The sequence below is a fragment of the Megascapheus bottae genome, unplaced genomic scaffold, assembly GCF_031878675.1.
Source record: "Megascapheus bottae isolate mThoBot1 unplaced genomic scaffold, mThoBot2.hap1 HAP1_SCAFFOLD_43, whole genome shotgun sequence".
NCBI lineage: Eukaryota > Metazoa > Chordata > Mammalia > Rodentia > Geomyidae > Megascapheus > Megascapheus bottae.
Genome location: NW_028327392.1, coordinates 2662587 through 2734675, shown reverse-complemented (window position 1 = coordinate 2734675; position 72089 = coordinate 2662587). Strand labels below are relative to the sequence as shown.

At 39.9% G+C, this 72089-nt stretch overlaps 2 protein-coding genes and 1 pseudogene across 2 annotated transcripts; all 3 read right to left on the bottom strand.

The window, feature by feature from the left end:
- Positions 1 to 19847: 19847 nt before the first annotated feature.
- Positions 19848 to 49691, bottom strand: LOC150040000 (tripartite motif-containing protein 43-like). The gene is made up of 4 exons (XM_090327479.1): positions 49068 to 49691; positions 48622 to 49025; positions 31203 to 31349; positions 19848 to 20043 (listed from the first exon to the last, which is right to left on the bottom strand). Exons 1-4 carry the CDS (start codon positions 49689 to 49691, stop codon positions 19848 to 19850), a joined length of 1371 nt encoding a protein of 456 aa, XP_090183605.1.
- A 1191-nt stretch (positions 49692 to 50882) lies between these two features.
- Positions 50883 to 51665, bottom strand: LOC150039999 (tripartite motif-containing protein 43-like). The gene has a single exon (XM_090327478.1). The coding sequence runs from the start codon at positions 51663 to 51665 to the stop codon at positions 50883 to 50885; it is 783 nt and encodes a 260-aa protein (XP_090183604.1).
- On the bottom strand, positions 51662 to 52130 carry LOC150039998 (tripartite motif-containing protein 43 pseudogene; annotated as a pseudogene).
- Positions 52131 to 72089: the final 19959 nt, after the last annotated feature.

The window sequence follows — 72089 nt, the reverse complement described above, 5'->3', positions numbered from 1 at the left end:
AGCTTTTCACCTCAAGACTACTGCCCTATCCCTTGAGCCATAGGGCCACTTCTGGGTTTCTGGTGGTTAATTGGAGATAAGAGTCACATGGACTTCAGTGCCCAGGCTGACTTTGAACTGCTATCCTTGGATTCCAGCCTCTTGAGTAGCTACATTTACAAGTGTGAGCCACCATACCCGGCTAAATTATTTTGTAAGGTAATTTTTTTTGTTAAGTCAATATATAGTTGGCATACGGTTACATAAGTAATGAACACATTTCTTAAGAAAATTGTTATCCCCTCCCTCATTTTTCTCTGTTTTCCTACCCTCAGCCCCCTCTCCACCCAGATTGTTCAGTTCATTTCCGTTTAGTGTCTTCCAAGTATCACTGTTCAATTGGTTCACCCTTTTTCCTTTGGTTTTTTTTTTTTACCATTTTATTATACCCTCTCCATTCCCCAAATCACATAAACCTATGTACAAGACACAGGGTACCCGAATTCAACACAGTGACTACAGAGAATAAAACTAAAGGGAAAAAGAAGAAAAGAGGTAAAAAGCAAAAAAATGAAAGAACCTCATGCAGTACCTTAGAAGCAACAACACTGAAAAAACAAAACATAAAACCTTGGGCTGAAAATGTAGCTTGCCTAGCATGTATGAAACCCTGGATTCCATTCCTCAGCACCACATAAACAAAAACTGGAAGTGCCACTGTGACTCAGCTGGTAGATTTCTAACGTTCAGCACAGAGTGTCTCCAAGTGACAAAAATCTGTCACATTTAAGTCAGGCTTCAAAAATTTGCTAGGAGCCAGTTACGTGATTTGGAAGAAAGTCCAATTTTCAAAAAATCACTAGCCAGGCGCTGGAGGGTCATAATTGTCATTCTACTAGCCAGGGAGAAGGTGATTCAAAGCCTTTGCAAGCAAAAAATGAAAACAAAAAAACTGTAAGATTCTTCTCTCCACTTATCCACCCAAAAACTAATGGAGTTGTGGCTAAAACTGGTACAGCATTAGCCTTGAGGAAAGAGAACTAAGAGACCTTGCCCAGGTCCAAAGTTCAAGCTCCCCACCAAGAAAGAAAAAAAAAGGAATCCAGATACCTTAGTTTCAAAAGTATATCTGGATATCTTAGTAGATTTTTCTGATCTTTCCTCTTTCATCTCATGGAACCACATAATCTTGATCCTGATCTGACTAAGAGCCTGCATTGTGCTTAATAAATTCATTCCACATATTCCAGTAGAATCTGGACAGCTAACAGACACTTACCAATGCTTTATTCTACGTTTAGGCCAGTATGTCTTCATACCATCTACACAGTCAGCTATATCATCTTTCCAGAAGTAGCATTGAGTGTAGAACACTCAGAACTAAAATAATTGCATAAAGATGTAATAAGACCCCATGATTCATTAAGAAAATTTCTGTACCACTTAGAGCAAGTACATTAGTGGTATTTACCTCTAGCCTCTTTTTTTAAAAAAATTTATTAACATTGAATTTTACATCATATTTCAAATGTCATGTTTAACCAACAAGTATTCAAGAAGGGAATCGCTATACAATCACTCGCACATAAATTTTAGAATAGAGTAAAAATTAAGCTGAGTCTTTGTATGTCACAGATACAGATTAATCTATAATAAAACACATGTCTATAGAGTGTATAGTCTATCCTAGATTTTTATGTCTATGTAGTTATGTTTATATCTCCAAAATTATGTCCAGAACTTTGGGTATCAACTATTCAATCATCGCTCTACTACTGTTTGAAACTAATATCCATATATTAAGGATACCATGTACCTTTTGTTCCTTGGTCTTGACTTATCTCACTCAACAGGATTCACTCTAATTTCATCCACTACCCCAAATATGCCTTTATTGTTTTTTTCTGTGCAGATCTTCTTTTTATGTATTTATTTTTATTGTAATTTATAGAAGGGTTACATTATATTCACCAGATAGAAGGTGCATTACTTCTCAAACTTTGATACCCCATGTAATGATATGGTCCCCATTTCCCTTCCCCTACCCCCACTCATGTTCATTTCCCCCCTTCCCTATCCAATTTCAAATAACCAATTAGGCACATATGAAATATGTCAGAAAACAAGGTGAAATATTGTAACAATATGATATAACCAAGGGATAGTAAAAGAGATAAGAGATCACATAGTTCATTAAGGACAACAATCACTCATTATATGAGTTTTGTTTCTTCATCTTGGAGGTTCTTACATTTAGCGTCATACTATTGGTCACGATGTCTCTAGATTTTGTTCTATTGTAAATCTCTGGTAGCAGAGCCCAAGGTTTCTACTGAATTTGACAAATGAGGGAGACTCTTGGGCCTATGTTCCTTTGAGTTTGGCTTATATATGACCTTATATATCTAGGTTTTTGAGTTATTGTAATCCTCTGCTAGGAGAGTCCTAGATGTGAACTAATTATTACAAATGAGGGAAACTTTGAGCTTATGTTTCTTTGGGTCTGGCTTGCTTCACTTAATATGAATTTTTCCAAGTCTTTCCATTTCCTTACAAATGGGGCGATGTCATTCCTTCTGATGGCAGCATAGCATTCCATTGTGCATAAGTACCACATCTTCTTGATTCAGTCATCTACTGAGTGGCATCTGGGTTGGTTTCATATCTTTGCTATGGTAAATAGTGCTGCAGTGAGCATCATTGTGCTAGTGGCTTTAGTATGCCCTTTTTTCTGGACAATTGGGTAGATGCCAAGTAGTGGATTTGCTGGATCATAGGGGAGCTCTATGTTCAGTCTTTTGAGGAACCACCACACTGCTTTCCCTAGTGGTTGAACGAGTTTACACTCACACCAACAGTGTAGGTGTGATCCCCCCTGGTCACTTCCCCACCAGTATCTCTTATTAGATTTTTTGATAATGGCCATTCTGACTGGAGTCAGGTGGAATCTCAAAGTTGTTTTGATTTTCATTTCCCTTATTGCTAGAGATATGGAGCATTTCTTCATGTGTCTAAAGCCCATTTTAATGTTTTCTTCAGAGAATACTCTTTTAAGTCTTTAGCCCACCTTTTAATAGGATGGTTGTTTCTTTGAAGATTTGTTTGGGAGAGATTCATTTTTTTCAGCTATAGATATATTTTAGATAACTACATATATTTTTGTAGGAAAAGAATGGAAGCCATCATGCTGGCTCACAACTTAATTTCAGCTACTTAGGAGGCTCAGGGCTTAGGATCACAGGTCAAAGCCAAACAGGGCCCTACAGTGTGTGAGATCAAACTCTGTGAACATACAAGGACTGTAAGAGGAATCTCACTGCCTGGGAATGTAGCCTAAAGGTAGAGTGCTCACCTAGAATGCATGAAGACCTAGATTCTATTCACCGGTACCGCATACTCAGAAAAAAGCTAGAAGTGGCGCTGTGTCTCAAGAGGCAGAGCACTCACCTTGGGCAAGTGAGTCCAATGAAAATGTCTAGGCCCTGAGTCCAAGCCCTAGGACTGGCAAAAAGAAAAAAAAAGAGCAATCTTACTTAAGTAACAAGGAATGTACACTATATTTATACAGACTGAAAAATTCATTAAGAAATTAGAAAATATGTATAAAGTGCATAATTTCTTTTGTGTGTTGGCACTGGGTCTTCAACTGAGTGCTTCAGCTCTATCCCTGACCTTTTCTGCTCAAGGCTAGCACTCTACCAATGCAGCCCCAAATCAACTATCTTCAATTGAGATATAAGCGATGAATATTTCAGGGTGCTTCATGAAAAACATTTTTATAAATTGAAACTTTCAACACAGTCTTATTTTAGTATGAATGTTGAGATGGGAAGAGACAGAAAAAGTCAAATGTTTCCTGATCCCCATAGAGAAGAGACTCAGCAGAACCACTGTGGTCTGCAGGCTTCTTTGTGAGTTTTGTTTGCTTGTTTGATTGTTGTCAATTGTGGGGCTTGAACTCTGGGCCTGGGCACTGTCCCTGAGCTCTTCAGCTCAAGGCTAGTGCTTTAATCTGTGAGCCACAGTGCCACTTCTGGTGTTTCTGGCAGTTAACTGGGTACTTTGGCTGGCTTTAAACTTTGATTCTCAGATCTGAGCCTCCTGAGTAGCTAAGATTATAGGTGTGAGGTACCATCACCAGGCTGCTGCTCTGTTACTATGCAGGTTCTGGATCAAGAACTTCAAGTTCTTACTTCAATTTTTTCTTTCTTCCCTGATACTCTGCCATTTCAACGAAGCCCCAGTCCCTGGTCTTTGTTGGTTAATGAGAGATATTATGATTTTCTAATATTCAGAGCAATGATTATAAAACCCAGCATTTTACTTACTTGAATAAATTAAGAGACAGGACCTAGTGAGATGGAAAACAAAAATTTTTTTCAAGTTGCTATCCTGTTCTAATGCATAAGTCTTGCTATTTTGCTTACACACAAATATGTATTTTACCAGTTTCTACTCTATTTTTGCTTAGCTTAAAACCACCACTGCCATTTCATAGATTTTGTTGTTGTTGTTTGCGGTGCTTGAACTCTGTGCATGGGCTGTTCCTCAGATCTTCAGTTCAATGCCAGTGTTCTACTACTTTTGATTTGGCCAGTCCTGGGCTTGAACTCAGGGACTGAGCACTGTCCTTATATTTTCTCAAGGCTAGGGCTCTACCACTTCAGCCTCAGCACCACTTCCAGCATTTTTCTATGTATGTGGTGTTGAGGAATTGAACCCAGGTCTTCGTGAATGCTAGACAAGCACTCTACCAATAGGTCAAACTCCCAGCACAAAATTATTCATCATTACTATTAGCTATCTTCTTTTTTTATTATTGATTCGTCATGGTGCTTGGACTTTGGGCCTGGACACTGTCCCTGAGCTCTTCAGCTCAAGGCTAGCGCTCTTCCTCTACAGCTCCATTTTTGGTTTCTGGTAGTTAATTGGTGATGTAAGTCTCACAAACATATGTGTCCAGGCTGGCTTTGGGTTTTGAATCAAGATCCTCCAATCTCAGCCTCCATAGTAGCTAGAATTACACGCTTCAGCCAGCAGTGCCTGACTGTTTGATGTCTCTGTCTCTGTCTCTCTGTCTCTGTCTGTCTCTGTCTGTCTGCCTGTCTGTCTCTGTCTCTCTCTCTGTCTCTCTCTGTCTGTCTCTGTCTCTCTCTCTGTCTCTCTCTGTCTCTCTCTGTCTCTCTCTGTCTCTCTATGTCTCTTCTCTCTCTCTCTCTCTCTCTCTCTCTCTCTCTCTCTCTCTCTGTCTCTCTCTCTGTCTCTCTCTCTCTGTCTTTTGGTTGTAAGACTTTAGTTGTGTACCTGAGCAGTGTCCCTGGGCTCTTCTGCTCAAGGCTACAACCTTAAACAACTTGAGCCACAGTGTCACTTCTGGTTTTCTGGTGCTTAAGTGGAAGTAACAGTTTCATGGACTTTAGTGTCTGGCCTGGCTTTGAACTGTGATCCTCAGAACCCAACCTTCTGAGATCATTTCCAGCTTTTTTTTTTTTGGTGTAAGTGGTACAGAATAATTGAACACAGGGCTTTGTGCATACTAGGCAAGGAAACTACCACTAGTGTGCACTCCAGCCTTAGACAAGGGCTTTCCTTTTCTTTTTCTTTTTTTCACTCATGGGGCTTGAACTCTGGGCCTCGATGTTTACTTAAGCTCTTCAGCCCAAGGCAAGAGCTCTACCACTTGAGGCACATTGTCATTTTGAATTTTCTGGATTATTTGGAAATAAGATTCTCACAGATTTTTATGCCTGGGCCGTCTTTGAACCTCGATCCTCCAGGGTAGCTAGGATTACCAGGGTGAGCCACCAGTCACGGGCATTAAATTATTATTTTTTGCATGTCCTATGGCTTCAACTCATGGCCAGAGCACTGTCCTAGGGCTTGCTCAAGGATAGCACTTTACTTCAGCCAGCCAACTCCCGGTCCAAATAGGCCACTCTTGAAGCTAGAATTACAGAGATCTGCCATGATCATGTCATGTCGTTATCTAAGTATATAATTTTTCTTCTATTTTTGATGGCTTTTCCTTAGTGTAAATATTTCCTACATATTTTATGGAAAACTTCCTTCCCACTGGGGCCATAAGTTAAGCCTAGTGGAAGAGTTCTTGCCGAGCATGAATGAAGACCCAAGTTCAATTCCTCAGCACAACATAGATAAAAAAAGATAAAAGTGGTGCTGTGGCACATGTAATAGAACTTGCGCCTTAAGAATAAACAAAAACAAGGATCGTGCTCAGGTCCTGAGTCTAAGCCCAGTATTGGCAAAAAAAAATTCTTCCCAAAGTAGACATTTAAACTTATTGTACTTTTCAAAAAATTTGTTGTCAAGATGATATACATAGAGATTGCTGTTACATATGTAATGAGTACATTTCTTGTAAAAACTGTTACCCCCTCCCCGTTTTCTCTTTGCCTTCCCCCCAAGTCATAAATTTCATTTACAACAAATATATATGTATTTTCATTCCTGAAAATAATAGTTTAAAATGGGTTCAAATAAATGATGTAGGCTGATATATTTATCAAAATGGATTACTTGAACTCTAAAATAAATATTCTAGGTAATTTTTCTCATAAAATTGTAGTAATGCTATAAAACTAATAAAAAAGGAATTTTAGTTATTAATTTCTTATGTTTTATCTTTAACATTATTACACTAAGCATACTGTTTATGGTATTAATACAGACAGCATGAAATATGATTATGTAAAAAAATTAAATGATTCAAAATAGTAAGGTTGGGGGCCAGTAGTTTGGCTTGGTGGCACACACTCTGGACTGGCAAAAAAGAAGTAGGGTTAGATAAAACAGATTTATTTCCAAATGTGTGGAAAATGGTATGATTTCTTCTTTGGCTAGTCCTGGGGCTTGAACTGAGGGACCAGGAACTGTCCTTGGCCACATTTGTTCAAGGGTGGCACTCTGACACCTGAGCCACAGTGCCCCATCTGCTTTTTCTGTGTATGCAGTGCCGAGGAATTGAATCAAGGTCTTCTTGTATACTAGGCGAGCACTCTACAACTAGGCCACATTCAAAGCTATTGTGGACTTTTAACTTTCTTAAAGATTTGTACAAAGCACAATGGATATATAAACAGACTTGAACTCACAGAACAGGGTCCCACATAATATTACAGTTACTCTGGTACTTCTCCCGATTGACAAAACACATTTCCAGGCATCTGCTCTGTCCTTAAGCTTTGGTAGCTGACTTGTCTTTCCATGGAGGCCTGGCCTGGATTCCTGGTGATTCCATGCATTTCATAGTTCCCTGTATATCCAGGCCATCTTGCACATATTTTTCACTTCAATCTACTAGGACGTTGTTAGGTTTCTGTATCCTAATCTATTTTTCTTCCTGATGAATATCTGTGCTGTCATCTGTAAAAATGCAAGTGGGAAAATCACAGAAGCATTGGTGACATAATAAAAAGTCTTACAGACATAGATAAGTGTTCATTCTTTGTAGGAGAAAGGATATTTTGATATGATGATGATGACTATTTATAAATACTTTATCGGGGTTTAGAGTTTGGCCCAGTGGTAGAGTGCTTGCCTAGCATCCATGAAGATCTAGGTTTGAGTCCTTAATATCACACAGATATAAAAATCCATATGGCAATGTGGCTCAAGTGGCAGAGGGATAGACTTGGGAAAAGCCAAGAGCAGTGCTCAGGCCCTGAGTTCAAGCCCCAGGAATGGCAGAAAAAAAAAGAAAAGAAAAGAAAAGCAATGTGCTTTTTACAAGTTATTCATTCACAGCATTTGCCTCTGAATTCTTCGCTTCTGCATCTTGTGACTTATCCCTTTCCCTCAATGTAGACAAGAAAAACAGATTTTATTACTTGCTATCCTGTTGTCCAATCTTTGGATATTAATTCAAAATACAATATTGCCTGAGATATTGTGTGTGTGCATGTGTGTGTGTATCTGCAATGTGTGCATGCACAGATGTGTACAGGGTTTAGGGCTTACTCACAGGGCCTGTGTGATAACCCTCAGCATGTTTTCCTCATTCCAACAAATTAATGTGTCACTTCAAGCTCCTGGAAAAAGAGCAACAAACCAGCCCTAATCCCCGTAGAAGGAATCAAATAATTAAAATCAAAGCATAATTAAATGAATTGGAGTCCAAAAAAAAAACTATAGAAAGAATGAACGAAACAAGCAAATGGTTCTTTGAAAAAATTAACAAAATTGACAGAAACTTTGCAAATCTTACCATAAAAAGAAGGGAGGATACCAAGAGAACAAAATCACAAACGAAAATGGTAATCATGACAGAAATTTCCAACATGCAGAGTAACATGAGGGAATATTTCTCAAAACTTTACACCAACAAAATTGAAAATCTAAAATCTAGAAGAAATGGATGAATTTCTAGCCAATATTAATAAAACCACACTGCACGAAGAAGAACTACCCCAACTAAACAGGCCTATTTCAAGCATTGAAATAGAAATGGCAATAAGACACCTTCCACCGAAGAAACACCCAGGGCCAGATGGAGGCACACTGAATTCTATAAGGTCTTCAAAGCAGAGCTCACACCAATACTAATCAAGCCCTTCAAGGGTAGTGAAAATGAAGGCTCTTTACCAAACTCATTCTATGAAGGCAGCATAACCCTCATCCCCAAACCAGACAGAGATTCATCAAAGAAAGAGAACTATAGACTTATTTCTTTGGTGAACATCAATGCAAAAATTCTCACCAAAACACTGGCCAACCATCTACAATAACTCATCAAAAAAATTAAACGCTATGATAAAACAGGATTCATCACACGGAGGCAAAGCTGGTTCAACGTACGAAAATCAATTAATATAATTCAACACATCAGCAGGAGCAAGGACAAAAATCACATGATTGTCTCAATAGATGCAGAAAAGGCATTTGACAAGATCCAACAGTCATTTATGTTAAAAGCTCTGGAAAAATTAGGAATCCATGGAACATTCATCAGTATAATAAAGGCTGCATATGAAAAACCCACACCTAGTATTATACTTAATGACAGAAAGCTAAAGCCATTGCCATCAAAATAAGGAATGAGACAAGGATGTCTACTCTCTCCATTCCTCTTTAAAATAGTATTAGAATTCCTAGCCAGTGCAGTAAGGCAAGAAGCAAGCATAAAGGGGATCCAAATAGGGAAGTAGGAAGTAAAACTTTCCCTCTTTGCAGATGACATGATTCTGTGTTTAAAGAATCCTATGGACTCCACTCCCAAGCTCCTTGAGCTGGCTGGAAACTTTGGAAGGGTAGCAGGGCATAAAATTAACCCTCAAAAATCAACTGCCTTCCTCTACGCCAACAGTGAGAGGAATGAGGCAACAATCGCGAAAGCAAGTACTTTTGCAATAGCCTCAAAGAAAATAAAGTACCTAGGAATTTTCTTAATTAATAATGTAATGGAAATTTTTTGATGAAAACTATAAAATCCTGAAAAAGGAAATTAAACAGAACTGAGGAAACAAAAAATAACTCCCATGCTCCTGGATTGGAAGTATCAACATCATGAAAATGGCAGTTTTGCCAAGGGTTATCCCCAAGTTCAACAAAATACCTATCAATATTGCGATGTCTTTCTTTAAGGAAACAGAAGAGGCAATCCAAAATTTCATATGGAATAATACAAGACCCAGTATAGCAAAGACACTTCTTAGCAGAAAGAACAGTGCAGGAATAATTTCAATAACAAACTTTAGAATCTATTACAGAGCTATAATTATCAAAACAGCTTGGTACAGTCATAAGAACAGGCCTGAAGGCCATTGGAATAGAACTGAGGATCCAGATATTAAACCACAGACCTATCGACACCTTATCTTTGACAAGGAAGCAAAAAAAAAATAGAAAGGTATAAAGACAGCCTCTTCAACAACTGGTGCTAGTAGAACTGGTTAAGTCCCTGCAGAAAACTAAAGTTGGATCCTTCATTGACACCCTGCAGAAGAATTAATTCTAAATGGAACAAAGACCTTGAAGTGAAAGCTGACACACTGAAAACTTTATAAGAAGGAATAGGAGATACAATAGACCTCTTTGGTAGAGGTCAAAACTTAGTTAATAAGGACCAAGAATCACAACAAATCATAGAAAGGCGGTAAGTGGGACTGCATTAAACTGCAGAGCTTTTGTTTTGCCAACGACATAGCTAGTAAATTAATTAGAAAGCCTACAGAATGGGAGAAAAACCATACAACCGACAAAGGCCTCATACCTAAAATATAACAACAGCTCCAAAAATTGAATTACTCCAAAGCTAATCTCCAAAGTAACAACCATCCCATGAAAAGATGGGCCAAGACATAAAAAGAGTCTTCTCTGAAGAAGAAATAAATATGGCCTGTAGACACATGAAAAATGCTCAACATCTCTGATCACAAAAGAAATGCAAATCGAAACAACTCTAGGATTCCACCTCATCCCCGTTAGAATGGCCAGGATCAAGAAAACTAATAACAACAGATGCTTAAGGGGATGTGGCTAGGAGGGATCACTACTGCACTGTTGATGGGAGTGGAAACTCGTTCAGCCACTAAGGAAAGCAGTGTGGCGTTTTCTCAAAAGGCTAAAAATAGAGCTCTCCTATGACCCAGCAATTGCACTACTAGGCATGTACCCAATTTTCCAGTGCTAAATCCACTAGCACAATGATGTTCATTGCAGCATTATTTACCATAGCAAATGTAAGGACCTAACCCAGATGTCCCTCAGTTGATGAGTGGATCAACAAGTTGTGGTATTTGTACACAATTGAATTCTATGCTGCTCTCAGAAAGAATCACATTGCCCCATTTGTTAGGAAATTGAAAGACTTAGAAAATATCATATTAAGTGAAGTAAGCCAGACTCAAATTAACATGGGCTCAGTGGTCTCACTCATTTGTCATAATCAGTAGAAACCTTGGGTTCTCCTAGCAGAGATTTGTGATAGAGCAAAACGTAGATACATAAGGCCATATAGTATGACACTAAATGAAAGGACCTCTAGGATATAGAAACAAAAGCCATATAATGAGTGATTGGTGTCCTTAATGTACTATGTTATCTCTCATCTCTTTGGCTGACCCTTGGTTATCACACATTGTTACAGTATCTCACTTTGTAATCTGATATATTGGATATATTTGTATTTGGTTATTTGAAATTGGTTATGGAATGGGGGGGAAACAAGTTGAGGCATGGGTGTGGAGTGGGAGGGACATGGGGACCAAGACATGAGAAAGGGTATCAATGTATGTGAATTAATGCACCTTCTATCTGGCAAATATCATGTAACCCTTCTATTAATTACAATAAAATATATCAAAAAAATCTGGAAGTAGAACCCTGGCTTTAGTGATATATAGAGTGCAAGCCTTGAGGGACAAAAATCTCAGGGACAATGCCCAGGTCCTGAGGTCAAGTCCCAGGACTAACAGATGAGTTGAGGTGGGAAGTGGTAGAAAAGACATGCATTCTTTTGTCTTGCCTTTAGAGAAAATAATTCCTATCTATATGACACTTAGATAAGAACATGAAATCCTATTAAAAATGAAGTCTTCTTTGTATTGTTTCAAACTATCCAGTGAAATGACACATAGAAATTTGGGCAACAATAAGCCTCATTGTATGTGAAGGAAATTATTTTAAAATATGACAATAGCTAAGTTTTTGTTAGCACTTTCATTATGACAAGCATTGACACTAACATTTTCGTTGCCCAGTTACTTTTAATGAAACTCCTAAAATCCTTAATCCCTAATGCAACTTGCCCCAGGCAGCTTGACCTCAGGTTTGTCTAGAACAGTCATCACTAAAATTTCCTAATAGAAAGTGGACCAGGGAAAAGAAAGGAAAGAGTGAAATCAATCAATGGCATTCACAAAACCTGGTCTTCCATTTGTATCTCAGACACATGAATTCCCTCAGTGAATTGCATATCTGCTTCCAGTCCTCTTTCCTTTGCAAAGTCATATTCTACAAAAAAACTAATTGATGGCAAAAGAATACAGTAACAGCTGGAAGTGGATCTGTGGCTCAAGTCGTACAGCTCTATCCTTCAAATAGCTCAAAGACAGTGCTCAGGCTCTGAGTTCAAGCCCTAGGATTGGTAAAACCAACTAACCAAACAATATAGTACTAGATGACACTGATCTAGATGCATTGTACTTATGAACAGACACATGGAATTGAAATCTCTTTGTGCACTTACTTAAAGATAATGTTTTTAAAGTCCTTTCCTAATAAAAAGTAATAATAAGGCCAGGCCTGGGAATCTTGTACCTGTAATCGTAGCTACTCAAGAGACTGTAATCTGAGGATCACACTTCAAAGCCAGTCCTGATAAGAAATTCCATGAGATTCTTTAATTCCCTGCAAAAATAAAACTGGAAATAGAGCTTTGACATTGAGTGATAAAGCTAAGGGAAAGCTCCCAGGTCCTGGGTTCAAGTCCCATTACCAGCATAAAAAAATAAAGTAATAAATGAAAAAAATATATTCTCAACTAGAATTTTATATGAATAAAATAGAGATGGTAGCCTGGATTCTGAGAAAGAGTCTGAAGACCAAGATCTCAGACCTGCAGGAATGACCATCTTAGCAAAAAAGACTGATAATATTTAAAACACAAATTACAGACATAAATTCCATGTATATAAGAGAAAGTACTACCTCAGATCCAATTGACTACAATCTTTGTATTTGAATTGTGTAACTAAGGTTTCAGATAAAATTTTATGGAAGACCCATAAATCAATCAACCGATCAATCAATCTAGTTGGGTACTGGTGACTCAAGCCAGTTATCCTACCTATTCATGAGGGCTAAAATCATGAAAATCAAAGATCAAAGCAAGCACAGGCATGAAAGTCTGTGAGATCTTTATCATTGATTAACTACTAAAGATCCAGAATTATAGCAGGGACTGAAGTGGTACAGTGTCAGTCTTTAAAGAAAAAGCTGAGTCTGTACCCAAGCACTAAGTTTTAAGGGAAAGAGAAGGAAGAAGAAAGGGGGGAGGGACATCTGGGCCTTAGGAACTTTCTGATTTAAAGGAATGTGCTTTTCCAGTTAAATAATAATAATAATAAAGACTAACATGATAACATATCAACTTACTTCATTTCAAAGCTTACTTCCCTGAGTCTTCTTTTCTTATTGTTTGATTCACGTTAAAAGGAGTTTAATATAAACAATATTTCTAGCTAGCCAAGCCATTACATTCCTCACCCCCCCCACACACACTGCCCTTTTCAATACATTTAAATTTGGCTGATATTTAATATAAAAACAAAACATAGTACTCAATATTTTTCTTCTTACTAGAAGTACAATAAGTAAAAAATTGGTTTAAAGTATCAACACATAAGTCAATTCCAGAACATCAAGAGCTGTAACTATTTAGGAATCACTTGTAGGCATAAAGGAATTAAAATGACCCAAAGTTGTACTTGTGTCTCTCAAAAACAAAATCCCAACACAAAAGTACAAAAGACGGGGCCAGGAGTGTGGTCTAGAGGTGGTGTGCTTGCCTACCATGCTAGAAGCCCTGGGTTTCATTCCTCAGTAAAACATACACAGAAAATGCCACAAGTGTTGCTGTGGCTCAAGTGGTGGGGCATTAGCCTTGAGAAAGCTCAAGGACAGCACCCAGGCCAAGTTTAAGCCCCAGGACTGGCAAAAAAAACTGTAAGGAAATGGGAAAATCCTATTTTTTTCAACTGTCAAAGCAAGGAACACTCAATTTTTTTGCCAGTCCTGGGCTTGAGCTTAGGGCCTGAGCGCTGTCCTTGGACTTTCTCAAGGGTAGAGCTCTACCACTTGAGCCTCATCACCACTTCTTGCTTTTTTTCTATGTATGTGGTACCAAGAAATTGAACCCGGGTCTTGGTGCAGGCTGTGCAAAGTACTCTACCACTAGGCCAAACTCCCGGCCCTGACACTCAAATTTTTATAGATAAATATTTTTAAGAAAGAATCCCACAATGCAAATAAGCATTTTTGCAATTTATAAAGTAGAAATAGGGGAAATAAGAAAGATGAGTCATGGCACCAGTTTCCCCCCCACACCAAAAAAATTATTAAAATTCCACTCTGGAATAAACATCTTGGCTAAAAATTTAAGTCAAGGGTTTTATACCCTTTGGTTCACAGCATTGCTAAAAAAGAAGCATTGTATCTTTTCTTGTTTGTTTTAGGATATTTTTTGCTGAAAGTATGTTGTTTCACACAGGGCTTGAAATATAAAACTTTTATTCCACCTGAACCAGTTACCTGGTATCCATGAGATTTAAAGGGAGGGGTAACCTCCTAAGTACAATAATGAATCACATAGTAGCTTTAACAATCCATGGAACCATCCATCCAGAATTTCCTTGAAATTCATCAGCTGTTGTTGCTTAGAGAACCTGAACTGGGGTTCCATAAATCACAAATAAGATACTCTTCTTAATGATTTAGTATCCGGAAATTTCTCCAACAGGCAACTCCATAAGTTAACCTAATTTGATTTTCTTAAAATGCAAAGCAATGAGGTTATTAAGAGAAAAAAAACAAAATAAACGACTCCATCCAAAACCCAAAGTCTGGCACTCAGTGGATCCATCAAAACAGATGGCACCAATTCTAATAGAGTAATAACTTACAAAGGAATGGTAAATTGATATCGAATGGGAACACTGGATAAATCTCTCCTGAAGTCAGGCTGTACTCGTTTTATGTACAGTTTTTATTTCTATATTTTAATTTTCCCATGTAGCATGTCACATATTATATTGGCAATGAAGGCTTGGATATTTTATTTTTGCAAGAATAAAGACAAATATAAACTCATTTAAATAATACTATTAATTCCTTAGTGAAAAAAGCAAACAGTGATTGGTGGCATGAAAGAGGTTGGGGTTATTTCTTCAGGCATATTCTCCAGTTTCTTGAACTTAAAGGTGTTTACAAGTCCCCAAGTTTCATTGGATCTGCATTTGCATTCCTGCAGTCTGGGTGAGGGTAGAGGCAGTGAAGACAGAGTAGACCACTCTGCTGAGCCTGGGGGACTGACTGGTCTCTTCTTTGTATCTGGATTTCAATAACCACTGGAGAGGGCAGGAGTTCTACAGGTGAGAAGTTTATCAGCCCAGGGGCTCTTACAAAAGCTCCACACTAAAGAATGGCCACCCAGGGAGTAAAACCCAACCCCACTCTGTCATCTGATTTCTGCTTGGGATTAGAGAAATCTTTTAAACAGCAGACTTGTTTCCTTAGTTCTTGTGCATGCTCATTTAGTTGTATTGCTTCCTTTAGTAGCTATTGAATTGAATGGAGGTGGGGGGGAGGAACCTACAACAAGAATTTCCTTAGCAACCCTGAAAGGTCCTCAAAGTGCTTTCCTTTCCCAGAATTTTTTCTAATCCTTTCTCTATTAATTTCACCTCTGTGGCCTTCTCGGCATGAAGCAAATATTTTTTACAAAAGTGCAAAAGGCTGGCACACTCACCAAAAAGAGGAAAAATAAAAAAGACCCATTGGAAGAAACACATTACTAATGATTCCAACAATTTTATTCCCACAATCAGCTCCTAAGCAGTTCAACAATTTTAAAGCCTGCATGCACATGTCAAGTGTCCACAAACTGAGTAGCATTTTTTTAAATAAGCAGACTTTCTCATATAATTAATTGCCATTCAGGAAAAATAATACCTTGTTCGGGTTTTGGTTTAGTTTCAGTGTTTCTTGTTTTGGGATGTGTGTGTGTATGAGTGTGTGTGTGTGTTTGTGTGTGTGTGTGTGTGTGTGTGTGTGTGTGTGTGAGAGAGAGAGAGAGAGAGAGAGAGAGAGAGAGAGAGAGACAGAGACAGAGAGAGAGAGAGAGACAGACAGACAGACAGACAGACAGAGACAGAGAGAGAGACAGAGAGACAGAGAGAGAGAGAGAGTAAGAGAGAGGATCTTGCAATACAACCTAGTCTACTTTGATCTTTGAGACTTCCTGCCTCCAAAATGCTGTGATTATAGGCATGCACTACTTTATGCAGCTTTAAATATATGTGTGTGTGTGTCTGTGTGTCTGTGTTTATGTATGTGTGTGTGTAGGTATATATAATACACAATCTTATTTTAATAGTATATATGAAATTTTAATACTTTTAATAATAATGTATATAACCCCCCTCTTTTTTTTGCCAGTCCTGGTTTGAACTCATGGCCTGAGCACTGTCCTTTGGATTTCTCAAGGCTAGAGCTCCACCTCCTGAGCCACAGAACCAGTTCCAGCTATTTTACTATGTGGTACCTAGGAATGGAACCCAGGTCTTCATGTGTGCTAGGCAAGCACTGTATCACTAGGACAAATTTCCAGCCCTATTTAACCTCTGTTTATATATAATATATAAAGTATATATAATATATCTAATAAAAATAAGGTTAAATATCAGATTACATATGCAACGTGGTAAGTTTCATATATGTATGAATATAAATGTATAATGTAATGTAAATTTATAACATGTATATATAATATATAAAATGTAATAAATATATAACATAAAATATATTATAAATGTAATGATATAACATAATGTATATGTATAATATATATATGCATAAATAAAACTACTTATGTTATATCCCCATCCTTTGTTTCAGTTGGTTTAGTTTTTGTTGTTGTTGTTTTTTAATGTGCTAGTTCTAGGGCCTTTGTTTTGTCCCTGAGATTTCTTTTTCTCCCTTATGGCTGGTGTTCTACCACTTGAGCCATACCTCCACTTCTGGCTATTTTGCTGGTTCATTTGAGACAAAAGAATCATGGACTTTACTGTCCAGGTTGGCTTTGAACTTTGGCCCTTATATCTCAGCTTCCTGAATAGGATGAGGGGTGGGGCAGGGGGGAGGGAAATGATGACTAAGACATGAGAAAGGGTATCAATGTGTGTAAATTAATGCACATTCTATCTGGCAAATATAATGTACCTTCCTATTAATTACAATAAAATACATGAAAAAAATAATCATGGACCTTACTATCCAGGTTGGCCTTGAACATTGGTCTTTAGATCTCAGCTTCCTGAATAACTAAGACTGAAGGTGTAAGCCCCCTTTTAAAGAATACTACTTAGGGCCATGAGTGTAGCCTAGTGGTAAGTGTGCTTGGTATTACATAATAAGGAAAAGCCAGAAGTGGCACTGTCCCACACTGGTAGAAAACTAACAAAAGAAGAGAGAAGAAAAGAAAAGAATAGTACTTATTCTGATCACTATCCATGATGATGAATAATATTATGATTGCTATTCCTATAATGTAAATATATTAAAAGCTTGTTTCTAAAAGGCAATATTCTAGTTGTATGTGATCTTTAGATACTCCAATATTACATTTTATATAGTATATATGTCATGTAACATATATATGATATTATTTTTAAAAATTAGTATTAAAAATTTCTATTTATTAACACTGATATATCTAGTTTGACTTTCCTCTTAAAAATGTATATGAGTTTCCATTCTGACAGCCTGGGCTCAGATTCATACTGTATATTATGTATGGTCTACTACAATTCGCTGTGCCTGAAGCAAACAATTCTGACTTGCAAATAAGTGTGTTTGTTTGGTCTGAGTTCATTACTAAGAACTTAATACGAGGATGTGGGCACTATCTAGCTTTTTCACTCAAGGCTGATGCTCTACAATTTAAACCATAGCTCCAATTCCAGCTTTGCCGTAGTTCATTGGAAATAAGAGTCTCATGGACTTCCAGGACTGGGAGTTTTGCCTAGTGGTAAAATACTTGCCTAGAATGTATGACGGCCTGGGTTCAATTCCTAGGTATCTCATACACAGAAAAGGCTGGAAGTGGTGCTGTGGCTCAAGTGGTAGAGCCTTAGCCCTGAGAAAGCCCAAGGATATTGGTCAGGCCTTGAGTCCAAGCCCTAGGACTGGCAAAGAAAAAGAATGAAGGAGAAAAAGAAAGAAAGATAGAAAGGGAGAAAGAAAGGAAGAAAGAAAGAGAGAGAGAGAGAGAGAGAGAGAGAGAAACAAAGAAAGAAAGAAAGAAAGAAAGAAAGAAAGAAAGAAAGAAAGAAGGAAAGAAAGAAGAAATAAAAAAGAAATTCGCATGGGCTTCTTAACTGAGCTGACCTGAGCCATGAACTTCAGAGCTTAGATTCCTGATTAGCTGGGATTACATGCGTGAAACATCAGTCCCTGCCTTGTGTGGATTTTTATGGATTTCTCACCTCCCTGATTCAGATGACAGATTAAGCATCTTCAAAGGACCCATGATTACATGTCAAACTCTAATAAACTCAAGGTAAAAATATGTGATACAGAACTTGATCTCACTTCTGATATAAAGCAGCAAAGCAGGAGAAAATTGGGTTGTAGTCAGCCTGACACAGGTTTAAATTCATGCACTGATGTTTAAACATCTAAATAACCTTAGACAGGTTATTTTACACTTCTCTGGCTTCTTGAAATAAAATTAATCAAATGGAGTTACTGCTAGTTTTATACTCATGTCAATACAAAATAATGCTTCAGTTCAACCCTGGTCTGCCATTTCTTTAAAAATGTTTAAACTTAATCAACCCAGTATGAATCATTCTGTATCTAGAGTCCTTTATTTGCAACATGAGGATATTTATATGATTTCTCAAAGGACTATTCTATCAATACGTGATGGAATTTATATTGTAGCACTAACACTTTTCAATTCCTTTTACACGCAAATGCTTCTGACCACTTCTTTCTACACTGGCCATTTCAGGGGAATTTTCACTGAAAGTGAGGTTTGACCCCATGGCCAAAAGGCTCTTTCTGTTCTTCCATTTTTTGGCCTTTTTCTTGTCTGGTTTCTTGGCTTCCTTGCTTGCTTTCTGGGTTATGGGGCTTGAACTCTGGGCCCCATCCCTTAACTTTTCAGCTCATGGCTACTGCCCTACCCCTGGAGCCACAGCCCAACTTCCCATTTTTTCTAATGATTCCTTGGAGGTGAGGGTCTCAGGTCCTGTAGTTGCCAGGCTGGCTTTGAACTCCAGTCCTCAGATCTAAGCTAGGATGTTTAGACTTGAGACACCCCTCCCCAAACCGACTTTTTTCCTCCCTCCTCCCCCAACTCATTTCTCTCCATCTCATACTTTATGACTTAACCACACAAGGTGGCGCTGGAAACATCCATCCTACCTTGTGTTTCCTAAAGATATCTGAGGGAGTGTATGTCATGGTATTGGAGCATCCTCCTACAGTTTATTTTTGGAACTCCTTAGGAATCTCTGTTGGGCAGGGTCTTCACCCCTTGAGCCCTGCCCTCCTCTCACATGTTATCACCATCCCAACTCAACAGACAGGGAAGCCAGGAGCACTCGGGCCCTCAGGGCACTAGGGTCATCTCAGCCATGTGGAAAGCGTGAGCAGGAGGATCTCAGTCAGCTTTGTCCAGGAATGTGGTCCCAAGGAATGGGATCCAGCTAGGCAAGCACTCCTTGCACTGGGACAAATGACCAGAGCCTGTATTTCCCTGCGTATTTCTTGGTGTCTTTTGTTTGTGGTTATGGTTTTCTTTGTTTTTCCTTTGGTGTTCCTGTTTTTCTGTGTAGGGTTTTGTGGGGAGGAGTCGTTCCTTTTTTGGGTTTTAGTTTCATTTTGGGTGGGTGGGGTGTGTTGTTGCTTTGTTGTTGCTTTGTTTGGGCTTCTGTTTTTGGAAGAGGCTCTTGTGTTTTGGCATGGTCTCTTCTGGACTGTGATCTTCCTGTTCACCCTTTCCCCATAGCTGAGACGACAGGCCAGAGAGCCCCTGGCTTACTGGTTGGTTGAGTTGGGATGGCAAAAACTTGTGAGTCAGGTTCTCGAGTGTGGAGTTCCCAAGACCAGGAAAGGCTCTCCACTCACTGCAGTGGGTTGCCCCTGTGAAAAACGGGCCTGACAGGAAATTGCAGAGTACCATTGGGGTATCTCCAGATAAGGGAACTCTTGGTGACATTCCAAAAGCTCACACTCCCCCTGTCCAGGTCAAGGAAGACCCCAACCAGGTCCAGAGGCATCTCCATGTAGACAGACAGAAGTGGCAAAGTGGTGAAAAGACTGCCGTAGGTGTTGGATTTCAGAGTTAAGAGAAGAAAGAGGTCCTGAGATTCATCCATGGGGAGGTCTCTCCCTACTGTCGAGTCCCTACAGACTCCTACATCCCAGGTGGAAGAACCATTGGCACTGAGCTCCCAATAATGTTTCCCCAAGCTGAAGACTTGGGCCCCAAAGGTGGTCAAGTTGATGGAGTGTTCAGCAGGATAACCAAGCATGTCTCCACGGGCGGCTCCAACCTCTTGCGCAGGAGCGGGCATCTCATCTTGATTGTGGGCAGCCTCTCGCAAGAAAGTGCCCACTTAGTACTTGTTGATTCTTTCCAGTATTCCAGGGACTGGAAGAGCACTGAGGGCCAGGCATGAAGGTCAGCACTTCCTTACAACTCTCCAGTGTCAAGTCGACAGCCCAGAGAAGTTCCAGGTCTGGCTTCTGGTACATCTGGATCAGCTTCTGGTAGGTTTCTCTGAGCTGGCGTCTCTTCTGAATCATCTGGGTCTCCATTTGGCTGAGTTGCCCTAAAACCTGTCTTCCTTGGCTGAGAAGTCTCTCTGAATGCTGCTTTTCCTCCTCATGGCTTTCCCGATCCAGCATTGCAAAAACCTCCTTGGTGGTCCCTTGGTACATGTTCACATAGCGAACCCACTGGACGACGAGTCTCCTGTTCTTGTGGATGTTCTTCTGGTTTTCTTGTACCTTGTTCCAGATGGTGGACATCAGCTTTCAAATGGCCTTCCGCTGATCTTCAGCAGCCGTTTCCACGGGCTGGTGGTTGTGAGACACGTGCTCCTGAGAGCAGGAGCACTGCACACAGAGCAGGTCCTTGCCGACCTGGCAGAAGATGTGCCTTGTCTCCTTGTGTGGGCCACACTTGTGTTCCTCTGAGCTCAGGAACCGCCAGAGGCTGGCTTTTCTGGCAAGGGCCGCCAGGCTCTTCAGAAGGATGTCAGACTTGAGGTCTCCCTGCTGGGTGGGTTTGCGGCAGGCAGGGCACGTTTATGGGGTTCTCCCTTTCTTCCCAGGACAGGCAGAGCCAAGGTCGACAGAAACTGTGGCCATAGTCTATGATTACTGGTTATAGGAAGGTATTTCTGCAGACTGCAGCTGAGCTCCTTCTGGAAGGCTTGCAGAGCTTCACCGTCCATGGTTGATTACAGGGAGCCAGGCGTCGACGGTTCGCAAGGCTGACCTTAGCTATTGGATTGCTGGGATCTGAATGTCCAGCTTCACGGCCTGCCCATGCAGGAAAGCGCGCCTGACCCCTTTCTCTCCTCACTCCAATCAACCACCCGGTAATCAGGCAAGGCGCTGTGGCTCCAGTGGTACAGTGCTACCTAGAGCCCAGTGGGCCTCATGGGTTGCCCCAGGCCAGGGATCTAGCCTCACAACCGACCAAGACCGACCGACTGACAGACTAACAGACCGACAGACCTACAGACCGAACGAACCACGTACCCACCAAGTGAGCGGATAAAAGACCAAAGAGAAGATGAGTAACAATAAAAAGAGCAGATCCTACCGCTCTCACACTCAGAGCGCTATCCAAGCTTCCAACGCAGACGGTCTACCTGGGGTGGCCCATCCTCTGAGAGGCCTGAGACGCCGACCAGCACTCTTATTTATACTGAGAGGGGCGGAGCCCCTGGAAGGACTTGCAATGATGTACCTGTGCCAGGCAATTGGCTTTGCATATCAATAGGTGCTGGAATTAACATTGCAGCAGCAGCAGCAACACCTTTCAATTTCTTTTTCAGGCAAATGCTTCTGACCACTTCTTTCTACACTGGTCATTTCAGGGGAATTTTCACCAAAAGTGAGGTTTGACCCCATGGCCAAAAGCCTCTTTCTTTTCTTCCATTTTTTGGCCTTTTTCTTGTCTGGTTTCTTGGCTTCTTTGCTTGCTTTGTGGGTTGTGGGGCTTGAACTCTGGCCCCCATACCTGAACTCTTCAGCTCATGGCTACTGCCCTACCCCTGGAGCCACAGCCCAAATTCCCATTTTTCTAATGATTCCTTGGAGGTGAGGGTCTCAGGTCCTGTAGTTGCCAGGCTGGCTTTGAACTCCAGTCCTCAGATCTCAGCCTCCTGAGTAGCTAGGATATTCAGACTTGAGACACCCCTCCCCAAACCGACTTTTTTCCTCCCTCCTCCTCCAACTCATTTCTCTCCATCTCGTACTTTATGACTTAACCACACAAGGTAGGCATGCTCACTGGAAACATCCATCCTACCTTGTATTTCCTAAAGATAGCTGAGGGAGTGTATGTCATGGTATTGGGGCATCCTCCTACAGTTTATTTTTGGAACTCCTTAGGAATCTCTGTTGGGCAGGGTCTTCACCCCTTGAGCCCTGCCCTCCTCTCACATGTTATCACCATCCCAAATCAACAGAGAGGGAAGCCAGGAGCACTCGGGCCCTCAGGGCACTAGGGTCATCTCAGCCATGTGGAAAGAGTGAACAGGAGGATCTCTGTCAGCTTTGTCTAGGAATGTGGTCCCAAGGAATGGGATCCAGCTAGGCAAGCAATCCATGCACTGGGCCAAACGTCTGGATCCTGTCTTTCCCTGAGTATTTGCTGGTTTCTTTGGGTTGTGTTTATGGTTTTCTTTGTTTTTCCTTTGGTGTTCCTGTTTTTCTGTGTAGGGTTTTGTGGGGAGGAGTCGTTCCTTTTTTGGGTTTTGGTTTCATTTTGGGTAGGTGGGGTGTGTTGTTGCTTTGTTGTTGCTTTGTTTGGGCTTTTGTTTTTGGAAGAGGATCTTGTATTTTATCATGGTCTCTTCTGGACTGTGATCTTCCTGTTCCCCCTTTCCACATAGCTGAGATGACAGGCCAGAGAGCCCCTGACTTACCGGTTGGTTGAGTTGGGATGGCGACAACTTGTGAGCCAGGTTCTCGAGTGCGGAATTCCCAACACCTGGAAAGGCCCTCCACTCACTGCAATGGGTTGCCCCTGTGAAAAACGGGCCTGACCGGAAATTGCAGAGTACCATTGGGGTATCTCCAGATAAGGGAACTCTTGGCAACATTCCAAAACTCACACTCCCCCTGTCCAGGTCAAGGAAGACCCCAACCAGGTCCAGTGGCAATCTCCATGTAGAGAGACAGAAGTGGCAAAGTGGTGAACAGACTGCCGTAGGTGTTGGATTTCAGAGTTAAGCCAAGAAAGAGGTCCTGAGATTCATCCATGGGTAGGTCTCTCCCCACCACGGAGTCCCTGCAGACTCATACAGCGCAGGTGAAAGAAATATTGGCAACGAGCTCCCAATAATGTTTCCCCGAGCTGAAGACCTGGGCCCCGAAGGCAGTCGAGTCGATGGAGTGTACAGCAGGATAACCAAGCATGTCTCCACGGGTGGCTCCAACCTCTTGAGGAGGAGCGGGCGACTCATCTTGATTTTGGCAGCCTCTTGCACGGAAGTGCCCACTTAATACTTGTTGATTCTCTCCCGTATTCCAGGGACTGGAAGATCACTGGGCTGTGGCCTTAGAGGGCCAGGCATGAAGGCCAGCATTTCCTTACAACTCTCCAGTGTCAAGTCGAAACAGCCCAGAGAAGTTCCAGGTCTGGCTTCTGGTACGTCTGGATCAGCTTCTGGTAGGTTTCTCTGAGCTGGCGCCTCTTCTGAATCATCTGGGTCTCCATTTGGCTGAATTGCCATAAACCCTGTCTTCCTTGGCTGAGAAGTCTCTCTGAATGCTGCCTTTCCTCCTCGTGGCATTCCTGATCTAGCATTGCAAAACCTCCTTGGTGGTACAAGTTCACATCCCCTGGATGATTAGTCTCCTGTTCTTGTCTCTGTTCCTCTGGTTTTCCTGTATCTTTTTCCAAATGGTTGGCATCAGCTTGCAAATGTCATCCTGCTCCTTTTCAGCAGCCATTTGCACAGGATGGTGGCTGTGAGACTCTTGCTCCTGAGAGCGGGAGCACTGCGCACCGAGCAGATCCTTGTCCACCTGGTAGAAGATGTGCCTTGTCTCTTTGTGTGGGCCACACTTGTGTTCCTCCGAGCTCAGGAATCGCCAGAGGCTGGCTTTTCTGGCAAGGGCCACTAGGCTCTTTAGAATTATGTAGAATTTGTGGTGTCAGCCTCCTGCTTGGTTAAGGTTAGGGAAAGTGTTCAGGTCTGGGTTAGATTGAGAGTTCAGTTTAGTATTCACGTTAGGTTTAGGGTTAGTCTGAGTTTTTAGATTCGGTGTAGGTATTTGGTAAGGGTTCGTATTTGGGTTTGGTTCAGATTCGGATTAGCATTAGGGTTAGTGTTCGAGTTAGGTTTAGGGTAGGGTTAGGATTAGGGTTCAGGATTGGAGTACTGTTCGAATCGGTGTTATGGTTGGTATAGGTTTTTGGTTAGTGTTCAGTTTACCTTAATATTAAGGTTGGGTATAACTTTTGGGTTAGATTCTGGTTAGTTTTTGGGTTGAGTTTAGTGTTAGGGTTAGGGTTTGGGTTTGGGATAGGTATTAGAGAAGGATTAACATTAGATTTATGGTTAAATTTACAGTAGGGATAGGATTAGTTTTTTTGTTCAAGTTAGGGATAGGGTTAGGTTTCAGTGTAGGTTTTGGTTAAGGGTTAGGGTTAGTGTTAGTTTTCAGGTTATGTTTAGGGTTAGGATTATGGTTCACATTCGGGTTAGCTTTCAGGTTAGGTTTGGGGTTTGTGTTATAGTTAGGGATAGATTTTGGGTGAGGGTTTGGGTAAGGATTAATATTAGGGTTAGGGTTATTGTTTGGGTTAGAGTTAGGGTTAGTTTTAAGTTTAGGATTTGTTAGTGTTCGGTTTAGCGTTCGGTTTGAGTTCATGTTAGTTTTTGGGTTAAAGTTCAGGTTAGGGTTATGTTTAGGGTTCAGGTTAATTTTGATTGTGGCTAGTGTTTGGGGTAGGATTAGGTTTAGATTTAGGGTTCAGGGTTGGGTTCAGACAAAGTTTAGGTTTTGGGTTAGGGATCAGGTTAGGATTAATGTTATCATTCGGGTTAGGGATATGCTTCAGATTCTAGTTAAGGTTTCATATTTGGGTTCTGGATATTGTTAGGATTAGGATTTAGTTTAGGGTTAGGGTTAAGGTTGAGGTTCAGTTTAGTCTTAGGTTAAGGATTAGAGGTAGGATTCGGGTTAGGGTTCTGGTTAGAGTTAGGGTTAGGGTTCTGTTTAGGGTTAGGGTTCAGGGTTGGTTTAGGTTTAGGGTTCGGGTTACTGGTAGGTTTAGGGTTTGAGTTCTGATTTGGGTTAGGATTAGAGTTCAGTTTAGGGTTAGGGTTAGGGTTTGTTTCTGGATAGGTTTAGATTTTGGGTTCATGTTAGGGTTACTGTTAGGGTTAGGATTCGGGTTAGGTTTGGGTTTAGGTTTCAGTTTCAGGTTAGGGTTAGAGCTAGGGTTAGGGTTCAGGTTAAGGTTGGGTTTGAAGTTTGGGTTCATGTTTGGATTAGGGTTAGGGTCTGTGTTAGGGTCACAGTTACTGATAATTTTCTTTGTTAGGGTATGGCTTAGGTATATCATTAGGGTTGGGATTAGCATTCAGGTTAGGATTGGTTTTCAGGTTTGGATTCATGTTCGGCTTAGAGTTAGCATTTAGGATAGGGTTAGGCTTCAGGTAAGGGTTAGGTTTCAGATTCAGGTTACAGTTATTGACAGTTTTCGTGTTACGGTTCGCTTTAGGGTTCGGGTTCGGGTAGAGTTAGGGTTAGGGTTCATATTATGGTAAGGGTTAGGCTTAATGTTAGGGTTGGGGTACGGTCATGTTTAGGGTTCACTTTAGTGTGTGGTGAAGAGTTCAGGTTAGGGATAGGATTATAGTTTTGGTTAGGGTAAGGGTTTTGGTCAGGTTTACGATTACACTTAGGGTTACTGTTCTGGTTAAGTTTGGGTTTGGGTTCAGGTCTGATTAAATTTGGAGCTAGGATTAGGATTTGGTGTAGGTTTCAGTTTAGGGTGAGAGTTAGGACTCAGGTTAGGGTAATGGTTAGATTTAGGATTCTGGTTCGGGTTAGGATTCAGTATAGGGTTCAGGTACAGTTTACGGTTAGGTTATGGTTAGGATTAGGGTAAGGATTTGGTTTTGGTTAGTGTTACGGTTATGGTTAGATTTTGGGTTCAGGTTAGTTTAGGGTTATCCATAGGTTTAGAAATAGGATTAGAGTTTGGGTTCACGTTTGGGTTATGGTTAGGATTCGGTGTTGGTTTAGGTTTTGGTTTTTGGGTAGAGTAGGTTTAGGGTTTAGAGGTAGGGTTAGGGTGGTTAGGTTTTGTGTTCAGGTTAAGGTTATGTTTCCTGTTAGGTTAGGGATAGTGTTCAGGTTGGGGTTCTTTTGGGTTCGAGTTATGGTTATGTTTAGGTTCAGAATTAGGTGTAGAATTAGGGTTTGGGTTAGGTTTAGGGTTAGGGTTATGTGTAGGATTAGGGTTTGGTTTAGGGTTAGTGTTCGGGGTAGTGTTAGGGTTAGAGTTAGGGTTAGGGTTTGGATTCTGCTTAGGGTAAGTGTTTGGATTAGGGTTAGGTTTAAGTTTAGGATTACTTTTTGGGTTAGGGTTAGAGGAAGGTTTACCATTTGGCTTTGGGTTATTGTTAGGGTTTGGATTAGGGTTCAGGATAGGGTTAGGGTGAGGGTGAGGGAACTGGTTTGGCTTATATTTCTGATTCAGCTTAGGGTTAGGCTTTGGGTTTAGGTTTAGGGTTAAGTTCAGGTTACAGTTAGGGTTAGGATTCAGTTACCCTTCGGGTTAGGGTCGGGTTTGGGTTAGGATTATAGTTAGGGTTAGGTTTCAGGTTAAGGTTAGTTTTCGATTTACGATTTGGGTTAGAGTTAGGGTTTGGGTTCTGTTTAGGGGTAGGGTTTAGGTTAGGTTTAGGTTTGTCTTTTGGGTTAGGGTTATGGTTCTGTTTCAGAATACGTTTCAAGTAAAGGTTAGGTTTCTGTAAGGGTTAGGGTTAGGTTTAGAGTTTGGTTTAGTGTTAGGATTCAGGTTAGACTTAGGGTTAGTGTTGGGGTGAGGGTTTGGATTCGGTTTAGAGTTTGGGAAGGGGGTTATGTTTAGGGTTCGGGTTAGAGTTAGGGTTAGAGTTTGTTTTACAGTTATGAGTAGGGTTATGGTTGCAGTTTGGGTTATGGTTTGGCTTAGGTTTAGGGTTTTGTTAAGTGTTCTGTCTAGAGTTAGGGTTCAAGTTTGGGTTAGGTTTAGAGTAAGGTTTCCACTGATGATTAGGGTTTAGGTTAAGGCTTGGGTTAAAGTTAGGGTTAATGTTCAGGTTAGGGTTAGATTTTGTGTTAGCATTAGGTTCAGGTTAGAGTTCAGGTTAGGGTTAGGTTTCAAGGTAGGGTTTCGTTTTGGTTTCAGGCCAGATTAGGGTTTGGGTTAGAGTTAGGATGCTGTGTTAGGATGCGGTTTAGGAATACGGTTAGGGTTAGGGTTAGGTTTCATATTCGAGTTCTGGTTGGGGTTAGGGTTAGGACTCTGGTTAGGGTTACACTTAGGTTAGGGTTAGGGTTAGGATTATTGTTAGGGTAGGGTTAAGTTCGGGTTCAGGTTATGGTGATGGTTAGGGTCAGGTTCGATTTCAGGTTCGGGTTAGGGGTAAGGTACTGCTTAGGGTTAGGGTTAGGTTTAAGGTTTGGGTTAGTGTTTGTTTTAAGGTTTGGGTTAGGATTAGGATCACAGTTAGCGTTAGGGATAGGGTTGGGTTCGGTTTCAAGTTCCAGTTAGGGTTAGGGTTTTTTTTTTATTAGGTTTGTTTTAGGGTTAGGGTTAAGGTCCAGGTTAGGGTTAGTGCTACGTTTAGGGTTTGGGTAAGTGTTAAGGTTAGGGTTAGGATTAGAATTTGGCTTAAGGTTGGGGTTAATTTTCACTTTCATCTTAGGTTAGAGTTAGGTATTGGTTTTGGTTTAAGTTTGGTTTTGGGTTCGAGTTAGTGTTCATGTTTGGGTTAGATTAGTTTTAGAATTTGCATTTGGATTAGGTTTATGCTTAGAATTAGGTTTAGGGATAGGATTAGGAATTGTGTTCAAGTTTGGTTCAGGTTAGGACTTGGTGTAGGTTTCTAGTTAGGGTTAGGGTTAGGCTTTGTATTTGGATTAGGATACAGGTTAGAGTTTGTTTTAGGGTTAGAGTTAGGGTTCAGAATCAGGATAAGGTTAGGGTTCTGGTTAGGGTTAGGGTTAGCATTCGGGGTCCAGTTAGGTTTAGAGTCGGGGTTAAGGTTAGGCTTAGTATTCAGATTAGGGTTCAGTTTTGAGTTCAGGTTTGTTTTAGGATTAGGGTTAGCGTCTGGATTAGGGTATGGTTTAGGGTTATGTTTTGGGTTGAGGGTAGGGTTAGGATTTGGATTAGGTGTCAGATTAGGATTAGGTTTCAGTTTCAGGGTCAGGTTTTGGTTCCAGTTAATGATAGGGTTAGGGTTCTGTTTAGGGTTAGAATTACTTTGCAGGTTACTGTTAGGATTAAAATTAGTGTTAGGGTTCAGGCTCCTGTTCAATTCACGTTCGTTTTAGGGTTAGCTTTTGGGTTCTTTTTAGGGGTATGGTTACGGTTCATGTTAGGGTTAGTGTTCAGGTTAAGGTTCAGGTTTGGTTTTGGGTTAGGTTTAGGGTTCTGGTTTGGGTTCCGGTATGGTTAGGATTATGGCTAGGGTTTGGTTTAGGCTTAGGCTTGTTGTTCATGTTAGGGATAAGTTTCATGTTAGAGTTAGGATTCTGGTTAGGGTTAGCCTTAGGGTTCTGCTTAGGGTTTCTGTTCAGGTTTGGGTAAGTGTTAGTGTTAGGTTTAGAGATAGGTTTTGGGTTAGGGTCAGGTTAGATTTAGGGTTAGGTTTCAGGTTAGGGTTAGGGTTACAGTTTCAGATTATGGCTATGGTTAGGCCTAGGATTAGGTTTTGGGTTATAGTTTGGGTTAGATTTAGGGTTTGGTTTCAGGTTACGGTTAGGGTTACAGCTTCAGGTTATGGTTAGTGTTACGTTTAGAGACTGGGTTGTTCCAGTTAGGTTTAGGGTTTGGATTAGGGTTAATGTTAGGATCCGTGCTTGAGTTAGGGTTAGGATAAAGGTTAGGGTTCGGGTTCATGTTCAATTTAGGGTTAGGGTCAGGATTTGGTGTAGGTTTCATTTGAAAGTTAGGATTCTGGTTAGGCTCTTTGGTTCAGGTAAGGGATACAATTAGGGTTAGGTTTAGGGTTAGGTTTCTGGTTAGGGTTGGTTTCAGTTAGGTTTAGGGTTAGGTTTAGATTTGGGGTTGGGGTTCTCACAGGGTTAGGTTTAGAATTAGGGTTAGGGTTCTGATTAGGTTCAGAGTTAGGTTTAGGGATAGAATTAGGGTTCGGGTTCAAATTTAGGTTAGGCTTAGGATTCAGTTTAGGTTTTGGTTTAGGATTAGGTAAGAAGACCTAACCCACCTCAACAGGCCTATTTCAAGCACTGAAATAGAAATGTCAAAAGAGGCTTCTACCTAAGAAAAGCCCAGGGCCAGATGAATTCCCAGCTGAATTCTATAAGGTCTTCAAAGCACTTGGCAGAGTACCATAATTTATAATATAACAATATTTTTGGAACATTATTGGGTGTAGAATTGAGTCCCATATCTAGCCTACTAATATCTAATTGTAGTAGTCCACTTATCTACAGGAAAGTATTTCCTGAGAAATAATAACCATCTGTGCTCAATTCCACACATAAAATTGTATTTAATCCAAACTACACTTCTCTTCATATCTATTGATATCTAAGAAATACCCACCGGCTGAAAGTATAACATTTAATGTTTCTTAGAATATTAATAAAAATATTCAGACATATTCTGGGCAATTAAGAGAACGAAAACCAGTAAAACATGGTTAGATAGAGTTGAGTAAGAAAAATATGCTAAGCTGGGTACTGATGCTTCATGCCTGCATTTCTAATTTCTCTTGAAGCTGACATCTGAGGATTATGCGTTGAACTCATCTTAGGCTTGGTGTCTGGGAAATTCTTAATTTAAAATTAACAACCAAATGTGCCAGATATGAACCTGTGGCTCAAGTGGTAGAGTAATATCCTTGAGCCAATAAGTTCAAGAACAGTTCCCAAAAGCTGCAGAACAGAAATAAAGATAAGCAAACATACCAGCACCATGTAAAGATATATATTTTCTATAACAGGGAAGAGAATAATTTTTAGCACTGCTACCTTGTCTTCAAACTATGGGAGGCAATCTCAGGATACACTTGTCAAACAAGCAATTGAGAAGAATGAAAGCATAGAGGCAACGACATCTTATCCTGCAACAGGCAAGTAATTTGTTTCCAGATTATTGTGAAATTATGTTCTATTCTTGAAGTTCTTTGCTTTTATACAGCCATTTATTAGTGAGAGATATTTATTACAGTTTATGTCTAGATTGTGAAGCATATCTGACATAAAATAATGATGCAATGCTTAGCTGGAATTACTTGCCTACAGTAAAGTGTGTTCATGTGTGTGTGTGTGTGTGTGTGAGAGAGAGAGAGAGAGAGAGAGAGAGAGAGAGAGAGAGAGAGAGTAATTGTGTATGTGTGTGTGTTCTAGAGCAGGAAATGAGTGCCAAAATATTCTTTGTGAGTTTATTTTCTCAAGGCTAGGATTTTGGCACTTCAGTTACAGGTGTCCTTCTATATATGAGTGTTTAATTGGAGATAAAATCTCATAGGCTGGCTAGAAGCCTCCATTATCAGACAGAAGCCTTCTTACTACTTCGGATCACAGTCATAAGCCACCACCCTAAAGTAATAATTTTATAACTACCCTCACAATGTAAGTATTAGCAAATAAACCTCAGACCACTGGTCATCATGGAAAGAAATGTGTCCGCAGACTTTTAGTACAGAACTCATGCCACTGATTCAGTTTGTTTATAATAGCATTACTTCATATTCTACATTGACAGCTGGTATGGAGGAAATACAGGGAACCTGGAATGAAGTGTAGAGGTTACAGCCCTGCAAAAACAGCAAACCCCAAATCCTCTCCTAACACCAGATAGAAAATTACTCCAGAGTAGATACAAGATAATACAATGAAAGTAATCTACTTCTTGTGCATAGGGATGGGAGTTTAGGGTAGAGAACAGAGAGCATTCATATGTGCACTTGGAGTTCTCACAGCTATAGCTCATACTGAAAACAAAACAATACATGAAAAGGCAACGTTGAGTTACTTACGGCTTGTTCTTTTCATGACTAGAAGCATCACTGGTACTGCCTTCTCTTCCCAAAATATAGAGAGGGATAAGCCCAGAAATCATCACATCTCCATCCACGTGTGCTCGGTGTTTCATTGTAGAAAAGCAGGTAGTGCCAGCCAAGGACCTGACAGAGCATGAAAGTTGCAGAATAATGAAGGTGAAAATCAAAAGGCACATCCCCGAAGCATCTACACAGCTAAAATTCTGGCTAGAAGTGAGGCCCATAATGTCAGATATGTATATCAATATACACTCAATTCTAAAATTCTCAACATATGTTATTAAGACATGTGCATGTGTGTGTGCATGCAATGGCAACTCACTACAAAAAATATATTTTCTCGTAAAAAATCCTTACCAATTTCCTTAGCACATGCATTAACTTGCATTAATCATGTGCTGGTTTCCACTTTACCTTTATTTTTGGCAGCATATATTCTTAGTCTTCTTCATAGAGATTGTCACTGGAGTGAGATAAAAGACAGTGTTGAGGGTTGGGAGGGTGACCTAGTTGTAGAGTGCTTACCTAGTATGAACAAAGCCCTGGATTTGAGTCCTTGGTGCCACAGTGAAGGATCAGGATGAACTATTTTAATTCATCTAGCTTTCCTGTAAAGCAACATAGCTGCTAAAAGTGTTGCCATGACACGCTGTAATTTGCAAATTACAAAGAACTAGGCTCAAGCGTAAGTTTTGCTTCCCTGCCAATGAGTTGCAGTTTCCTTAAAGTCCTCTGCCATACCATAATATTAGGTGCCAGCAACAACCAAAAGGAAGGCAGAGAATATGGGCATAAATCAACGGTTTGGGGTAGACTTTGGAACCAATCAAAACACAAATGATCTTTTTGTTCAAATTCTATCCATCCAAGGGATACTGTTATGGGATCTCCCCTAACCTCCTACCATCGCAAATAAAAATGACTTACCCACGCATTTTGAGATTCACTCCCAGCTGGCCCTGCTACTTTAGGATGTGCTGGTGGGAGTCCAGGCTGGAGCTTGCCCTGCAATAAAGACCCTTTTGTTTTTTGCACCTGTGCTGGTCTCCTGATATTTTTTGAGGATACCTCAATCTGGACATTTCAACAGAAACAGAAAAATCTGGAAGTAGTGTTTTGGCTATGTATATTTTTTATACACAATAGATTTCTATGTTTCTATCAGAAAGAAAGACTTTGCAAATTTTGTAATTAAATGGAAAGACTGGGAACTTTTTTTATTATGATCAGCAAATCAGACCCAGAGATAACAATAGTGCCTTTCTAGCTTTGGGAAACCTCAAGTATAGTGCTCTGAGTTCAAGCTGCAAGACTAGCAAAACAAATTTCAATGTTGAGTAGGAGATGATGGCCAAAAGAGAATAGGGAAAAGTAAAACTCTCTCCACAGAAGTTTAGTTTCCCCTCAGGATTTATACATCTGGGAACTCACACCAAGTAAGAATTAGTTCTCCAGATATAAACCAAAGAATATGTGAGCTGAGTCTGGGAAATTAACCATGACAATATTGGCCTAGCATGTGGTCTTCAGCTGTTCCTTCAGTTTGAATTTAACCAGAAAAAAAGAGAGACCAAAGCTCATCCATACAGTTGGTTGCTCATCGCCCAGCTGGCTTGGCTCCCCTCCCTGACCCCAACAGGTGGCCAATGACCCCTTGGTGGTAGGGAGGGGAGAGCAAGGCTGGCAGCAGGCCAGCAACAATGCTCAGTTTTTGGGAGGGTTCCCTAGTGTGCAAGGAAGAGCCTGCACTCCGACCTGGCTTTTTTCAGGATCCCACAGGACCTGGATAGGTGTCAGTAGTGGGTGGAGAATTGTAGGAGAGCAGACTTGGAAGATAAAACACGTGATCAGGTAAATACACATGATTCACACTGAAACCTCCATGATCCGTAGAACTAGTCCTCACAGGACAGTTGAACGGTTTCTATGTTGGACTGTGGCTGACTGAGCTGTGGGCTCCTATTCCACCCATCTAAATTCATGCAAAGCCCACCAGCTGGGCTGACTCTGCTACTTCTGCCACCTCTGACTTCTCTCACAGTTTCTATGGAGAAGACCTCTGTATCATTATAGCTTCCTTGACGTGACTCCATAGACTGGAAAGCCTAATGCCCACCTAAAACTCTTCTATGGAGAAATACTAGTTGCTCATTGGAGACATAATTTCTTCCCTGCTCTTTCCATCATCTTCTCCTACTTGACATCAAATTTTTTCTCTGATCACGATGTCTTTCAGGAAGTCTAATAACAAATGCGGCTGAAATTAAGGGCAAAGGAACAATTAAACATGATTCAAGTAGGTTACACAAGGAAGTATAAAGACCTTTATGATATTAAGCATGGTAACTAACTTGTGGGAAAGAGGCCCATTGCACGTATATATGTATTTTTTCTATATAAGCTCTTTGTATGGTTAACTTACAATAATGAAAATTAAAATTTTAAGTGATAAAAAAGATCCTATAAGAAACCTCCACACTGCTTTCCAGAGTGGCTGAATTAGCTTACAATCCCACCAGCAGTGTAGTAGGGTTCCTTTATCTCCACAAGCCTGCAAGCATCTGTCATTGTCTGAGTTCAAAATCTTGGCCATTCTTGTTGGGGTAAGATGGTATCTTGGGGTTGTTTTTATTGGCATTTCCTTTATGAACATGGATGATGAGAATTTTCTCATATGCTTTTTGCCATTTTAACCTCTTCTTTTGATAAGTCTCTCTTTTATATCCTGAACATCATAACTCAGGATATGATAAGGACACCTGCTCAGCTATGTTCATCTCTGCACTATTCCCAATAGACAAGGGATGGAAACAATTCAGATGCCCTACTACAGATGAATGGATAAAACATGTGATATATATACAACAGTATTGTGAACTTTCTGGCTTTATTGCTTCTTCCTGAGATGCTATATCAGAAAGTTACTTGTTGTTTTGTATGAAAGTAACCACTGGTTGTTTCCTGTTTCTAAGATAATATATAAGACTAGGAACAAAAATAAATGGTGCTACAGTATAAATCTACATTCTCTTTAGGCTCCAGTCTTGAGCTGTAGACCTCCTGACCCCATCTGTTTCTTGTGTTTTTCTTCTCATCCTCACCCCCTAAATCAGGAATCCTGCCTTGATTCCGGCTGGCTCTGGCACAGTTTGAAAGAGCAATTTCAGAATACAAACATGCAACATATTTATGACAATGACTTTATTGACATGAAATTGCTGGTTTCACCAAAGTCATTGCTCAATTAGGCAATGGCATATGGCTGCTTTTGTGGAGGCCTCTGTACAATAGCTTGCATCAAATACTAATCTGTGGCAAATTGCAGGAGTGGAATCAAACTGTACCTTGATTTGCATCGGACAATGGCTTTATTGTCTTATTGTTTTCTGGCCTTATTCTGTTTAAATGACCTGAGATTTACCATATGAATGTAACACCTGGAAGTTCCCTGGGTTTCAAGAGAGGAGGGAAGCCAAGAGTGGAGAATAAAGGAGGCAGCAGTTTTTACCTGGGCTGCAGACCTCCCGGACCCGATGTGTTTGTCTCTCTTCTATTTTTTCCGGTCCCTGCCCCCTATTTCAGGAACCCGAATTTGCTGCCGGTAGACCCCGGTAAGTAGCGCCCGAACAGGGACCCTGAAAATCTGGGACGAAGGTGGAGGACCCCGCTGTGGTGAGTAACACATTGTAGGACTATTAAGAGAGGATTTTAAGAGAGTGAGAGAGCAGGAGGCTGTATTGTCCAGAGTAAAAATTATGGGTCAAGTTAATAGCCATAGGTCATATGTACCGATCTTAGCAGGCCTACTTGAAGCCCACGGAACGTGGGTGGAAAAAGGGGTGCTTCCGAGCTTCCTACAGTTTGTCGAGGAGGCATGCCTGAGGTCTATAGAGGAGGAATTCCTAAAAACCTGGCAGCGGAGATAGGAAAAGGAACTCAAGATTATTATAATGTAAATGGCCCCGAAAAGACCCCAGTAGAGGCTATTAATGTATGGAATTTAGTAAGTGAATACATAAATCCTCATCATGAGAATGCTGAACTTAATCTTGAATTAAGGGAAATTTATGAATTAAAGGACCCTTCTGAAAAACCTGAGGCTGAGCCATATGCCGCAGCCCAAGAGCGTCTAAGTGAGATCTTGGAAAGGGAACAACAACCAGTAGATATTGAGTATCAGAATTCAGATTTGAATATCAAGGAGGAAAGTTATGATGAGCCAATGGAGGACTGGATAGCTACGATAGAGAAGAAGTTAGAAGAAATCTTACATCTTCTATCGAAAATGGGGATAGAGCAGAGAGCCCCCCCAGAAGTAGGAAAGAAATATGACCCTCAGGCCACTATGGTGTCTGATTCTAAACCTTACCCCTCACACCCACCACCTCCAGCTGCAGCCTTACAGCCCCAATCCCTTTTCCAACCCTTAGGCAAGCCTAAAGGCCCTAGCAACAAGTCCCTTTTAAAACAACCAGGCACAGTGCATCGCAATTAAACCTGGCTCAGGCTGCTAGAGAGAGGGAAGATATTTCAGGGCCTCGATGCTTCCCTAGTTTAGTTGACCATGATGAACAAGTATACCATCAACCTGTTCCTGTTAAACTATTACAGGATTTAAAAAGTGCCTGCTCCCAATATGGGCCAACTGCCCCTTTTACTCAAGTAATATTGGAGGCAGTGTGTGCTGGTATTGTATGCCCAAATGACTGGAAGTGGCTTGCCAGAGCATGCCTTAGTGCAGGAGAGTACTTATTATGGGAGACAGAGTTCACTGCACAGTGTCGGGCTAAAATTGAAACAGATAGGTCTAAGACCCTGCCTTACACTTTTGGTCAGTTGTTAGGAGAGGGAACCTATAAAAACGCCGAAGATCAATTGGGTTATGCAAAGGAAGCCTATTTACAAATAAATGCTGCGGCGAAAGAGGCTTGGAAAAGGTTACGTAATTCCAATCGTACAAAAAATTTAGTAGAAGTTAAACAGGGACCGAATGAACCTTGTCTAGAATTTTTGTCTCTATTAATGGAGACTGCAGACCGCCTAGTACAAGATGAGAACGCAAGGAAGATCATAGTTAGACACATAGCCTATAAAAATGCCAACGCCGCCTGTCAGGCGGCTATCAGACCCCATAGGAATAAGGGAGGAATCACGGACTTTATTTCACTGTGTGCTGATACTGGACTCTCCCATGTACAAGCCCTCATTTTAGCCTCCGTTCCTCAAGGAAAGACTGTTACTAAATTTATAAAATATAGATGCCAGCGGCATTCTCTGGCTGCTAGACCCGCAGGGCATTGCTTTTCTTGTGGAGAAATAGGACATTGGATGGCACAATGCCCACGCCAGGCCAAGTTAGAGAAAGAAACATCACCTGGCACATGTCCACGCTGTGGTAAAGGGAAGCACTGGGCTAAATATTGCAAGTCAGCAACAAATCGCAATGGCTGCCCATTTTCGGGAAACAGGAGAAAGGGCCAGCCTCTGGTCCCACAAAACTATGGGGCAGTCACTCCCTCTTCTCAGCCACAAGTACATCATCTAACAACCCCCCAAAATCAGTCTCTGGCCTCTTCCTTGCCACCCCAGGCAGCGCAGGATTGGACCTCTGTTCCTCCAACTGCTCTGGGGTATTGACCCCAGAGATGGGGATACAACCTCTCCCCATGGGGGTCTTCAGCCCCTTCCCCTGGGAGTGGCTGGATTGCTGTTAGGGAGAAGTAGCTCAGCCCTTAAAGGCATACAAATTACACCTGACATAATTGACCAGGATTTTACTGGAGAAATTAAGGTTATGGCCTCTGCCCCGAGACATGTAATATCGATCCCAGCAGGACAAAAAATAGCACAGCTAGTGCTTGTGCCTTTACCTCCCGGGGAGACTGTTAATTCCCCATGTGGACAGAGAGGATTTAGATCTTCTGATATCAATTGGGTACAAAGCATAAAACAAGAGAGGCCTGAGATGACTTTATACAAGAAAAGCCCTTTAAAGGAATATTAGACATCGGAGCAGATGTGTCTGTGATATCTAAAAAGCATTGGCCAGCCCAATGACCCCTAACAACCTCTATGACTTCCCTACAGGGGATTGGGTATGCAACTGACCCACAGCAGAGCAGTGCGATCCTTGTTTGGAGAGATGAGGAAGGGCACTCTGGTCATTTTCAGCCGTTTGTCCTGGATCATTTGCCAATTAATTTACTGGGTCGTGATGTCATGGAAAAAATGGGACTGTATATGTTTAGTCCTAGTGCTGAAGTTACTAAGCAGCTGCTTGATCAAGGCCTCCTCCCTTCTGGGGGACTAGGCCCAGCAGCACAGGGAGGGCCAGAGCCCTTCCAACCCTAGTCTCGCTCACAGAGACAAGGATTACGGTATTGTGGAGCGAGCTAATGGATTAGTAAAATATCAAATTTTTAACATAAAGAAAGGGAGTTGTATTCTGCTACCCTTGTGAATATACTTAATCATGCTTTATTTGTTTTAAGTTTTTTGAATTTGGACTTAAATAATTTATCTGCTGCTCAGCGATTCTGGGAAAAAAGAGAGCAGCGTGCTTTTGCCTTAGTAAACTGGAAGGATGCCCTAACTGGTACTTGGCATGGACCCGATCCTGTTCTAACCTGGGGTCGAGGGCATGTATGTGTTTTTTCACAAGGAGAAAATGATGCCCGCTGGCTCCCTGAACGCTGCGTTTGGATTGTGGAGAGTGACATTGGCCATCCAAGCAGTGACTCACTGGTCCTACACCCCCAACCCTCCAGTGGTGCATCCTGCGACGTGGGAACGACCTGAGTTATTTGTGCATGTCAGTTGGGACTGCTACTGATCCACTTGTTCAACACATTCATATGAGCTGTGTTTCTCCTCCTTTTACTATTATGTAGGGACCTTTTGACATATTCATTGACTCTACACAATTTAATATGTGACAATTGTTCTTTTACAAATTGTATACTATTGAGATAAAGGATTGTTCTTTTTATTTTGTCTTTACCATCCCTCTTCTTAATAACCGTTTTTGTAAAAGATGCCCAGGTGAAAAGCAAAGGCCTCCAGAGGTAAGTAGAAGTTGGCCGACGCCCTGTATGTCTGTGTTTTGTTTTATTTTTTATTTTATTTTTTTAAAAAGGGTGCACTGTGGGCCTAAAATAGAGGCCTGGGTGGTCAAGGGACGCCTTGACTCCCCCTCCCCTTCTGAGTTTCTTGTCAATAACAAGGCATACCTGAGAGTCCCACCAGCAAGACATGTCTAAATCTAAAAATAGCTGTTTGGTGAAAACATTCATCTGAGCTCATGTTTTTTGTGTTAAGCGTATCTGATTGAGTCCAATTTTCTTGTTATATGTCAGTGTCTGATTATTTAAAAGTCTCCGTTTCTCTGTCTTGTTCGTGTTACATATTTTTCCTTGTCCAATTTTGTCTTTAAAATTGGTACCATTTCTAAGTATGGATCCTTATGGTTTCTCTGTGCATACTCAAGCACACATCCTTGTTATTCATTTGAACATTTCTGGGCCTAGTATGGCCGCTCCCCCATGTCTGCAGTTGTAACAAGCCCTGTAAAAATAAATTCCAGCTAAGTTGCCTTGCAAAAAGTTTTGTTTTGAACCTGGTTCTCACCTGCAATAGTAAAATTGGCAAAGCACTCTTGACACAAAATTCTGGAAAATGAACGGCCTGTATTAATTTGCTTGCTTTAAGATCTTTGAGTATGAATGTGTGTGAATGAGTGAGTGAACATGTTCAAGGTTAAATTGTCAGCATGCTGTATAAAACAATGGATAAATTTTACTTAAACACAAAGGCAATTGGGTAAATCTAAGCTTAAAACTTCAAAAAACATATTAGGTTTGAATGTTTTACAATGTCTCAAATGATTATTACATTGTGTTAAAGAGAAATTGGTCAAAAGTATTTTTCTAAAGATCCTGAAATTTGCATTAAAAAAAATCTGGTTTTGTAATACTTAGAGCTGTTTACATTGTAAACATTGTATCCTGTTTAACCCAGAGGTATTAGGGAATTTGGGATTTATTACCTTTAAAGTTTGGAGACATGTATTAGAGATTTAAATGTAAAATTGTTCATTAATGTCAGAAACTTTGCCTATCTGTCTTTTCTTACAGACTGACACTGGAAGTCTGATGATAACTTTTGGTGCAGTGATGTTTGTAATTCTTTCATTAGGGAAAACCTGTTATTTGAGTTTAAACTGTTGATGGAGTTCTAGGCAGTAATAATCCAAACTGCAGAATAAAACAAAAAGCCTCTTCTAAAGGCAAAGGGAGTGACCTGGGCCCTAGGGGGCCTAGAGGCAAAGGGACTTCCTTTAGCCTTAAAGGTTTTTCAAATGCAAATAAAGACCAAAGTGTTAAGAGTTTAAGTTAAAAAGTGTAAAAGTTTTAAAGAAAAGTAGAAATGGTTTCTGAACAAAATTTAAAAGTAAAGTTGTCCTAAAGTTTTGTTTCTAAAAAAGAAACAAGGAAAATTAGGACTATCAAAATGGTTGCTTAATTGCTATTTCAGCTTACTCTTGTAAGTTACTTTATAGCAGTCTCCAGCAGGCCCATGGAGAAGGACAGCAGATCCTCATTCAGATGTAAGTTTGGCCCTCACCAAGTTCCAGGTAAGATCATGCTTAGAGACTATTTCTGAGTTGACCACCTTGTTGCTTCTAATTGGAGTAAAGTGGCCTTTTGTAGGACTCTTTGATCTGAAACCCGCAGCTTTGAGCCTGCCCGGGCAAAGCAAAGTCCCTGTGAGACTGTGGTGTCTAATCTGCCAGCAGGATGCTGGGATGGAGTTGCTTTGGAGCTCAAAGTGGCAGAGTGCTAGCTCTGAGCTGAAAAGCTGGGGGGAAGCACTCAAACACCAAGCTCGGGACTCACAGTGGCAGGGTGCTAGCCTTGAGCTGGAGAGCTGAGGGACAGTGCCCAGGCCCCGAGTTCAAGTACAGCAACCAACAAAGTGAAATGCCAATGGCATGTTTATCCCTGTGTGTAGAGACACTACTTGGACATGAAAGGCTCTGCTTGGATGGCAGAGATGGTGTCAGATCTTAGAGTCACTTGTGCTTGGCCATTCAAATTAATCAGAGCCAGGAGGTCATAGAATAGTTTGTAAGCATGCCTTACTAATGCCCGTGCCTTTCATAACTGGGCAGGAACTTGTCAATCTTCTGTGATAGTGGGTAATTTAAAGTCCTAATTGAGCGAATTTTTTATTTTGACACCAGCCACAAATTCAGGAAAAGTTTGTGGATATGGGGCTTGTGTCTCTATTAATCTGTTTAGATCTGACAACTGAAGCATTGTTAAGGTTGCAGAAATTTAGTTCCCCAGACAATCAAGAAAAAGCCTTTGCAAATGGGTGCTAAGTAAGTTACACTATTGTAGCCAAAGATGGCTTGTGCAGTTGTTAAATGTTAAATATGATCTCTAGTTTGCAGTAAATTATTGTTCCTGATATCTAATCCTTGCAACCCCTTGATAAAACAGGCTAGGCTTCTTAAGGTCCCTGGTCAAGCACAGAGACAAAGCCCCTGAATCAGCTTGAAGAAGTCACAGAAGCTGAATCTCCGCCCATCAATCCCCGTTAGACGAAGGGACCAAAGTCATTTTTGGAAAATGTGACAGGATAAATTAGAGATATAGAAAGAGTAAAAATTGCACTTGTGTTTCTTTTAAAATAAAAAGGGGGATATGTTGGGAGCCAGAGTGGAATCAAGTTGTACCTTGATTTGCATCAGACAATGGCTTTATTGTCTTATTGTTTTATGGCCTTATTCTGTTTAAATGACCTGAGATTTACCATATGAATGTAACAGCTGGAAGTTCCCTGGTTTCAAGAAGGGATATAAGCCTGGAGTTGACAATAAACGAGGTGGCAGTTTTTGCCTGGGCTGCAGACCTCCCGGACCCGATATGTTTGTCTCTCTTCTATTTTTTCCACTCCCTGCCCCCTATTTCAGGAACCCCAATTTGCTGCCGGTAGGCCCCAGCAGATATGCATAACTTGATTTTGATCATCTGCCTGTAAGAGAGTCATAATCAATAGGTCAGCAATATGTTTGTAGGTTCTTACCAGGAAAGTGAAGACACTACACTTACTATATAAAATTTTTGTAACAAAATTAAATTTGAAGGCCAAAATATGATACTTTTGTCTAGAAAGTAATGGATCACAAATTAACTTTTTTTAAGACTGAATGGGACTGTGTGAAGTTGAATGCATTACATATACATAAATAATTATGAATCTTAGTTCTATTCATCTAATACATTGAATTAATTTATTTTTACAGCTTATTATCAGCAGTGAGAAATTCTAGAGACTTTGATATCTGTAGATGCACTAAATAGCATGAAAGTTATAAAGGTTTATTTGTGCTTACTAGTTAAAGCTGATCATGTGTAACTTTAATTAAATGTGGGAAAATGTGTTTTCTTTAATGCTGTATGGTAATTGGAAAAGATAAAAAGAATGTTTGATAATGAAATCGTTTTCTCACCAAGAGACAAATGCAAAGTATTATGAATCACATTTTTAATATGTTTTATTCATTTTAATAGAAAATATGGCCTTAGTGGTTCTTTTTCTACCAACATATTAATGAACCATTTTCCTTCCTATTATGAGGATAACAGCTATTCTAATTAAGAATTAGTTTACTGTCAAACTCAATTTATACTTTTAGAAAACGTTGTTAGAATTCATTAGTAATCCATTTTCATATCTGTCCTATGTCTTATCCTAAATTTTACTTGGCTTAATATATTTTATAGATTTAATAAAATATATGTTAAAAAATTCATCACAGGATTTTAAGCAAAAGTAATATTTGAAGGTATTATGTTGATTTTTTCTTTCAAGAAAATATTTCTTTCCACCAAAATATACTTAATTGCCAGGCATGCTTAATGTTTTTAATATTTTATTTTGTTGGTGCATACAAAAAAATCTCATTTTTCCTTATGTTTTCTAATAATTCAAATAAACATAACTTATTGAGCTTAAGACTTTATTTTTTATTTTCTTTTTAGCAAAGATACATCAGATGATAAATTTGTTGAAGATGGGCTCTATTTACACTTAGTTTCTAAATTTTACAGCTATAACTGAATTATTTAAAAATGCAATACCAGTATAAGAAGCCAGAAGTATAGACCAGTGGTCAAGTAGTGGTGATTGCTAATGGAAAACTGAGAGAGAACTTTGTGCTTCCTTTTTACCTAGTAAAGGTTTCCAGCAACCTTTTTATTCCTTGGCTTGTACAGCATGCCAGTTTCTACCTCCATCTTCCCATGGCTATTTATCACATGAGGTTGTATGTTTCCAAAGCTTTCCTGCTTTTAAAAGGACACCAGTTAAGTGGATATGTGGTACATTCTAATCCAGACAACCACATCTTAACTACAACTGTCAAGAGGCTATTTCTAAATCCTGTCAAATAGTGAAATCGTAATTGAACACAAATTTCGGGAGAAACCATTCAAGTGAAGGGAAAACTACTAAACACAAGAAGGTTACCCTTCCTTTTCTTTGTTTCTTTCCCATTCATGGAATACATTCATCATATTTCAGTTCCCCTACAAGTCTTAGTATTTGTTTCCAGACAATTAAAATCTATTCATTTTCTTTCTGTGGATCCCCTGAAACTTTAAGATTTTTGTTCATTTAATTTCATCTTTCTGCCCTTTATCCTAATTGGTAGATGTTTTTAGTGGTATAATCTTCATCAGACTCTTTGTGGATTATCAGTGAATGACAAGTGTATCAATGCTATTAGACAAGTATTTATTAGGGTTATATTACTCAACTTTATTAATTATTTATATGGATAGATGTTATTGACTTAATGAGATATATGCCTAGACTCTCTGGAAAATATTTCCTAGTTACCACAAGGTCTTTTCTCTTGGACATGCTGTAGAATCCTCTGCAATTCATATCAAACACTTTGCAATTCATCATGTTCTATTTCTATTTTTGCCTAAAAGTCCATTTCTTAAGATATCACTTCTCTAAATTTACTATAGAAGGAAAGGAGCAAACAAGATCACTTTCTACATCTTGCTTAGAATTATTCAAAGGTAAACTTCCAAGCTCATTGCTTTTCTGTCCTAGTTTGCCTAATGCTACAAAACAATTCAGCCAATATTTGTTTTTCATAAAAAAGAACATATTTGGGGTGCTGGGAATCTGGTCTAATGGTAGAGTGCTTGTATAGCATGCACGAAGACTCGGGTTTGATTCCTTGGTACCATATATATAGAAAAAAACGGAAGTGGGGCTGTGGTTCAAGTGGTAGAGTGCTAGCCTTGAGAAAGCCCAAGGAAAGTGCTCAGGCCCTGATGTCCAGCCCTGGGATTGGCCAAAGGAAAGAGAAAAGAACGTTTTTATAGTTACATTTTCATCATATGTAAATGTGGTCAAACACTACTAGCATTCAAACCGCAACTCTACACATATGCTTTTGCAAATAGTAATTATTTGTTTAGCTTTTCTAACCTTTCATCAAGTCCTGCCAAGATTGGTGTTAATATCTTTATTCATAATCAAAAGACCCTTGAATCCAGAAAAAAATACCATGTATGAATTTCCAGAATCATATAATTCAAAACTTATCTATTTAATTTTAAATATTTGTTTTATAACTTTCCACACCCTGGTATCAAAATCTCTGCTAGTCAAGTTGCTCTAGAGAAACAGAGACAATGACAAATATATACAAATAATATATATTATTATATATTTGTAAGCACTATATAATATATTGTAATACACTATTACATATAATTTGTAATAATATATTAACATAATACACAACTATATATCTACATATATGAAATTTCAGGTTAGAATTATATATAGAAAAGATAAATATAGACATAATTCTATTTAATTCCTGGATTTGCCACACAGTTGTGGTTAACAAATTTGAAGTATAGAAACTCAAGTAGAAGTTGATATTGCAGCCTTAAGACAAAATATTTTCAACTTTTCAATCCTCAAATTTCAATTGTGAGATCCTCAGTTGATGGGCTAAAGCCTATCTTTTTGGGGTAAATCTCCTTTATGAAATTTCCACTGAATGTACATATTATCCATTACAAAATTCTTTCAGAAGAAGATCTATGAGTGTTTGGTCAAATGATTATTTTCCATAGTTTCACAAGATCAATAGATAACCATTATGCACAACATTTACCTGTATTTTTAATATGTATATTTAATGTTTATTTTAAAAATATCTTACATTTCTGTGAATCACTGAGAAGTATATGATTTTTCAAAATGCTAATACTAAGACAAATCTAAAATACTCCAAAATTATAGCAAACACCATGAGAAAAATTCATTGTTTGCCTAAAATTTGAATTGCTTTAAAATTTATGCTTTTTCTTATAAAGTATTCATTTCAACTAAAATAAGCCTAGCAATGTTATTGCAATTTTTATCTTACATTCATTGATCCAATGGTTGGCTTAGTTCATAACCATCTTCCCTTTTTCTAGTTAAAAATAGATATATGAGAAGCTTTGATTTCATTGAAAGACACTAAGATTGATGAGCAATTTTATAACAATTCCCTCACTCTGTGTATATTGTGTGTGTGTGTGTGTGTGTGTGTATGTGTGTGTTGTGTGCACTCTATCTAGGCTAGATGCATACACTTTTTTATAGAATATTCTTATATACATCTGAATTCATAGCTTTATCTGAAAACTGAGCTACTTGGCTAAGAAAACATTTGATAATAAGAAGTTATTTTCTACCTGTAGTTTTAATTTTACTGTTCGAAGTTTATTCATTATTTAATTTGATCGATGCACATTTGTTTACACTATTAACTCAGAAATATATAGCTCAGAGTACCTTATGTATGTTATAAATTATATGTATATGTAAATGAAAACATTTTTAGAAAGTGCAAATAAGGAAATAATAAATGAATGTTCTTTTAACCTTGTTACTTTTCTAATTACTGTACCTGAGTTGGCCATTCAGGGAATAAATGTTAATAATTTTGCATGCCAGAGGCCTCCATGTGTTACATGAACAGTTTTACTTGGCATGCAAAATAGATGGGATGTGGAGAGAAATTTTCTGAAAGACTGCCTGAGTAAAACCATTACAGTACTACTGTTGTTGCATTTTAAATCATGCAATTGTATAATTAATACCATAAATCTTATATAAGGAATTATTAGACTTCTGGATGAATACCACAAAAGTCTCATTATTATGTTTGTTCCTTGTGGATGGCTCTGATGGTATTATAATGCTCCCATCAATACTTTCTTCTGTTAATAACCTTCACTTATGAATGTTATCTTCTCATTAGAGGAACATTCATAAGAAACAATCTTTCATTAATCATGCCTAATGTTGTCAAAATGGTATTGACACACCAGACAGAGCGAAGTGGGATAGGAATACATCCCAGTTCTTATCTGTGTTCTCTAAATGAAAACACAAACATCTAATTCTATTGACAAGTTTAAAGCACTTGTAGTCATTGAAATTGAGGCCTCTTCAACTTATCGTCTATTTCAGTTCCATGATGATAATTAGGATGAGAATGAGAATGTAAATGAGGATGAGGATGTTAGAGATAATTATGATGGTGACACTGTTTCCTGATGCACAATCTGAAATAACTGAGCACACATGAGATACAACATGAGATATAAGATAGCTTGGCATACAATGTTCACTAGTAATTTTTCTTTCTCCTTTTTTTTAAATTGTATTTCATTGCCAGGGTGATGTAAAGAGGGGATACAATTACATTTGTTAGGTAATATGTACATCACTTCTTAAACATTGATACTCCTTCCCATGTTTTTCTATCACATCTAAACTGCAGCATTCAAGAAACATATACATTTGAAATGATTTTTCCATTGTCTTCAAAATCTTCATAAGTTTCTTCACATTATTCTCCTCGTGGTAAATGTAATTCAAAGTCTGACACTCACAACTATTGAAAACACTTGAATAAAATGTATTTCTCATCCATGTTGCTTCTATGGTCAATGTCACACCATTTCAGGAGACCATTCACCTATTCCTCTGTACTAGGGAGTGAGCATATAGACACAGCTGAGGCACACTTTGTTCCAAGGTAATTACTTGAGATTGTTCTGTGCACACCATGTTAAAACTATCTCACATATGGTTTATTAATTCAAGGAACATATATACTTCCTAATTATATATTATAATGGCACCCCATGTCTTCTGTCTCTCCTGCAGAAATTCGTATTCTCCAGTGGCTATAAGTCATTTTTTTATTGTTGCTGTTTTTTGTTTATATTTGTTTTGTTTACTTTTGCTTTTAGTCAGTCAAAGGGATTGAACTGTGGGCCTGGGCACTCTCCCAAAGCCCCTCAGGGCAAGGCTACCGCTTTACCACTGAGCCAATTCCAGTTTTCTGGTGGTTAATTGAGGAAAAGTGTCTCATAGACTTTGGTACCCTTACAGCAGACATAAACAGCTCAGTGTCCACAATGCAAACAAAAAATGGAAGCATTAAGCAACAGATTGACTGAGATGGAGAATAGGACATCAGGAAAGGAAGATAAAATACAAGAGCTGGAACAGAGAAACTTCAGTATGGAGAAATGAGTCAGAATTCACTCCAGGACCTGGCAGATGCACCCAAGATATTTAATCTTATAATACGGATTGAAGAAGGGGTGGAGTTTCATAATAAAGGATGCAACCTTTATTCACCAAAATCATAGCAGAGATTTCCCCAACCTCAAAAAAGGGAAAATACTCACATTATTGAAGGCTTCAGAACTCCAAGCTCCTAGAAGGAACTCATCTAGACACATCATGGAAAAACATTAGACCAGAATAATAAGCAGCTGATCTTTAATGCCTCAAAAACAAAAAAGGGCTATACTACATTGGGAAAAAAATTAGAATAACTTCAGACCTCTCCACGCAAACCCTAAATGCAAGAAAAGCTTAGAAAAATATCATTCATGCCCTGAAGACCAACAACTGCCAACCCAGACTGATACATCCAGCAAAGGTAGCATTTACATTTGAGGGAGAAACAAGAATATTTCATTCGACAGAGAAGCTATATGAATACATGCACGCTACTACATCACTACTACACTACATCACTACTTCACTGTTGGTGGGAGTGCAAACTCATTCAACCACTATGGAAAGAAGTATGGCACTTCCTCAAAAGACTAAAAATAGAGCTTCCCTATGACCCAGCAATTCCACTACTTGGCATTTACCCAATCGTCCAGAAACAAGGACATACTAAATCCACTAGCACAATGATGTTCATTATAGCAAAGATATGGAACCAACCCAGATACTCCTCAGTTGATGAGTGGATCAAGAAGATCTGGTATTTATACAGAAATGAATTCTATGTTGCTGTCAGAAAGAACAATAGACAAAACAATTCTAGGCAAAAATTCTATGCTACTGGCAGAAAGAGCAATAGCCAAACAATTCTACCAAAAAAGAGCAATGCACGTGGTATCATAATACCAACTTCAAACTTGACTATAGACCCATAATAACAAAAAAGCATGGTACTAGCACAAAAATAGATCAGACGATCAATGGAACAGACTAGAAGATCCAGAAATAAAACCACATACCTACAGTCAACTTATATTTGACAACGAGCCAGAGATATACAGTGGAACAAACACAGCCTATTCAATTATTGATGCTGGCAAAATTGGTCAGCCACATGCAGAAAGCTAAAAATTGATCCTACCCTTTCACCATGCCCAAGCATTTACTCAAAATAGATCAAAGACCTCAATATCAGACTTGAAACCTTGCAACTGTTTCATGATAGAGTAGGAGAGACTGGAACTCATAGGCACAGGCAAAAACTTCCTGAATAAAGTCCCAGGATGGGACTACCTAAAACTGAAAAGTTACTGCACAGATAAAAGCACAGCTACTAAAGTAGAAAGACAGCCAACCCAATGGAAAAACTATTTAAAAATAATACATCATACAAATGATTAATATCAAGTATCTAAAGGGAACTCAAGAAACTAATCCCCCCCCAATACAAACACAACAAATCAATCACTAAATGGCAAGGGACCTAAGGAGAGACTTATGTGAACAAGAGTTTAAATTCACAAAAAATATGTGAAAATTCTCATGATCCTTGATCCTAAAGAAAATGGAAATAAAAACAACCATAAGATACCACATAAACCCAACTAGAATGGTCAATACAACTGTAAATGGGGGCAAGGATGTGGACAAACAGGAACCCTACTGCATTGCTGGTGGGAATGTAAAGTAGTTCAGACACTCTGAATGGCAGAATGGAGGTTTCTTAAAGAAATGAAAATAGACATTCCTCATAATCCTGCCATACCACTCCTGCCAATGGGGGAGAGGGGGGATTGGCTGCAGCGGGACCTTCTCCACACAGGGAGGCCAGGAAGTGGCACGCGGCCTTTTATCGACCTGGGCGGGGGGCGGAGCGCTGAAGACCTGGGCGCCGAGCGCGACCTGGTGGCCGGCTTCTTCCTCCCTGGAAGCTGCCAGCAGAGGTGGGCTCGGCGTCCAGGGACCGAAGGACACCTCTACTCGGTAAGGGCTGAGGCTCTCCACCAGCCCGCGGATTCTAGGGGGGCCGAGCAACCGCTCCAGGGTCTGGGGCTGGAAGAGCAAGGCGCACTCTCCCAGCTCCAGGCCGGCCCTGAAGTCCTGGAGGAGCTCCATATCTGGCTTTTGGTAGGCCCTCATCAGCTCCTGGTACACTCTCTTGAGGTGACCCTGTTCCTCGAGCAGGTGCCCCTAGGTTGTCTGCAGTTGCGCTGAGGTCCTCCTTCCTAGGTCGAGAAGTAACTCTTGGGCAAATCGCCTGTCCCCCTCCTCCCGGAGACCAGGGTGCCCCGGGGTGGCATAAAACGCCTCGGTCATCGTCCGGTGCTGGTGCAGAAACCAACCCCACCGGCTCATGATCTCCCTCAGCTCCTCCACCTTCCTCTGGGTCTCTTCTTTCCTCTCCCACAAAGTCTCCATGAGCTGTAAGATGGCCTCCCACCTGTGGGCAGCTGCGCGCTCCACGGGCTGGTGCCCATGAGCCCGATGCTCTGGGGCCTGGGAGCAGAGCCCGCAGAGCGGGCTCTCGTCCACCTCGCAGAACATCTGCTTTGGCTCGCCGTGGGTCCCACACCTGTGCTCCTGGGAGCTCAGGAACCCGCAGAGGCTGGCCTTCCGCACCAGGGAGACCACACTGCCCAGCACCACGTTGGATCTCGGTTCTCCTCGCTGGGAGGGCTCCCTGCAGGCAGGGCACCTGGCCGGGGTCGTGGCATCTTCCCAGGCCAGGCGGAGACACGGGCGACAGAAAGTGTGACCGCACTGGACAGTGACTGGGACTATCAGGGTGTCCAGGCAGATGGGGCATCTCACCTCCTCCTGGAAGGCTCGGGCCATCTCAGCTTCCATCTTCACCCTTCGGAGGGCGGAAAACGCCCCCAAGAGCAGGTTCTCCCGCAGGGATCCTCAGCACGCACCGCACCGGTAGGCCAGTTGGGAGCGCCGTCCAGCCGTCCGGACCAGTGGCTGCAGCGGGATCTTCTCCACACAGGGAGGCCGGAAGTCGCGCGTGGCCTTTTATCAACCTGGGCGGAGGGCTGAGCCAGGGCAGGGCTTTGCACCTGCGTGCCAGGCGCTGAAGGTCAGGCCACCTGCCTGCACAGGCAGGCAGGGGGCCAGGGGGCCAGGTGCGGGCAGGCCCCGCCCCCCCTGCACCTGCTAGCTTTGGGAAAGTGGCCTCATCAGTTGCTCCATCCAGGACTGGCGCCCTCCCTCCTGTACAGCTGCTGCCACCGCCGCTGTTGCTGCTGTTGCTGCTGCTGCTGCTGCTGCTGCTACTGCAGCTGTTGGGGACTCCGTGTTGGTTTGTTCCCCTCAGGTACACTTTCTCCCAGAGCCCTCTGACTGTGTGAGGGGGGAGGGGCTGGAGGAGGGGGAGCCACAGAACCCAAGGGCACAAGGGCAATCCAAGGCAACCTACCCAGCCACAGGAGGGACGCCAAGTGGGAACGCTGAGGGAATGGAAGAGGTCGGAGGGGGGGGTGGACGGGGGGCTGTGAGTCGGCTGAAGGTGGTGGTTGGAGATGGAGCCGGGGAGGGCCAGGATGCCAGAGAAAGCAAGAGGAGGGAGGGACTGTGGAGAACCTGCAGCTGGAGGCCCTCACATCCGGTCCCAAGGTGCCCGCCAACCTCCATCCCTTGGTAGGTCTTTAAGGCTGCCCATGGTGGACTCCCCCCAGGCCTCTGTGGGTGGCGAGAACCATGCCATGACAGGGGTCCCACGGGGAAGCAGAGCAGGGGAGAGGGGAGGACGCCAAGAGGGTACCTCCGACCAACCTGCAGACCCGACCCGGGACCTGACCCGGGACCACGGACACCCGTGGCCTGGCCTCGAGGCCCCCAAGGCGGTCCAGGTGGGGTGGCTTCCCCAGGGCCCACCTTGAAACCAGGAGGGCAGACCCCACCTGCACCAGAGCGGGGCCAAAACGGGGCGCCGAGAGGGGGCCCCCAGCGTGCCGAACTGGAGCTGCCCTGCTCCCTACCCCGGGTCTGGAGGGTCCTGGAGAGTCCGGGGCCTGGGCTCTTTCCCTAGGCCAAAGGGGCGCCCCTGGAAATGAAAGGCCTGACCGGGAAGTGGATGAAGCCGGTGGGGTATCTCCAGAGAAGGCAATTCCTAGCCACGTTCAAGAAAGTCGCGGTCCCATGGTCGAGTTCCAGAAAGACCCCCACCCTCCCCAGAGGCCGCTCTAGCTCGTGAAGGCACAGAGGTGAGGTTGTAAAGAGGTCGGCTGAGTGGGAGCCTTCCACCCAGAAGAGGACAAAAAGGTCGTGGTCGGAGGCCCTGGGAGAGAATCCGGCCGGATTCCCGCAGACTCCCACCGCCCAGGAGGAAGAGTCGTCCGGGCTGAGCTCCCAGTAGTGTTGGCCGGCTCTGAAGACCTGGGCGCCGAGTGCGACCTGGTGGCCGGCTTCTTCCCCCCTGGAAGCTGCCAGCAGAGGTGGGCTCAGCGTCCAGGGACCGAAGGACAGCTCTACTCCGTACGGGCTGAGGCTCTCCACCAGCCCGCGGATTCTAGGGGGGCCGAGTAACGGCTCCAGGGTCTGGGGCTGGAAGAGCAAGGCGCACTCTCCCAGCTCCAGGCCGGCCCTGAAGTCCTGGAGGAGCTCCACATCCGGCTTTTGGTAGGCCCTCATCAGCTCCTGGTACACGCTCCTGAGGTGACCCTGTTTCTCGAGCAGGTGCCCCTCGGTTGTCTGCAGTTGCGCTGAGGTCCTCCTTCCTAGGTCGAGAAGTAACTCTTGGGCAAATCGCCTGTCCCCCTCCTCCCGGAGACCAGGGTGCCCCGGGGTGGCATAAAACGCCTCGGTCATCGTCCGGTGCTGGTGCAGAAACCAACCCCACCGGCTCATGATCTCCCTCTGCTCCTCCACCTTCCTCTGGGTCTTTTCTTTCCTCTCCCACAAAGTCTCCTTGAGCTGTAAGATGGCCTCCCACCTTCGGGCGGCTGCGCGCTCCACGGGCTGGTGCCAGTGAGCCTGGTGCTCCAGGGCCTGGGAGCAGAGCCCACAGAGTGGGCTCTCGTCCTCCTCGCAGAACATCTGCTTTGGCTCGCCGTGGGTCCCACACCTGTGCTCCTGGGAGCTCAGGAACCCGCAGAGGCTGGCCTTCCGCACCAGGGAGACCACACTGCCCAGCACCACGTTGGATCTCAGCTCTCCTCGCTGGGAGGGCTCCCTGCAGGCAGGGTACCTGGCCGGGGTCTTGGCATCTTCCCAGGCCAGGCGGAGACTCGGGCGACAAAAAGTGTGGCCGCACTGGACGGTGACCGGGACCATCCGAGTTTTCAGGCAAATGGGGCATCTCACCTCCTCCTGGAAGGCTCGGGCCAGTTCATCTTCCATCTTCGCCCTTCACAGAGCGCGGAAAACGCCCCCAAGAACAGGTTCTCCCGCAGGGATCCTCAGCACGCACCGCACAGGTAGGCCAATTGGGAGCGCCTTCCAGCGGTCCAGACCAGTGGCTGCAGTGGGATCTTCTCCACAAGGGAGGCCAGGAAGTGGCGCTCTGTCTTTTATCGACCTGGGCGGGGTCGGGCCAGGGCAGGGCTTTGCACCTGCGTGCCTAGAGCTGAAGGTCAGGCCACCCGCCTGCACATGCAGGCAGGGGGCCTGGGGGCCAGGTGCGGGCAGGCCCCGCCCCCCCTGCACCTGCAAGCTTTGGGAACTTGGCCTCACCAGTTGCTCCAGCCAGGACTGATGCCCTCCCACCTGCTGCTGCTGCTGCTACTGCAGCTGCTGGGGACTCCGTGTTGGTTTGTTCCCCTCAGGCACACTTTCTCCCAGAGCCCTCTTACTGTGTGAGGGGGGAGGGGCAGGGGAGGGGGAGCCACAGAACCCGAGGTCGCAAGGGTGATCCAAGGTGACCTACCCAGCCACACCCGGGACGCCAAGTGGGAACACTGAGGGAAGGGAAGAGGTCAGGATGGGGGGTGCAGGGGGGGTGAGTCAGCTGAAGGTGGTGGTTGGGGAGGGAGCCGGGGAGGGCCAGGATGCCAGAGAAAGCAAGAGGAAGGAGGGACTGGGGAGAACCTGCAGCTGAAGATCCTCAATTCCGGTCCCAAGGTTCCCACCAACCTCCATCCCTTGGTAGGTCTTTAAGGCTGGCCATGATGGTCTCCCCCCAGGCCTCTGTGGGTGGTGAGAACCATGCCCCCAACGGGCTCCCACCGGAAGCAGAGCGGGGGAGGGGGGTCGACAAGAGGGAACCTCCGACCAACCTGCAGACCCGACCCGGGCCCTGACCCGGGACCATGGACACCCATGGCCTAGCTTTGAGGCCCCCAAGGTGGTCCAGGTGGGGTGGCTTCCCCTAGCCCCACCTCGAAACCCAGAGGGCAGACCCCACCTGCACCAGAGCAGTGCCGAGAGGGGCCCCCCGGCAGGCATGACCGGATCTGCCCTGCTCCCTCCCCCTGGTCTGGAGGGTCCTGGAGAGTCCCAGGCCTGGGCTCTTTCCCTAGGCCAAAGGGGAGCCCCTGGAAATGAAAGGCCTGACCGGGAAGTGGATGAAGCCTGTGGGGTATCTCCAGAGAAGGCAATTCCTAGCCACGTTCAAGAAAGTCGAGGTCCCATGGTCGAGATCCAGAAAGACCCCCACCCTCTCCAGAGGCCGCTCTAGGTAGTGATGGCGCAGAGGTGAGGTTGTAAAGAGGCTGGCTGGTTGGGAAGTGTCCCAGCTGGCAGGGTACCTGACTTGCGTCGGGCTTCTTTCTAGCCAGGCGGAGACACGTGGATTAGATTGTAGCCCTTGATGATGTATGAGTCCTTTACTCCACTAGTTGGACTGAGAGCTAGCTGTGCAGCGGCACACAACCTTAAGGACCGACCAGACACACTCGAGTAAAAGCTCCAAACTCTGACATTGTCAGTCGCTGAATTAATTTGGTTGACAACCACATGTATACACAGATTTCTTCCAGTCCCTGTTGCAAACCAAATAAAATCTGTCTCTAATGAACACAGAGCGATCCTACAGCAATAGTGTTCAATTCGTAGAAAAACGCAAGGACAAATCACTGCATATATAAATTCACAGAGGTCTTAAAAATCCCCAAAGGAAAGAAGAAGGAAGGTAGTAGAGAAATGTGGCTATCTCATGAAATGACACCTGAGGAGATAGGAAATATTCAAGGAGATGTTTGTGAACATGACTTAATCGATTAAAACAAAATTTCAAATGTAATTTTATGAATATAAGCAGGAAATTACCAAGGAGCTCCTGAAATTCAGAAGAGAAATAAATGAAAAAATTAATTTGCTCATTGCACGTGTGATCAGCTCAGTGTCTGCAATGCAAACAAAAATGGAATCATTAAGCAATAGATTGACTGAGATGGAGAATAGGATATCAGGAACCGAACATAAAATGCAAGAGAATCATCAGTCTGGAGAAAGCATTCAGAATTCATGAAAAACAACTCCAGGACCTGGCAGTCGCAGCCAAGAAATCTAATCTTCTTATAATAGGGATGGACGAATGGATGCAGTTTCTTAATAAAGGAATGCTACACTTATTCACCAAAATCATACCAGAGAACTTCCCCAACCTCAAAAGTGAAAATACTCACATTTTTGAAGGCTTCAGAACTCCAATCAGGCAAGCCCCTAGAGCGAACTCATCTAGACACATCATAGAAAACCACCAGACCCGAAAACTAAGGAGCTGATCTTAAATACCGCAAAAACAAAGGAAGAGCTATACTACAATGGGAAAATAATTACATTAAGTTCTGACTTCTCCAGGAAAACCCTAAATGCAAGAAAAGCTTTGAAAAATATCATTCATGCCCTGAAGACCAATACCTGCCAATCCAGACTGGTATATCCTATTAAAGTAGCATTTACATTTGAGGGAGAAACAAGAATATTTCATTCCAAAGAGAAGCTATATGAATATATGCACATTAAACCAGCATTGCAAAAATATTAAATATTGAAGAACTAATTGCAGAACAGCAAGAACCCCATGAAGAAGAAATCACCTATAAATCATTAAACACAAAAGGGGAAAAAAGAGAAAGAAAGTAATAAAAATAAATTATGACAAAGACAATAATTTTCCTAAATGTGAACAGGCTGAACAATCCAACCAAAAGACAGAGAATAGCAGACTGTTTTAAGAAACAAAACCCATCCATATGTTGCCTCCAAGAGACCCACCTCACTGCCAAAGACAGAAACAAACTCCAAGTGAATGGATAGAAAGAGTTTTCCACTCAAACCCACCAGGCAAAAAAAGCAGGAGTAGTAATCTTAATCTCTGACACAAATGATTTCTCACTAAAATCAGTGCATAAAGATAAAGATGGCCACTACATATTAGTAAAGGGTACAATCCACACCCAGAATATTATTGTTATAAACATTTACTCCCCCAGGCCATGGAACATACTCCAAAATAGATCACATAATGGTTCATACAGAAACCTTAAGCAGATACAAGAGGACTGATATAATCCCACAGTGGAGTCAGACTAGTTATGAACAACAAAGTAAAGTCAAAAAACATTCAAACACCAGGTTGCTGAACAACACACTTCTGAATAACTCCTGGGTTTCAGATCAAATCAAAGGAGAAATTCAAAAGTTTCTTAAATATAATGACAAGAGACATTACAAAGGAAGTTAAGGGATAGCAAATACAGTTCTAAGGGGGCAAACTTATTGCACTAGGATCCCATATTTAAAAGACAGAAGAAGAGCATGTAAATAACCTAAAGAAGAAATTGAAGCACCTAGAGGTGCAAGAAAAAGTTAATTTTAAGACAACTAGAAGGACAGAAATAACAAAAAGAAAATCAGAAATATCAGAGATTGAAATAAGATCCACTATACACAAAATTAATAAATCCAAAAGTTGGATCTTTGAAAGAGTCAACAAAATTGACAAATCCCTGGCAAGGAGAGGGGAGACTCAAATAAACAAGATTAGAAAACCCACTGGAACTATCATGACCAATATCCAAGAAATTCAGTCCATTGTGAAGAAGTATTACTAGGGCCTAAATTGAAAGAAACAAGAAAATGTAGTAGAAATGGATAATTTCTTAAATAAATATAGGCTACCCACATTGAACAATGACGAGGTAAACAAACTGAACAAACCAATTTCATACAATGAAACATCGGAAGCAATCAGAGAAATGCCAACCAAAAGGAGCCCAAGTCCAGACGGTTTCACTATGGAATTCTACAAGATGTTTAAAGATGAAGTAACACCTATACTCTTGAAACTCTTCCGAGAAATAGAAGCAGGAGCAATGCCAACCAAACTCATTTTATGAAGCTATTATTACACTCATCCACAAACCAGGGAAAGACCCAACAAAACTACAGACTTTTCTCTAATGAACATGGACACAAAATTCCTCAATAAAATACTAGCCAACAGAATCTGGAAACAAATTAAGAAAAATACACTGCGATCAAGTAAACTTCATCCCACAGCTGCAAGGCTGGTTTAACATTTACACATCAATTAATATAATACATCGTATCAATAGAGCTAAGGATACGAATCATATGATAATTTCTCTGGACGTGGAGAACGCATTTGACAAACAACATCCATTCATGTTGAAAGCACTAGGAAAAAAAACAGGAATAAGAGGTACATTCCATAAAATAATTAACGCTATATATGACAAACCAACAGCCAGTATTATACTAAATGGTGAAAGACTGGAATCATTTACCTTAAAATCAGCTACTAGGCAGGATGCCCACTCTATCCACTTCTCTTCAATACAGTGATGGAACCATTAGCCAGAGCAGTAAGGCAAGAGAAGGACATCAAAGGGATCCACATAGGGAAAGAAGAAATTAAGCTGTTTCTATTCGCAGATGACATGATCCTCTACGTGAGTGACCCAATAAGCTCCACTCCCAAACTCCTGGAATTAATAAACCACTTTAGCAAAGTGGCAGGATACAAAATAAACTTGCAAAAGTCAGTAGCCTTCTTGTACACCAACAATACGCAAACAAAAGGTTAAATCAAGAAAACGATCCCATTTTCAATATCCCCCAAACGAATAAAATACTTATGGATTAAATTAACCAAGGATGAAAAGGAATTATTTAATGAAAACTATAAAAGCTATAATGAAAGAAATTAAAGAATACCAGGAAAAGAAAAGATATCCGATGCTCATGAGTAGGGAGAACCAATATAGTGAAAATGGTCAGACTGCCAAAATTGATAGACAAATCCAATGCAATCCCCATCAAAATCCCAAAGACATTCTTTACTGAAATAGAAGATACAATCCAAATGTTCATATGGAACAAGAAAAGACCTAGAACAGCCAAAACAATTCTAGGGAAAAAGAACAATGCAGGTGGTATTACATTACCAGACTTCAAACTCTACTATAGAGCTACAATAACAAAAACAGCATGGTACTGGCACAAAGAGACCAGAAGATTTGTGAAACAGAAGATCCAGAAATAAAACCACAAACCTATACTCAACTTGTACTTGAGAAAGGAGCCAAAGATATACAGTGGAAGAAACACAGCCTATTCAATTATTGGTGCTGGAAAAACTGGGCAGCCACATGCAGAAAATGAAAAACTGGGAAAAGATATTTACCAATAATACATCAGACAAATGCTTAATATTCAGTATCTACAGGGAACTCAAGAAACGAATCCCCTCAAACCCATCAAATCATTCTCTAAATGGGTAAGGGAACTAAAGAGAGACTTATCAAAAGAAGAGGTTAAAATGGCAGAAAAGCATATGAGAAAATGCTCATCATCCATGGTCATAAAGGAAATGCAAATATAAACAACCCTAAGATACCACCTTATCCCAACAAGAATGGCCAAGATTTTGAACTCAGACAATGACAGATGCTTGCGGGGTTGTGGAGAAAAAGGAACCCTATTTCACTGCTGGTGAGATTTTAAGCTAGTTCAGCCATTCTGGAAATCAGTGTGGAGGTTTCTTAAAGAACTGAAATTAGACCTTCCCTACGATCCCACCATACCACTTCTGGGCATCTAGCCTGAACAATCCAGATGCCTTACTGCAGATGAATGGGTACAGAAAATGTGGTATATATATATACAATGGAATTCTACATAGCCAACAGACAACATAAAATAATGGCATTTGCAGGTAAATGGATGAATCTAGAGCGAATCATGTTGTGTGAGAGAAGTCAAGACCAAAGGAACAAAAGGCACATGGTATCTTTAATATGTGGCTACTAGATCCAAACAGTACAAGAGCGAGGACTCAAGATTTTCGTACCCAATGTTATGGGCATGGTACTGGAAATATAAACATAACTATATAGACATAAAAATTTATTATGACTCTATAGACATAATGTTTTATTACATAGATTAATATGTATATATGACATACAAACCCTCAGCCTAATTTTAATTATGTTCTAAAATCTGAGTGCCAGTGACTGTATATAGAGATTTCCTTCTTGAATACTTGTTTGTTAAATACATCATTGGAAATATGATGTAAAAATCAATGCTAATAAATTCTTTAATAAAAATCTCATTGCTTTGTCTCATTAAACAAAACACAACATACTTAACCTGAAGTAGTAATCTGTAAGGCAGAGATTTCCTTTGTCAGTGTCCCAGAGATAAACTAATGCAAGAATATTGAATAGAACTGAGGGAACATTTTAAAATTTATTCTGGGGGGGTCATTCCAGCCAGTTGGTACTGTCACTCTGTTTATAATGGTCAGGAAATTCCTTTGTGATAGTGTAGAATTTGGCCAAGAATGTGAGGGGAAAAAAAAGGAAAGCTCCATATCAGTTTTGGGATTTCCACCAGTTCAAAAAAAATAAATAAATCACTAAATGAGGCATTGCATATGATTTCTGGGTAAATCAAGGGAAAGATATGGCTGATCTTGTTTGTAGCAAATATCTTCAGGATGAAAGTTCTGTTAACTATAGCCATTGACACTGTAGTAACAGGATTAGTGTCTTTTACCTACATTGTCTGAAGATTTCTTTCTGACTGTTTTTGGGAAGAGGGCAAAGACTGAACACTTACCTTAACTCATGCTTAAGCTAGTAAATTTTCCAAGACCTATCTAATCCCAGGGTCCACAGTTAGATTTGTCTCCAAGGTACAGAGCTTCATTTCCTCTTGATACATAAACCCATGCTTTTGGACTAAGTGAGTTTACCCTGGAGTTTGTTGACTAAATGAAGCTGTAAATTAATTTATAAAGCTTACTGCTAGATCTATGTTTCAGGGAAGTGGTTTCAGAAAGCCTTAACTCTAGAAGCAAAAAAATAAAAATAAAAGTCAAGAATTATTTGCACATAGCTCTCCTAGCCAGGAAACCTCAATTTAGTTTCTAAAGAAAGAGTGGAGAATCTTAATAAAATAGATAAACCATGTATAGCTGCTTAATTTGAAAATAAATAGAAGAAATACACCAAGTTGGAGGAAAAATGGAAGTCACTGGGGAAGCTGAGGAAATTACAACTAACACAAGTGTATAAAAATCTAATATTAGATTTTGTGTAAAATCACGGTGATATAGTGATACCATAAATATTTCCCCTATTTGAAAAAATAAATAAATAAAAATGTTAGTGGAGTGATTATTTATGCTCTGAAAACATGCTTCAATCACAAAATTCAATTCATAGAATCATCTTTCACAGAGCAGCATAATAGCTCTCTAAAAATACCTTCCAAAAAATCTAAGCTGTACTGAAAAATGGCTGTAATTTCAACTATAAAATTCTTGATTATTATTAATAATAATTTGGAATTAACAGCTAAATATGAGAAAGTAATGTTTCCTTAAATTCAATACAGATATACATAGGCATTATGCATTTTTCTGAAGAATAATTTCTTCAAATTAACATGATACAAAGGAATCAGCATTAAGAATAGTGTGCTATAAAAGTTTTGATTCCTAGATTTAAATTTAATTGGCATTTCTAGCTTTAGCATTCAATAATAATGATTTACTTTTTCTTTATGTTGATCAATCATTTGATAAAGCACTTACACAGTGATGTTTTTTCTAATTGTGTTGATCATACCTTGATTTAGGGCAGCAGTGTTCAATGAGAGAAAATTCAACTGTTCTTCCAATCCCTTCCAGAAGACCGTGTTCATAACAGCCATGACAATGATCAAAACAGCCATAAGTACAACAGAAATAAAAATTCATTCCCTTCTCTTCTATCTATCTATCTATCTATCTATCTATCTATCTATCTATCTATCTATCCATCTATCTATCTGTATGTGTGTGAGTTTAGAATCGAATTGTGTGGTATGAAGTGTTTTATTTTATTCTATTTTATTGTCTCGATAATGTTTAGAAGGGTTACAGTTACATTCATCAGGTAGTAGGTGCATTACTTCTCGCAAATTGATACCCCTTCTCGTGTTTTTGTCCCCATTTCCCTCTCCCCACTCCCTCCCAATCATCTTGTTTTCCATTCTACCCTTCCCTATTTTAAATAAACAAATAAATATATATACAATATATCAGGCAATAAAGTCAGATACAGTAAATTTTCAGTAATATCTTCTTGAGTCCATAAATTTTCCCAAACAAAAAGATCATTAGTCCTAACTAGTTTATTAGCACATAGCTTAACTCTGTTATTTAATCAGCAAGATTTTGTGAGACAAACAAGAGTAGAGATCATCCTATTATGCATATGGGAAGAGAAGTTCTTCTTTGGGAGTGGGAGTGGCAACAGCAGAAGTGGTGCCAGTCACTCTCCTGCAGCTGTGTGGTATTGCAGTCGTAGTCATGAACTTACAGTGTTTATGTTCATTTCTATCTTCTAAGATTAGTAGTTGTTTTGCAAATATTTATGATGACAGTTCTGCTTAAAATTTCTTTCTCAACTAAGAGGGAAATGTGAAAGGATATAGACAAACACCCATGATTATGTATTTGTAAGAACCAGAAACAAATTGAAAACAAATTATAATTGCAAAATATGAGAAAGGCTATCAATGTTCAAGAAGTAATGTATCCACTACCTGAAAAATATGACTATAACTCCTGTAAACATTACTCAGACAATAAGAAATAAATTATAATGGCAATAATGCTAAATTAAAAAATATGTCAGGGAAATGCATACAACAGCTACTTATTATGTTATTATGCTATCTGTTTACTGAAGGAGTTTTCTCATTTGCTATCATGCTCTAACTTGCACCTGAATTATAAATTTAACTGGATAAAAGAATGATAACCTACCTGAAGAAAAGTACACATTCCAAAGAAAAGTATTCATTCCATATCAATGAGATATTAGTAACAAATATAAAAATCTTTTATATTTAATGAGTTGATTTTGGAACATAGGAACTAATATTCTGATTGGACAAGGATCAGAGATGGAGGAGAATATCCTTTACCATTCCCCTCTTACCTATCTCATCAAAGAATGTCAGAGAGACACATGGAAGAAATTTATCATGTAACAATAATTTACTAATACATTTTGACATATCTGTTCATTTGACTTTGAGCACTCCTTTTTTAAAGATTACTGAAGTATGATTCATCTCAAGAAACTGTAGCTTGCATAACATTTTAAAGTAAAGGGCCTTGAGAACATAAATATTTTCTAAGGGCAAGATTTCAGAAATCATATTTCTTTTCTTCTTCCAATGTCATTCCTTTACCTGAGATCACATGATTTTAAGATGGTATTTCATACTTGAAAATCTGAAACTAATAAAAGAAAAAACAAAGTAGGAGAAACATTATAATTTATAAGCACAAGCAGGAACTTTGAAGAAGGTCCCAAGGGCACAGCAAATAGTAAAGAGACTTGACAAATGGGGTTAGTTTTTATAAAACTAAAAAGTTTCTGAACTTCAATGGACATGATTTCTAAATTAAAAAGACGGTCAATAAACTAGAGGATCTTTACCAAAAATTCATGCAACAAAAGCCTGATAATCAAAACATATAAGAATCTCAATATATTAACCCCCCTCAAATCCAGTAAACCAAACAATCAACAGACAAAAAGAGTTAAAAGGAGAGAAGTGAGAACGTCAGATAAACACACAAGAAAACTCACAATATCCCTGGCTATAAAGGAATTGCAAATCAAAACAACCCTGAAATTTCATCTTACTCAGTGGCCAACATTGAGAATTTGAATAATAACAAATAGGTGAAGATGTGTGGGGAAAAAAAAAACAATGAACTGTTAGTAGGAATGCAAATTAGTACAGCCACTCTGGAGATTCCTCAGAAAACAAAACAAATACTTTTCCTATGATCCAGATATACCACTCTCCAGGCATTCACCCAGAACAATACAAGTTCCTGATATGATTTAAAAAAAACTTGCAATTCCATGCCCTTTGATTGACTATTCACAGCAGAAAAGGTATGGAAACATCCCAGAATGGATCAAGAAAATACACAGTGGAATTTTTTTTCTCATCCATTAGACAGAATAATATTACGTCATTTTCAGGGAAATGAATGGACCTAGAAGAAAATAATGTTAAGTGAGGTAAGCAAAACTCAGAAAGGCAAAATATGAATCGTTTCCTCTCATTTGTGAAAGTTAGATCTAAAATACAGCTAGACGTGATATCCTGTATAGGGAGTTATACATTTATCCACAAATAGAAAAAAGGAGGATAGACTTAGGGGAAAAATTGAAACAATTCCTCTGACCACCTAAGTACTAGTTATCTAAACAAATGTGAGGAATGGATACATGTTTGGTGGTGGCGATGTTTGTTTCTTTTGGTTGTTATTGTTGTTTTCTTTTTAGAGAAGGCAAAGAGAGCGCTCAAGATTGGGAGGAAAGGTGAACAAATATCATCATTACATACGATATATACTATATAAAAATGAACTATGCAACTTGTGGGCAAGGACAAGAAAGAGAAAGCAGAGAAAGGGGTAACATGGTAAAAAAAAAGCCTAGTACTCATTACCTGATTTATGGAAATGTCACCCTTAATAATAACCAAAACAGATTAGGTTTCTGAAATAAAATAACTAACAAAAATTCATCAATAAAATGGCAGCACTGACACATTATATAAAATGACTGTAAGTTAGCTATGTATTTTCAGTACATAATCACAGGAATATTAACTTACTGTCAGTTACATTAACATATCTTTCACTAGAAACTATAATCTGAAGGTATTTTAAAAGTTCAGAATCAAGTAGATAGATTTGTCAGGTGTTTATACACCATGCAGAATAAATCTTATCTTTGCCAGACAAGAATAAATGCACTACTTCTTTTGTATTTTGACTTTTAAGTTTGAGCTAGAAGTGCCACTGAAATCAGCTTCTGACTAGAAGAGATAAAATAAACTCTCCAAAGAGCTGAGCCTGTCAAAGTCTATGAAAAAAATCACCCTCATAGCTCAAATAATAGATGCTGAGTACAGAAGAAAAAATTCAAGAGATATCTCAGTTCTTCACACATTTAAATTAAGTTTTCTTGTTCAAGCCAGTGCTGGGTTTCAGCATCTTTACTTAGTCACCCTGGACAGGAAAATGTATTTGGATTTATAAATATTAGAGTTTTCATTGATGTGACACTGAATTTCTTTTCACCTAATGAGGCAGATTCTGGTAGAAAAGAGATGAATGAAGAATACTCAGAACTTGATTGCTATAGAAACGAGCAATGTCTTTTCCTCATGATTAGACCCTGAAGTAACTGACTTTTTTCATATATATATGTGTATATATATATCACAGAGGAATATTTCCTTATTTTTGAAACTTCTAAACTAACAATCCAGTATGTTTTCATTTTGCACTAAATTCCATTTGTTTTCTTCTAGCAGTTTCAGACTGCTATGAAGATATAAAGTTTGAAGTCCTCATCAGTTATTTGTAAAGCCATGGGAAACTGTATTTAACTACCAAATCATACTTGTAAATTGTTTGTTTAAGGAAGATGAAGTGATGATTTTCTTAAGAATACTTCCACATGTAGAATCTAATCAATGTATGTGGGGTTACACATGGATGGATGTATAAGTGTATGAAATGGGATGCATTTTTAGAAATATCTACTTTCATGAAAACACATCTCCAGCCTATCTCCTATGTTTTTAGTATAAAATAACAATTTAAATTTAATTTAATGCAAAATGATTTGTTGAATGGAAAGAAATATAATCAAAGCATGTATAAAAAAGAAAAATGAAGGGCTTAGGAGCATGGCCTAGTGGTAGAGTACTCACCTAGCATGCACAAAGCCCTGGGTTCCCTGCCTGGGTACCACATACACAGAAAAAGCTTGAAGTGGTACTGTGGCTCAGAGGGCAGAGCACTATGCTTGAGCAGAATGTGTCCAAGGATAGTGTGCAGGCCCTGAGTTCAAGCCCCAGGACTGGCAAAAAAAAGAAAGAAAGGAAAAAAAGAAAAATGAAATCCATTGAGTTTTAAAAAACAAGAATGGTGGGTGACAAAACAGAATAATGGAGAGTGTGAATCTGATCATTGTTTATGTATGTACAGAAATATTAAAGTGAAGCCCTTTTGTATAATGAATATACACTAATAAGAATTAAACATAAAAACAAATTACTTATGTTATTCAAAATTTTATTGTCTCTTAGCTACTCTATCTTTATTTTTGCTTCAAGAAGAGGGAAACGATTTGTTTTCTACTTTTAGTCTGAATGCCAACTTCAGTTGGGTTAATTCTAAATCTCATTTCATGATTTAAGAGCTGACATAAACAGCCTTTTATTAGACAAAAGAGTTTCTGAGTACTCCTTACTCCTCTTTTAATGATAGATATAATTTCTGAAAGTGTACGAAGTCAACAGATCTTCATTCAGCATTTAGCACCTTATCCTTCATCTCACAAATTCTATGACTAAGGTTTGCTTTTTTAAAACATAGACTACATTCTCCATTGTAGGACAGATATCAGAGATTAGGAATTGTATTTTTCTCCTAAGATGATGTAGTACCTACCTCTTTTCTAAGTTGCTAGTTTAACTTGATTTTTCCTGACTCTTAACTATTATTTGTTTGGTTTCTATAAGTTGAAACTAGCTCTATAAGTTAGCTCTAGCAATGTTAGTAAAATATTTTACTTATATCTATTGTTTATTAATTGATAAAAGACAAAAATATTTTTCAAGTAAGTATACATATATTTAAATATTTTTCTCTTGATTTCTTAATAGGCTTAATATATTGATATGTCTGGGTCATTGTCAACCTTAAAGTGTGAAGTAAAATAGGAGGTTTCCTGATACTCATTTTCGGGTATGGAATGCCTTCAATTGTGTGTGTGTGTGTGTGTGTGTGTGTGTGTGTGTGTGTGTGTATGTGTAATCATATAGATAGATTTTTAAGGTTAAAATGAGAGATAATTTGTGTCATGTTACTCTTTGACTTCACCTTATTTCATTCATTATGATAATATCTAGTTCTATTATTTCATTTTACAGATGATATAATTTATTTCTCCTTTGAATCTCAATGATAATATATAGCACATATGTACCACATTTTCTTTATCCACTCATCAACTGTTGAGCACTTCAGTTGATCCCTCAGTAATCAGAGCTGCAGTCAACATGGGTATATGTGTATCTTTTTTGCACTAATTGATTCATTAATAGAATATTAATATATTAATCATTATGAATATAGACATGTATAACCAAGATTGATATAATAGTGTCCTATGTTAGATTTAATTTCTGTTTTTTTCTAAAAACACCATGTTGATTTACATAGTGATTTTTGCTAACATAAATTACAGCAATATATGACGGGTCCTTTCCCCCACATTCCCATCAATTTTGCTTGTGCTTGTTATCTTAATATCACTATTCTGGCTTGGATAAGATGGACTCTAAATGTAGTTTTGATTTTTAATTTCTTTATGACTGAGAACACTGAAAATTCTGGCATTTATCTATTAGCAATTTGTATTTTTCTTAAAATTGTTAATCTAGCATTTAATAATTAAGTTATCAGTTCTTTTAGTGTTTAGTTTTAAGATTCAGGAATATTCTAGATATGAATGATTTTTCTGTCCTATAACTAGCAAGAAAACCCATCTGTTGATTGTCTCTTGGTTGAGGTAATTGTTCATACTACAATGCAAAAATGTCTTAATTTGATACAGTGCCATTTGCCAATTCTCCCTCACCCCTCATTCCAACACAATTGGAGTTCTATGCAGGAAACAATCACCTGTGTGTATCTCATTCATACCCTGTGTTTTCCTATAGCAGTTTAAAAATTACATAAGTTTTCACAAAATTGGTATGAACTTCTAACATTCTACAATAATTGTAAAGATATACATGTTTGCATCATTTATCTTACTTCCCTGCATTCTCTTAAGTTGTAATTACAGTAACTATTCTCAAAGATCATTTTTATCCATGGCTAGACTACATCACTCTAAACATCTATAGCATTTGGAGAGAAAGGGTTTCCCTTTGAGGAAGTAAAATAGATTTAACAACATTCATAGCTATTTCTTATTTGCTTATTTTCAGAGCTTTCTCATTTTGCATTGTGAATTTTTCAAGACCCTAAAAAAACAAGCATAAATTATAACTTATTTGAGACTTCTTTCTTACTGTTTCTATATCAATTATATGCCTTCAAAAAAATTAAAGGCTTGTATAAGATTTCTCTACATATTTTAATGTCGAAATTGGAAATAATACATATAACCAGTATCAAGGGGCAAATTTCATCAAATACAAAACACAAACATATGTAAATAATAGTGAAATTGTTATAATCAATTTAACCTAAACAAAAACAAAGCAAATCTTCTAATGGGAATTCTTAATGAGGCATTCTGAGAATACTCAGAATTCTTTATTTCTTTTTTCTTTTTTTGGCCATTGCTTGGGGTTGAATTCAGGGCCTGGGCACTGTCCTTTGGCTTTCTCAATGCTAGCGCTCTATCACTTGAGCCACAGCACTAACTGTGTCATTTTCTGTGTTCATGGTTCCGAGGAATCAAACCCAGGGCTTCCTGCATGCTAGGGAAGCACTCTACCACTAGGACACGCTCCCAGACTCTCAGAATTCTTAAGTGGCATTCCGATTGTGTCTTTGCAGTGATTGTGTAAAGAAACTAGTATATGAAAATTCTTCGGAGGTGGAAGATAGGCTTTCACACATGAGCATCTGTGCTACAATCAACACCAAGATCGCTGCGCGTAGTTCACCACTTTTTTTCAGAGAAACCTGTCTTCAAGTGCTGCCCCATTTAAGTGGAAGCAACCACAAAATGACATGTATAATAATAGGATGTCATCTATTTTCCTATTCTCATTGACTTTGTTGTATCTCATTTTTTTTTAATTTGGGGGATATGAATAATTGCCTTTGTGACTTTTTTGGGGGGGTCATGGGGCTTGAACTTGGTCTGGGCATTGTTCCTGATCTCTTCAGTTCAAGGCTACCACCCTACCCTTGAGCCAAGCCCCACTTCCCATTTTCAAGAGGTTAATTTGAGATAAATTTTGTGCCCTGGGTGGCTTTTAACCTTGATCCACAGATCTCAGCCTCTTAATTAGCTAGGATTATAGGCGTGAGCCTCCTTGCCCAGAGCACTTGTGACTTTTTAAGAAGGGAGAAAGAATGTAAGTTGATGCTTAGATTCTTCAGAAATTTTAACTACGAGGAAAGGTATGCATCAAAAATATGAAATGACTTGTGCGAGAACTTATGGGTTAGCAATTCAGAGAAATCTTTTGTTTCATTCTTTCAATTGTAGAAAATGAATTTTTGATAATCCATGTAAATTCTTGAAATTCATGGCACCTAAAAGTTTTGGCCCAACATTCTTGGTTTCCTTTTCTTACAAACTTCTAGAATCTACCCTGGTAGGATCATCAGAACCTGTTGCAAACATAACCAAACTGTATATTGTAGTATTTCAATTGAACAGTTAGAAAGTTGTGCAAGATGACATTAGTGATATACATGTAGCCACAGAACTGTATAGTATACTATATAAGTATATATAGCATATAAGTATATATTTACATAGTATACTATATAATTACCACTATATACTCTGATGTATATTTGCAGTTTTGGGATCATAATAACCCAAAGGTAAAAATTAGTCCCCAATGTTCTTATGATTTGTGGTCTTCTCCACAAATTTATGACTCATATCTCCATTTTGCCTTTGGAAGGAAAAGAATCTATACTTACAGTTAATCTATGTGATAATAAGTTTGATAGTATACTATATATGTATATATAGTATATAAATTTATACTTACATAGTATACTATATAACTATATAGATCATTGATTAGACTTACTTTAAAAAATTTCCAGAAAAATTTATTGAATATTTACTTCAATAATATGAAGAAAATTCATATGAATATGAATATTTCAATAAAATGAAAAATATGAAGATTTGTATATATTTTAAATAATTATATGTTTGTGTTATAAGTAATATTTATCCATGGAGTGTTATCTCTTCAGATGATTCCTATCATTTACACTATAGATACTATTTGATTGTAAACAAAAATGTGCCCTATTAAATATTGAATTCCATCACTACCATTTTTATGCTACAACTAAACAGAAAAGCATAAGCCAAGCAGAATTTCATTTCCGAAGAAAAGAGTAATATTCAACTGCACACACATCAAATGATTTCACAGAGTATTTTTTTTGCCAGCCATGGGGCTTGAACTCAGGGCCTATGTGCTGTCCTTGGGCTTTTTCAAGGCTAAAGCTCTACCACTTGAGACATCATCATTTCTGGCTTTTTTCTGTGTATGTGGTACCGAGCTATCGAACCTGGGTCTTTGTGCATGTTAGCCAACACTACCACTAGGCCACCATGCTCCTGTTCCCTCCCTAAATATTTTTAACTTGCTAAATCAAATGCTTTTATAGAATGTTTCCATTATCATATTTAATCCTTACAATGACTGCTCTACGTGTCTTTATTCCTTCATTTCTTTAAAAAATACACAATCTTTTTTCATTTTACTGATGATAAAACTTGGTTTGAAAGAAGTGAGATAAGTTCCATACTCAGAAATATCACGAATAGTAACAATTATGGCAGTAATAATTCATTTTTCATCGTCAAGAGCTAGCAATATTTTAGTAAAGTGGAATCTCACTATATTCCCTGGAGAGTCTCTAATGAATGGTGAGGTTTTAACATCAAATCATGTACTTCAGTTGAATTAAAGTTGAGTACTTAGCCTGGTGACAATTCAGATTTTGAGATTAATTGCTGTTCAACCTTGAGGATATTGCTTTTCTTATTGTATATTGGCTTCTTTTTCTATAGAGCAAAGATGATGACCATGTCATAAAGCTGATGCAAAAAGAAATGATCATGCCAATATCTCTGATATTCTTGTCCTCTTTACTTCAGTGCCTGCACATTCTTTTTCTTTCTCACTGTGTTGTTCTAAAAATATTATTTCACAAACCTAAGTGTTGAATAATTTCTTTCAGAAGGCAAAAATAGTTATCAGATTATTTTCAGTTTTCTAGTTAACCTTTTTATTCACAAGAATAGATTTACTGAGATTCTTTTATACCTCACTCAGAGATTATGAAATCAACCCACATATATTCTCGATTTGTCTAACTTAAATGTGTCTTTGTTGTTTATACTAGTCATTTTCTTTAAAGGGAATGGGGGATACATTAAGGATGAATATTCGGCCTACATAGTCATCTCTCACTTCCTTGGCATTTGTCTTTCCTTGACATTTTCCTCTCTCAAATTTGACACTGTATATTGCAATGACTAAAGTCATTACTGAACTTAGGTTTGAGCTGTAGGGCTACCATTCACTCAGATTGCACACTTACTTTGCATTCTTCCATTTGATTAATGTCTCTGATATTTATTTTTGATGTTAGGAATCAGAGATTCACGAGCTTTTTTGTCTAATACTGCACCAAACACCAGTCCATTCTGCTTCCTGATTAGAAAGAATCTCTTTGCCTCTCTGTCTCTGCCTATCTCTGCTCCATTATCTGTCTTCTAGTAGGTAGAATTCTCTCTGTGTCTGTTTGTCTCTATTTCTGTCTGTCTCTCTTTCTCTCCCCACTCCCTTTACTCTTCTTTACTCTTTTATTCTTTGTTTTCTTTCTTTCTTCCTTCTTTTCTTTCTTTCTTTCTTTCTTTCTTTCTTTCTTTCTTTCTTTCTTTCTTTCTCTTTCTTTCTTCCTGTTTTTTCCTTTCTTCCTTTCTTTCCTCATTTCCTCCTTTCTTCCTTTTTTTCTTTCTTTCGTTCTTTTCTACTTTTGTCCTACCTTCTTTTTTTTGCCAGTCCTGGGCCTTGATCTCAGGGACTGGGTACTGTCTTTGGACTTTCTCAAGGCTAGAGCTCTACCACTTGAGGCACAGCACCATTTCTGGCTTTTTTCTGTGTACGTGGTACTGAGGAAACAAACCTGGTTCTTCGAGCATGCTAGGCAAGCACTCCATCACTAGGCTAAACTCATGGCCCATTTTTTCTGCTTTTTTCATGTTATTAGAGATTGAATGTAGGGAATTATGAATTTTAGGCAAGTATTCTTATCACTTGAATTATGTCTTCAGTCGTGCTTATGCATTTTAGTTTTCTTCTATTTAGCCATTTGCGAAATTAAAATGTATATCATTTTACAGTATTTCCAAAGTGAAATATATTTACTGCCTGAGTTGAGCATTTTTCCTTCATTCTTTAAAAAATGTTGACATTTTTGTTGAAAATGGGTGGAAAGAAGCCATATTTCTTACATCTTGGAACTCCATTGTAATAAGACAATTGTCATGCCAACTATAACATGAGTTAGAGGATAACAAACAATGAGTCATTAGGCAAATTAAGGGTTTGGGATTTTTAAAAACACAATCATGTAATTATATGGAAGGGAAGGAATTAGCTACAGGCATGTTTGGATGAAGTCATTCCATCAGAATAGGAAGAGAAAAAAAACACTACATGGATGATAATTTCTTCTTATTTTAGCTGAAATAATTTCAAATCTCTTTGATTAAGAGATTTGTGTGATCTTACATTACAGTACAATTCCACTTGCTGTCTATATATGCACATTAAAATTTTTTCCACAAACCATATGCCGTATGTGAGACACATCTCACAATTATTATATGAATCTTGGCATTTGGAGCTCATGTTGACAACTCTCATGTCTGCTTTTTTCTGGAATGAGACAGAGATGAAGAGCATATTTCACTTGATTCACTAGATCCTCTATTGTTGCCAGATGGCTCAATGCCTGATGACCATTAACATATCAATGACCTGAGTCCACTTATATGTTTAATCCTGGATAAAAGGAAGGTTGGAGAAACAATAATTTCATGGTGACTTTGTGCTTAACTTAAAGTTCTGTTACAAGAAAAGAGAGAAATAGAGCAATTAGAGGGAAAATATAAATTTTGTTGATTGCTTCTTCATTGAAGAACTGATTAAGGATTATAATAATCTAAATGTGATTTAAGAAAAATTTCAATAATTAGAAGAGGTCATTTATAGGGGCCACAATGGCTCATACCTGTAATCATAGCCACTGAGGAGGCTGAGATCTGAGGCTGACAATTCAAAGCCAGCCCTGAGATTCTTCTACAATTAACCCCCAGAAAACTAGAATTGGTGCTTTAGCAAAAATGAAAGGTCACTCAACTAGGTTAAAAATAGTAAAGACAGCCAGATGAGGTGGTTATGTCTATCCTCATAGATACTTGCTGGGAACCAAATAGCTGTTACTATGACATCCAGAAACTATAAGTTTCTGTAAACTGAAAGAACTTAGAAACTGTAAGACTCTGTCTGTAAACTGAAAGAATTATTGTTCCTACTACTTTTCCCATGATGGCCCAACTGCAATATCCTGGTGGGTAAAAAAGAACTTGATTTATATATCCTGCTTGGCAGAAAAGCTTGACTGCCTCCTGACCCCCTCCTCAGACCTGTTTCAGGTACATGTTTTGCAGGATACTAAGCAATATCACTAGGCAACCTGCTTGCATCAATCACCTTTATGCTAAACATATATATTCTGCTGTACAAAAATAAAGATTAAGACCTTGATCAGAATACTGTCTTGGTCTCCCTCCTTGTGTCTGTTTGTCTCTCTCATTCACGTCTTCTCCTCCTCGAGCTCTAGTTGACTACCCTGCAGGCTGGGGCAGATACTCAGTAGGCTAATATCTGAGGATTGTGGTTTAATGCCAGCTTGGGCACTAAAAAGTC

Bases quoted from the DNA above. Each gene is read 5' to 3' on its own strand.
- LOC150040000 (XM_090327479.1), bottom strand. From the start codon at position 49,691: ATGGCCCGAGCCTTCCAGGAGGAGGTGAGATGCCCCATCTGCCTGGAC. The intron at 49,026-49,067 runs GCGCAACTGCAG...CTCGAGGAACAG, and splicing joins ACCTAGGAAGGAGGACCTCA to GGTCACCTCAAGAGAGTGTA. The intron at 31,350-48,621 runs GTATGGCAGGAT...ATGCTCTGTCAG, and splicing joins CTCCCCCATTGGCAGGAGTG to GTCCTTGGCTGGCACTACCT.
- LOC150039999 (XM_090327478.1), bottom strand. From the start codon at position 51,665: ATGACCGAGGCGTTTTATGCCACCCCGGGGCACCCTGGTCTCCGGGAG.